General features: G+C 44.6%; 4 protein-coding genes, 2 long non-coding RNA genes and 2 pseudogenes across 7 annotated transcripts; 4 read left to right on the top strand and 4 right to left on the bottom strand.

The window, feature by feature from the left end:
* Positions 1-13690: 13690 nt before the first annotated feature.
* LOC125547450 lies at positions 13691-17032 on the top strand. Its single transcript, XR_007300675.1, has 3 exons — positions 13691-14370; positions 14479-14837; positions 16897-17032. It is a non-coding gene; the product is annotated as an uncharacterized LOC125547450 (long non-coding RNA).
* A 3103-nt stretch (positions 17033-20135) lies between these two features.
* LOC125547449 lies at positions 20136-21205 on the top strand. Its single transcript, XR_007300674.1, has 2 exons — positions 20136-20677; positions 20828-21205. It is a non-coding gene; the product is annotated as an uncharacterized LOC125547449 (long non-coding RNA).
* A 9453-nt stretch (positions 21206-30658) lies between these two features.
* LOC125542253 (LIMR family protein Os06g0128200-like) lies at positions 30659-35717 on the top strand. Of its 2 annotated transcripts, XM_048705214.1 has the most exons (10): positions 30662-31189; positions 31607-31764; positions 32018-32167; positions 32768-33182; positions 33321-33520; positions 33626-33748; positions 34012-34081; positions 34375-34486; positions 34568-34633; positions 35480-35717. In XM_048705214.1, the coding sequence occupies exons 5-10, from the start codon at positions 33443-33445 to the stop codon at positions 35517-35519; spliced, it is 489 nt and encodes a 162-aa protein (XP_048561171.1). In that variant the 5' UTR covers positions 30662-31189; positions 31607-31764; positions 32018-32167; positions 32768-33182; positions 33321-33442; the 3' UTR covers positions 35520-35717. The 2 variants fall into 2 exon arrangements, with proteins under 2 accessions (XP_048561172.1, XP_048561171.1); XM_048705215.1 differs by having other exon boundaries at positions 30659-31189; positions 34017-34081; positions 34568-35491.
* A 387-nt stretch (positions 35718-36104) lies between these two features.
* LOC125542252 (wall-associated receptor kinase 2-like) lies at positions 36105-39670 on the bottom strand. The gene is made up of 3 exons (XM_048705213.1): positions 38674-39670; positions 37643-37813; positions 36105-37480 (listed from the first exon to the last, which is right to left on the bottom strand). The coding sequence occupies exons 1-3, from the start codon at positions 39623-39625 to the stop codon at positions 36315-36317; spliced, it is 2289 nt and encodes a 762-aa protein (XP_048561170.1). The 5' UTR covers positions 39626-39670; the 3' UTR covers positions 36105-36314.
* A 2922-nt stretch (positions 39671-42592) lies between these two features.
* On the bottom strand, positions 42593-44758 carry LOC125542209 (annotated as a pseudogene).
* Positions 44759-48898: 4140 nt separating this feature from the next.
* Positions 48899-56922, top strand: LOC125542208 (annotated as a pseudogene).
* An 825-nt stretch (positions 56923-57747) lies between these two features.
* Positions 57748-58757, bottom strand: LOC125547448. The gene has a single exon (XM_048711313.1). The coding sequence runs from the start codon at positions 58547-58549 to the stop codon at positions 58046-58048; it is 504 nt and encodes a 167-aa protein (XP_048567270.1). The 5' UTR covers positions 58550-58757; the 3' UTR covers positions 57748-58045.
* A 3512-nt stretch (positions 58758-62269) lies between these two features.
* LOC125542251 (protein WALLS ARE THIN 1) lies at positions 62270-64312 on the bottom strand. The gene is made up of 2 exons (XM_048705211.1): positions 63353-64312; positions 62270-62909 (listed from the first exon to the last, which is right to left on the bottom strand). Exons 1-2 carry the CDS (start codon positions 64154-64156, stop codon positions 62550-62552), a joined length of 1164 nt encoding a protein of 387 aa, XP_048561168.1. The 5' UTR covers positions 64157-64312; the 3' UTR covers positions 62270-62549.
* Between the last annotated feature and the right edge of the window lie 6852 nt (positions 64313-71164).

The following is a 71164-nucleotide window of genomic DNA, read 5'->3' as shown; positions in this document are numbered from 1 at the left end:
TCCAAAGGTAGATGTTGGGTTGGCGTATTTCGAGAATAGGATTTGTCACTCCGATTGTCGGAGAGGTATCTCTGGGCCCTCTCGGTAATGCACATCACATAAGCCTTGCAAGCATTGCAACTAATGAGTTAGTTGCGAGATGATGTATTACGGAACGAGTAAAGAGACTTGCCGGTAACGAGATTGAACTAGGTATTGGATACCGACGATCGAATCTCGGGTAAGTAACATACCGATGACAAAGGGAACAACGTATGTTGTTATGCGGTCTGACCGATAAAGATCTTCGTAGAATATGTAGGAGCCAATATGGGCATCCAGGTCCCGCTATTGGTTATTGACCGGAGATGTGTCTCAGTCATGTCTACATTGTTCTCGAACCGTAGGGTCCGCACGCTTAACGTTACGATGACAGTTATTATGAGTTTATGCATTTTGATGTACCGAAGTTAGTTCGGAGTCCCGGATGTGATCATGGACATGACGAGGAGTCTCGAAATGGTCGATACATAAAGATTGATATATTGGATGACTATATTCGGACACCGGAAGGGTTCCGGAGAAGTATCGGATAAAACCGGAGCACCGGGGGGTTACCGGAACCCCCCGGGGGGTTAATGGGCCTCATGGGCCTAATGTGGAGAAGAGGAAGGGGCTGCCAGGGGAGGCCGCGCGCCCCCTCTCCCCCTAGTCCGAATTGGACAAGGAGGGAGGGGCGGCGCCCCCCCCCCTTCCTAATCTCCCTCCACCTCTCCTAGTTGGACAAGGATTGGGGGGGAGTCCTACTCCCGGTAGGAGTAGGACTCCTCCTGCGCGCCTCCTAGGGCTGGCCGCACCCCCTCCCCTTGGATCCTTTATATACAGGGGCAGGGGGCACCTCTAGACACACAAGTTGATCCACGTGATCGTTCCTTAGCCGTGTGCGGTGCCCCCTGCCACCATATTCCACCTCGATCATATCGTTGTAGTGCTTAGACGAAGCCCTGCGTCGGTAGAACATCATCATCGTCACCACGCCGTCGTGCTGACGGAACTCTTCCCCGAAGCTTTGCTGGATCGGAGCCCGGGGAGCGTCATCGAGCTGTACGTGTGCTAAGAACTCGGAGGTGCCGGAGTAACGGTGCTTGGATCGGTCGGATCGGGAAGACGTACGACTACTTCCTCTACGTTGCGTCAACGCTTCCGTTGCGGTCTACAAGGGTACGTAGACAACACTCTCCCCTCTCGTTGCTATGCATCACCATGATCTTGCGTGTGCGTAGGAAATTTTTTGAAATTTCTGCGTTCCCCAACAGTGGCATCCGAGCTTGGTTTTCTGGTTTGATGTTATATGCACGAGTAGAACACAAGTGAGTTGTGGGCGATATAAGTCATACTGCCTACCAGCATGTCATACTTTGGTTCGGCGGTATTGTTGGATGAAGCGGCCCGGACCGACATTACGTGTACGCTTACGTGAGACCGGTTCTCCCGACGTGCTTTGCACATAGGTGGCTTGCGGGTGACTGTTTCTCCAACTTTAGTTGAACCGAGTGTGGCTACGCCCGGTCCTTGCGAAGGTTAAAACAGAGTCAAATTGACAAACTATCGTTGTGGTTTTGATGCGTAGGTGAGATTGGTTCTTGCTTAAGCCCGTAGCAGCCACGTAAAACTTGCAACAACAAAGTAGAGGACGTCTAACTTGTTTTTGCAGGGCATGTTGTGATGTGATATGGTCAAGACATGATGCTAAATTTTATTGTATGAGATGATCATGTTTTGTAACCGAGTTATCGGCAACTGGCAGGAGCCATATGGTTGTCGCTTTATTGTATGCAATGCAATCACGCTGTAATGCTTTACTTTATCACTAAGCGGGAGCGATAGTCGTGGAAGCATAAGATTGGCGAGACGACAACGATGCTACGATGGAGATCAAGGTGTCGCGCCGGTGACGATGGTGATCATGACGGTGCTTCGGAGATGGAGATCACAGGCACAAGATGATGATGGCCATATCATATCACTTATATTGATTGCATGTGATGTTTATCTTTTATGCATCTTATCTTGCTTTGATTGACGGTAGCATTATAAGATGATCTCTCACTAAATTATCAAGAAGTGTTCTCCCTGAGTATGCACCGTTGCGAAAGTTCTTCGTGCTGAGACACCACGTGATGATCGGGTGTGATAGGCTCTACGTTCAAATACAACGGGTGCAAAACAGTTGCACACGCGGAATACTCAGGTTATACTTGACGAGCCAAGCATATACAGATATGGCCTCGGAACACGGAGACCGAAAGGTCGAGTGTGAATCATATAGTAGATATGATCAACATAGTGATGTTCACCAATGAAACTACTCCATCTCACGTGATGATCGCACATGGTTTAATTGAATTGGATCACGTGATCACTTAAAGGATTAGAGGGATGTCTATCTAAGTGGGAGTTCTTAAGTAATTTGATTAATTGAACTTAAACTTATCATGAACTTAGTACCTGATAGTATCTTTCTTGTTTATGTTTGATTGTAGATAGATGGCTCGTGCTGTTGTTCCGTTGAATTTTAATGCGTTCCTTGAGAAAGCAAAGTTGAAAGATGATGGTAGCAATTACACGGACTGGGTCCGTAACTTGAGGATTATCCTCATTGCTGCACAAAAGAATTACGTCCTGGAAGCACCGCTGGGTGCCAGGCCTGCTGCTGGAGCAACACCAGATGTTATGAACGTCTGGCAGAGCAAAGCTGATGACTACTCGATAGTTCAGTGTGCCATGCTTTACGGCTTAGAATCGGGACTTCAATGATGTTTTGAACGTCATGGAGCATATGAGATGTTCCAGGAGTTGAAGTTAATATTTCAAGCAAATGCCCGGATTGAGAGATATGAAGTCTCCAATAAGTTCTATAGCTGCAAGATGGAGGAGAACAGTTCTGTCAGTGAGCATATACTCAAAATGTCTGGGTATAATAATCACTTGAGTCAGATGGGAGTTAATCTTCCAGATGATTGCGTCATTGACAGAATTCTCCAATCACTGCCACCAAGCTACAAGAGCTTCGTGATGAACTATAATATGCAAGGGATGAACAAGACTATTCCCGAGCTCTTCGCAATGCTGAAAGCTGCGGAGGTAGAAATCAAAAAGGAGCATCAAGTGTTGATGGTCAACAAGACCACTAGTTTCAAGAAAAAGGGCAAAGGGAAGAAGAAGGGGAACTTCAAGAAGAACGGCAAGCAAGTTGCTGCTCAAGAGAAGAAACCCAAGTCTGGACCTAAGCCTCAAACTGAGTGCTTCTACTGCAAGCAGACTGGTCACTGGAAGCGGAACTGCCCCAAGTATTTGGCGGATAAGAAGGATGGCAAGGTGAACAAAGGTATATGTGATATACATGTTATTGATGTGTACCTTACTAATGCTCGCAGTAGCACCTGGGTATTTGATACTGGTTCTGTTGCTAATATTTGCAACTCGAAACAGGGACTACGGATTAAGCGAAGATTGGCTAAGGACGAGGTGACGATGCGCGTGGGAAACGGTTCCAAAGTCGATGTGATCGCGGTCGGCACGCTACCTCTACATCTACCTTCGGGATTAGTATTAGACCTAAATAATTGTTATTTGGTGCCAGCGTTGAGCATGAACATTATATATGGATCTTGTTTAATGTGAGACGGTTATTCATTTAAATCAGAGAATAATGGTTGTTCTATTTATATGAGTAATATCTTTTATGGTCATGCACCCTTGAAGAGTGGTATATTCTTGTTGAATCTCGATAGTAGTGATACACATATTCATAATGTAGAAGCCAAAAGATGCAGAGTTGATAATGATAGTGCAACTTATTTGTGGCACTGCCGTTTAGGTCATATCGGTGTAAAGCGCATGAAGAAACTCCATATTGATGGACTTTTGGAACCACTTGATTATGAATCACTTGGTACTTGCGAACCGTGCCTCATGGGCAAGATGACTAAAACACCGTTCTCCGGTACTATGGAGAGAGCAACAGATTTGTTGGAAATCATACATACCGATGTATGTGGTCCGATGAATATTGAGGCTCGTGGCGGATATCGTTATTTTCTCACCTTCACAGATGACTTAAGCAGATATGGGTATATCTACTTAATGAAACATAAGTCTGAAACATTTGAAAAGTTCAAAGAATTTCAGAGTGAAGTTGAAAATCATCGTAACAAGAAAATAAAGTTTCTACGATCTGATCGTGGAGGAGAATATTTGAGTTACGAGTTTGGTGTACATTTGAAAAATTGTGGAATAGTTTCGCAACTCATGCCACCCGGAACACCACAACGTAATGGTGTGTCCGAACGTCGTAATCGTACTTTACTAGATATGGTGCGATCTATGATGTCTCTTACTGATTTACCGCTATCGTTTTGGGGATACGCTCTAGAGACGGCCGCATTCACGTTAAATAGGGCACCATCAAAATCCGTTGAGACGACGCCTTATGAACTGTGGTTTGGCAAGAAACCAAAGTTGTCGTTTCTGAAAGTTTGGGGCTGCGGTGCTTATGTGAAAAAGCTTCAACCTGATAAGCTCGAACCCAAATCGGAGAAATGTGTCTTCATAGGATATCCAAAGGAAACTATTGGATACACCTTCTATCACAGATCCGAAGGCAAGACTTTTGTTGCTAAATTCGGAAACTTTCTGGAGAAGGAGTTTCTCTCGAAAGAAGTGAGTGGGAGGAAAGTAGAACTTGACGAGGTAACTATACCTGCTCCCTTATTGGAAAGTAGTACATCACAGAAAACTGTTTCTGCGACACCTACGCCAATAAGTGAGGAAGTTAATGATAATGATCATGAAACTTCAGAACAAGATACTACTGAACCTCGTAGATCAACTAGAGTGAGATCCGCGCCAGAGTGGTACGGTAATCCAGTTCTGGAAGTCATGCTACTGGATCATGATGAACCTACAAACTATGAAGAAGCGATGGTGAGCCCAGATTCCGCAAAATGGCTAGAAGCCATGAAATCTGAGATGGGATCCATGTATGAGAACAAAGTATGGACTTTGGTTGACTTGCCCGATGATCGGCAAGCAATTGAGAATAAATGGATCTTCAAGAAGAAGACTGACGCTGACGGTAATGTTACTGTCTACAAAGCTCGACTTGTCGCAAAAGGTTTTCGACAAGTTCAAGGGGTTGACTACGATGAGACCTTCTCACCCGTAGCGATGCTTAAGTCTGTCCGAATCATGTTAGCAATTGCCACATTTTATGATTATGAAATTTGGAAGATGGATGTCAAAACTGCATTCCTGAATGGATTTCTGGAAGAAGAGTTGTATATGATGCAACCGGAAGGTTTTGTCGATCCAAAGGGAGCTAACAAAGTGTGCAAACTCCAGCGATCTATTTATGGACTGGTGCAAGCATCTCAGAGTTGGAATAAACGTTTTGATAGTGTGATCAAAGCATTTGGTTTTATACAGACTTCCGGAGAAGCCTGTATTTACAAGAAAGTGAGTGGGAGGTCTGTAGCATTTCTGATATTATATGTGGATGACATATTACTGATTGGAAATGATATAGAATTTCTGGATAGCATAAAGGGATACTTGAATAAGAGTTTTTCAATGAAAGACCTCGGTGAAGCTGCATACATATTAGGCATAAAGATCTATAGAGATAGATCAAGACGCTTAATTGGACTTTCACAAAGCACATACCTTGACAAGATTTTGAAAAAGTTCAAAATGGATCAAGCAAAGAAAGGGTTCTTGCCTGTATTGCAAGGTGTGAAGTTGAGTCAGACTCAATGCCCGACCACTGCAGAAGATAGAGAGAAAATGAAAGATGTTCCCTATGCTTCAGCCATAGGCTCTATCATGTATGCAATGCTGTGTACCAGACCTGATGTGTGCCTTGCTATAAGCTTAGCAGGGCGAGGTACCAATGTAATCCAGGAGTGGATCACTGGACAGCGGTCAAAAACATCCTGAAATACCTGAAAAGGACTAAGGATATGTTTCTCGTATATGGAGGTGACAAAGAGCTCACCGTAAAAGGTTACGTTGATGCAAGCTTTGACACTGATCCGGACGATTCTAAATCGTACACCGGATACGTGTTTACATTAAACGGCTGAGCTGTCAGTTGGTGCAGTTCTAAACAAAGCGTCGTAGCGGGATCTACATGTGAAGCGGAGTACATAGCTGCTTCGGAAGCAGCAAATGAAGGAGTCTGGATGAAGGAGTTCATATCCGATCTAGGTGTCATACCTAGTGCGTCGGGTCCAATGAAAATCTTTTGTGACAATACTGGTGCAATTGCCTTGGCAAAGGAATCCATATTTCACAAGAGAACCAAGCACATCAAGAGACGCTTCAATTCCATCTGGGATCTAGTCCAGGTGGGAGACATAGAGATTTGCAAGATACATACGGATCTGAATGTTGCAGACCCATTGACTAAGCCTCTTCCACGAGCAAAACATGATCAGCACCCAGACTCCATGGGTGTTAGAATCATTACTATGTAATCTAGATTATTGACTCTAGTGCAAGTGGGAGACTGAAGGAAATATGCCCTAGAGGCAATAATAAAGTTATTATTTATTTCCTTATATCATGATAAGTGTTTATTATTCATGCTAGAATTGTATTAACCGGAAACATAATACGTGTGTGAATACATAGACAAACTTAGTGTCACTAGTATGCCTCTACTTGACTAGCTCGATAATCAAAGATGGTTATGTTTCCTAACCATGAACAAAGAGTTGTTATTTGATTAACGGGATCACATCATTAGATGAATGATCTGATTGACATGACCCATTCCATTAGCTTAGCACCCCGATCGTTTAGTATGTTGCTATTGCTTTCTTCATGACTTATACATGTTCCTATGACTATGAGATTATGCAACTCCCGTTTACCGGAGGAACACTTTGTGTGATACCAAACGTCACAACGTAACTGGGTGATTATAAAGGAGCTCTACAGTGTCTCCAAAGGTAGATGTTGGGTTGGCGTATTTCGAGAATAGGATTTGTCACTCCGATTGTCGGAGAGGTATCTCTGGGCCCTCTCGGTAATGCACATCACATAAGCCTTGCAAGCATTGCAACTAATGAGTTAGTTGCGAGATGATGTATTACGGAACGAGTAAAGAGACTTGCCGGTAACGAGATTGAACTAGGTATTGGATACCGACGATCGAATCTCGGGCAAGTAACATACCGATGACAAAGGGAACAACGTATGTTGTTATGCGGTCTGACCGATAAAGATCTTCGTAGAATATGTAGGAGCCAATATGGGCATCCAGGTCCCGCTATTGGTTATTGACCGGAGATGTGTCTCAGTCATGTCTACATTGTTCTCGAACCGTAGGGTCCGCACGCTTAACGTTACGAGGACAGTTATTATGAGTTTATGCATTTTGATGTACCGAAGTTAGTTCGGAGTCCCGGATGTGATCATGGACATGATGAGGAGTCTCGAAATGGTCGAGACATAAGGATTGATATATTGGATGACTATATTAGGACACCGAAGGGTTCCGAAGAAGTATCGGATAAAACCGGAGCACCGGGGGGTTACCGGAACCCCCCGGGGGATTAATGGGCCTCATGGGCCTAATGTGGAGAAGAGGAAGGGGCTGCCAGGGCAGGCCGCGCGCCCCCTCTCCCCCTAGTCTGAATTGGACAAGGAGGGAGGGGCGGCGCCCCCCCCCCTTCCTAATCTCCCTCCACCTCTCCTAGTTGGACAAGGATTGGGGGGGGGAGTCCTACTCCCGGTAGGAGTAGGACTCCTCCTGCGCGCCTCCTAGGGTCGGCCGCACCCCTCCCCTTGGATCCTTTATATACAGGGGCAGGGGGCACCTCTAGACACACAAGTTGATCCACGTGATCGTTCCTTAGCCGTGTGCGGTGCCCCCTGCCACCATATTCCACCTCGATCATATCGTTGTAGTGCTTAGGCGAATCCCTGCGTCGGTAGAACATCATCATCGTCACCACGCCGTCGTGCTGACGGAACTCTTCCCCGAAGCTTTGCTGGATCGGAGCCCGAGGAGCGTCATCGAGCTGTACGTGTGCTAAGAACTCGGAGGTGCCGGAGTAACGGTGCTTGGATCGGGAAGACGTACGACTACTTCGTCTACGTTGCGTCAACGCTTCTGTTGCGGTCTACAAGGGTACGTAGACAACACTCTCCCCTCTCATTGCTATGCATCACCATGATCTTGCGTGTGCGTAGGAATTTTTTTGAAATTTCTGCGTTCCCCAACAGCCTACATGGGCGACAGCACCACAACATCACATCACATCCCACTCCCATTGTGCAGCACTTTAGCATGGAGGGCCTCGAGGGGGGCACCTGACCCTTTTTCAGCCTGGGTTCGGCCAGAGCAGCATAGGAGGTCTTCTTGCAAGCTCCCAGACCGCCTTGGTGGCCTCCATCAACCTTGATCGATCTGCTCCAGTGCAGAGCACCTTCCACATATCGCACCAGCTTGCAGCGCTTCTCAGCACGTCCTGCAATCCCAGCCAAGGAGATCCATTAAAACAAATATCATTCCTACGTTTCCAAATGGCCCAAAGAATAGCAGCGTTAAGAACATTATCTACAATGTGTTTTTATTGCTCAGCCACCACCCAGCTATGTCTAGAAACTGAGTATTTGAGATGCAACCAGTAATCTGATGCATACAGCTCCAGATCTCTCGGGCAACCGCACACTCAAAAAATAAGTGAATGCAAGTTTCAGGTTCAGAGCAAAACACACAGCACAGATCGTCTACATTTTGTCTCTCGGAAAGATTGTCTCTAGTGAGCGGCTTATTATGAGCAAGCAACCAGAGAAAAATATGAATCCTGGGGGGGGGCACATGAATCTGCCAAACAGCAGGCACAAAAGTAGGCATAATGCCCCTAAAATTCAAAATGGCATATAAAGAGCTGACTGTGTAGGCCCCTTTGGAGTCTAATTTCCAAATAAGAGAATCCTCCTCCTCATATAGGGATAAGGAATGAGCAATGCTAAGGAGGTCGAACCATTGATGGAGTAGCCTCTCACCAACACATCTTCTAAAAGTAATTTTCAGATTATTCCCATCCCAAGCTTCAGCAATGGTAATTTTTTGCTCATTGCAAATGGAATATAATTCCCAGAATTGGATAGCAAGACTACAAGTACCAAACCACTGATCCTCCCAAAATGTAACCTTTTTCCCGTTACCAACCTGCCAGTTATAGCCAAACTTGGCAGCATGGGCGGCCCACATCACCCCTTTCCAAAAGGGGGAAGCATGTAGAGTGGGGCAGGCAAAAATATTAGGGGAACATGTACTATACTTAAAATCAATAATCTGCTTCCAAATCTTATCTCCTCCTGCTCATATGTCCTAACCCAAGAGGCTAGGAGGCATAGATACATATCAGCAAGGTTAGGGATACCAAGACCACCATATTCCTTTTTCATAGTTAGCAACTCAATATTAGCAAGATGGTACTTGAAATGACCATCATAGCTATCCCAAAAACAATGGGCCAGCTGAGAATTCATAAGAGAGATGGCCCACTTGGGGAACCTAATAAAACTAAAGAGGTAGGTGGGGATACTGGCCATACAGGCTTTGACCAACACCAGTCTCTTGGCTGGGGATAGTAGCCTACCTCTCCACCCACTCCCCCTACTGAGGGTTTTATCTACCACCGGTTGCAAATCCTCTCTCCTCAGCTTGGAGTGTTGCAGAGGAACACCTAGATATTTCATAGACAACTTCCCAAGTTTGCACCCCAAAGCTTGGGAAACAGGGCAGAGATGCAATCAGGGACATTAATGGGGATCAAATCACATTTTATGAAAGTTGATCCTAAGGCCAGATAGCTGCTCAAAGCACGAAAAAAACATTTTAAATTTTGAGCAGTTTCAAGCTTGTCATCGATGAAAATAAGGGTATCATCTGCATATTGCAGACTGATTATCCAAGTAGGATACAACTTGGCCATCAGTCCTCTAATGTGAGAGTGCTGAGCAGCTCTAGTGAGCATTCTGGTAAACACATCGGCTACCAGGTTAAAGAGTAGGGGAGAGATGGGGTCTCCCTGCTTCACTCCTTTAGTGGCAATGAAGAAATGGATGTGCTGCAAGGCGATTAAGTTGGGTAACGCCAGGGTTTTCCCAGTCACGACGTTGTAAAACGACGGCCAGTGAATTGTAATACGACTCACTATAGGGCGAATTCATGACTAACTCTATCATAAGCCTTTTCGTAGTCTAGTTTGAAAATGAAACCAGGGGTTTTGTGTGTCATAGCATCATGAATAATTTCATGCTCAGAGACCACACTCTTAACTATATACCTCCCCTTAATGAATGCAGATTGATTGGGAGCAATCAACTCATCACAAATGGGGCCCAGCCTATTGGTGGCACATTTGGCAAAGATTTTTTCACTGCAGTTAGTGAGAGCAATAGGTCTGAACTTTTGGATAGTAGAAGCATCAAGCTCTTTAGGGATTAAGGTAAGAAGAGAAAAAATGAGTCTATAAAGGTCCAACTCTCCTTTATCCCAGGCATCAAACATATCTAATAAATCTTTCTTAACTAAGTCCCAAAACTTCTGGTAAAAAAGAAAAGGAAAACCATCAGGGCCAGGGGCCCCTTCGGAATAAGATCCAAACACAGCTGCCTTAACCTCCTCCTCAGAGAAGGGGGCATCTAGGATCTCATTCTGCTCAGGAGAGACTCTAGTAGTGTCATCCCAAAAGGCGTCATCTAGCTCTAAGTTTAATCCCTCTTCTTTACCAAACAGAGACTTGTAGTAATCTACAACTATCTTAATAATACCATCTGTATTATCAGCATGACCTAATGGCCCCTCCAGGGAGAAGATATTCTTTTTCCTCCTCCTCTGGTTAGCAACATCATGAAAGTATGCGGTATTATGCTCACCTTCAAGGATATCTCTCTCCCCATTGTGGCTCCTCGCTTCTGAATCCAATTTCACCAGACCGGAGAGCCAATAAGCACTCTCTCCTCCACCGCGTTCCTCCACCCCACCATTGTCGTACGTCGATTTGACGGTCGCCGTTGTCCATGGTCCGGACCCGGAGAACATAGCACAACGATCTCCTCCCAGCGGAATGGATGGTGCCGGGAGTCGCCGCCGACGCCCTCCTCTGATCGTCCCCGATGGTGCCGCGTTTCAGAGCCACGCCTCTGTCTGTAATACGTCTTCTGTTCTGCCCCATAAGACGCTTCACGTAATAACATGGGCCTTTATTTTTAAAGAAAATAAAAAACGTTGAATAACGTAGACCCATTGATATGGGCCTTCTTCACAAGAACTGAATCCTTCTTCTTCTTTTTAGGGGAAAAAACTAAATCATTTTTGAGTGATTTTTCTCCACAAAAGCTTTTTCGAACATACTTTCACGTCACTATGCTTGATTTGGTGATTTTTTAAAATCGTTTTTGATTGCTTTTTGTTGAACATGTGCTCTGCGATGTCTAGTAAAAAATAGAAGAAGAAAAAAAGGACCAAACCTTACATTTTCGAAGATCACACCCCCATAGTCTTCTTACATTTCCACCGACCAAGCGACCTAAGATATGATCGATTTTTTGCATCGTCCACTCTTTTTGTGTTTACTGCATTTATAATTCCAATTAAAGACCATATATATACTCCCTCCGCCCCGGATTAGTTGTCCTATATTTGTGTAGATACCCATGTATTTAGGCACGTTTTAGTGTTAGATACATTCGTATCTAGACAAATCTAAGAAAACCAATTTTGGGACGAAGGTCATATTTTCACCCGGTTTTTTTCGTGAAAAAAAAAGTTCGTCAAAACCTATCAACATGGGATCTAGTTTTGAAAATCTCGACGCGAGGAATCCAATGGTGAAAACGGTTCGAGATTTGGACGCACGGTTTAAGAGATAAAACGTTTTGAATAAACGGATCTACAAAAAAAGGGAAAACTCTCAGGTTGCGTGTGCGCCACTTGTCGCGACCTGGGAAAGTGGAGTGTTCTTGCAACGAGTACTCCTTGATTTGTGATTTCGGGGGGAGAGGGATTGTGTGGAAGACGCCCCACCTGAATTTACCCAAAGAGACTCTCAGCAGCCCAAATCCTTAGTACAGAGGGTTACAAGTTAGTGGATGGGTTAAGGGGGGAGCTGCAGGCTGGCCATGGCGGGCGTTATCTGCTCCTGTGGGGGGAGCTGCAGGTTAGGCTTGGAGAGTTAAAGGCCGCCGCCCTGTGCTCTGCTGTTGTGGCCGCTCCTATGGCGAAGAAGATGAAGAGAAAGGGGGATCTGGTTTTGGGGTATGAGAAGGGCATAGAAACGACTAGTGGTGGGTAGGACGGTATGTCTCTTAGAGATAAGATGAGTTTTTTGTACTGCGGTTGCTTCACGAGGACACATACTTCAGTTAGTATAAAGTTGAGTTATCTATTTTGAAATGAATAAAGTATGTGTTTGTTGTCCATATTTGCTTCTAATTGTTTCTTTTGACGGACTATACGCTAGACCGTAAACGGACATTCGTTTTGTCCGGATTTTGTTCGTTTGCGTCTAGAAAACAGGCGTCCATACCTAGCTTTTTCAGAGGCGTCCAATGCTACAGACTATCCCAGAAAATGTCCGACCACGGCCTCACCGTATCCGCCGCGCCGGCCGCACCTGCTGTGCGCTCGAGCTCACGTGTCCACACGCGCTCGTACCAAAACTCACCCGTGCTCTCCGCGCCGCTTTGTCCGCCGAGCGCGAGGCGCCGCCCCGCCCCACAGCTGCCGCCATAGCGCCCTCCCGCTGTAGCCGTCGACCCATGGCTTGTGCCGGCCTACCCTGCAGCAGTCGACCCTCGGCGCTTGGGGCTCGAGCCGTCCCGCCCTGCAGCCGCCGAACTGCTGCTCACGCCGACCAGCCATGCCCCGCAGTAGCCGCCGCCGTCGGGCCCTGCGGTCCACCTCCCTCCCATGCTCATCTCCGCGCCCGCCCCCACGCTCCGGCAGCCCCCACGCTCGCCCGCAGCAGAGCCCACCTCAGCGCGCTCGCGAACGTTGAGCTCCGGAGCCGCTGCAGCAGAGCCCACCTTTGCGCGCTCGCGAGCGCTAAGCTCCGGAGCCGCCACAACTCGCCCGGCGCAATGCCCGCCCCCGCGCGCCCGCATGCTCGCCAACCAGCGCACCCGCATGCCCGCCACCACATGCTGACTGGCAGTTCCACAAAGGTCGTCGATGTGTTCAACCAGGCGGGGTGGTTCTGGACGCCAACCCGCGGCTCTCGGCGGTGACTACGACGACAGGGAGATGCGGCGGCTCGAGCCCAGAGCCGAACCACCGGCCAGGGATGCGCGCTGCGGTGCAGATCCGGCGTGACTCGACAGGGTCGTACGCGCCGGCATTGTGGGGAAGAAATAGAGAAAGGAGGAGAGAGAGAGGTGGATGGGTGAGAGGACCTATCTTTTTCTCCCGTTGCAACGCACGGGCTCTTTTGCTAGTATATCTCTCCCTAATAATAAAGCACGAATTGATTCCGTGGGTTCACCGTCACAATACGCTTTCTTCATATAAATTTACGCTTTCGGTTTGAATTAAAAACATATACATGCGCTACCCCGTTTGCAGCCAAAAAAACATGCCCGACTCTTGCTTTACTTCTGTTAATTTGGCCGCTTCCCACGCACGTTTGGAAAGAAATCGGAACAGAACTCACGAAAAGAAAGGAAACCTCAGTGCACACCAATCCTCATCTCTCACGTCCTGGGTCATCGTCTTCCTCCTCGGTCACGACACGGAGCCTATATACAGTGAAAAAATCGGCTCCTTACCCCTCCTCCTCGCGAGAGTGAAGAACCTTGCCCGTTACTCCACGGAACCTACCTGATGCCGCAACGGCTGGCACAATCTCTCGGCCACAACACCGTAGCCCTCTTTGCGCCTGAGGCTCCTTCGAGCAATTTCTTCCCTGCGTGTGGTAGCTCGAGATGGATTCGTCACCGTTGGCTATACCCGCCCGTGCACCCACCCCGGCCGCCTTTCACATCGCCGTTCTGCCACAAAGCTAGCAGCATCGCCGCAGCCAGAGCCGGCACAAGCAAACTCGCCGTGGGATGAGAGGGGAAGGAGGAGAAGGGGAAACTATGGTGCGATGGGTCGTAGAAGACTCCGCGGAGGCGACGGCCGCGGCCGCCGAGCTCTCGGACTTCCAGCAGCAGCACACTGTCCCCAAACCGATGAGATCCACATCAACGGTGCTTAGCCCTCCATTGCAACATCGAATAACAACGGAGACAGCACACCCGTCGAGATCCACCAGGAGGTGGGCGCCTGCATGCCAGAGATGATCTTCGGCCGTCAAGAAATACACGCAGGTGAGGCAGAGCGTTTTACAGTTTGATATTTTGCTTTTGGTGTTTCGGGTTGATTAGTTGGTTACATAAAAAGGATATCCGACAAATCGATGTGCCATGTGACTGTAGGTGAGTTTGGTTGCCAACGACACTAGAATTCAGAATCTGCCCATACCACCATATTGGAGTGCAAGACGGCAGTTCTCTTTTGACCATGACTGGTATCTTGATAGTAGTTGGAGTGGAGTATCTGGACTATTTAACTGGGCAAAGCAGATAAAAATACTGCAGAATCAGTCCACAAAAATTCGCCTATATGAACTGCTGAGGAGAAGTTCCGCCACAGAAGGTCACACCCATCGCCGGTCAGTACATGGTGCTTTGTGCTGAAGGAGCCGATCCGAGAAAGGTTTTAATCGCGTGCACATGGTGCTTTGTGGCTACTTTCTCTCGTCATACTATCAAGCAATGGTTCAAATCTGATCAAGGTTATTTCTTGCTTTGACTCGATGAGTCCCGAGTTTCTTATGCCATAATTAAACAATTATCTCTTCTCAAGTGCTTATTCATGGAATAGGAGTAGTTCAGCACAATCTTAAAGTGAGCCTATTTAGGACTTAGGATTTCTTTGGCCACTTTTGGTAGATATATTAGTTAAGGAGTTCGTTTTGTTCTGCCCTTATTTTACCTCATTAAAGTTTCAAGTAGTATCTGTTGTAGACAAAATAAGCTTGTTTATAAAAACATTCATGGCATGCATACCTGTATGAGTTATTTAAAAGGCAAACCCATCTGATTTTTTTTACACTTCAAACTGATTTATATGCATGCAGCTATTGGCCGAGAGCACCATTTTAGTTTTACTGAACTGTCAAATAATGTCTGTTCTCTTATAACCCCAAGCCTGATCCCAAGGTTGTGAATGCATGTGCTTCTTAATATGAGTCTAAAAAGAAGTGCCTATTAGAGGGTGTGCTTTTTTGCAAAAAAAATTGATATAAAGGGTGTTCTAAATGTGAACATAAGTAACTTGGAAAATACCTATGTTTCTTAATACATCTCTCTATTTTGCATTGAATTTCAAATCTATTATTTTTACAGTTTTGCTAAAGCACATCTAGATGTATCCTGCAAAAAAAAAAAATCTAGATGTATCCCGCAAAAAAAGCACATCTAGATGTGCTCTAAGTATTGTACATCTAATCTAAGTCCTATGCCATTGATTTTATGCTAAGATTCGTGCAAGCATTTTCTTTTGTTTTCTTTTTCTTTTCTTTCTAGATTGATTGAGTCAATTAGACACGCGATAACTAGGGCACATCTAAACAGACTTAATTTGTTGAGTTGTAAAATTTAGGTTGACTTCTTATTACCAATGGTTCCAATTTCTTATTTCTGACTGACACAGGGAGGACGCTTAGATGGTTTTTAATTTTACAATATTTATTTTTTGTATTTCTCGGCGTCTACACAGGCGACCCACATTATAGATGATGTTAGCCTGCTGCCATTGTCGTTCCTCTATAGACACACGCACATTTTTCCCGGTGAAGAGAATGCCTCAAATCATCAACCCTGATAATGTGTCATGTTTTTTGCAAGACTGAAGCTTACAAATTCGGTTCTAGATGTAAATGATGACTGATTTAATGTGGCGGTTGTGTTGTTGAAGCTCATATGATGGAGCGTTTATGCACAACTGAAGTGGCACATTCGCTTCTGCACACGTATCGAACGGCTTCCAAAACTTCTGAAAGCAGAGAGCTGGAGAACCATCCTCTAGGCTCTTCTTTACCACCATGGATTATTTTGCTTCCAAAACCAACGATAAACGCAGCAAGTTTTAAGTGCAATTTCACATCCAGATGTTGTTATTCAGGTTGTCATGATACTATATCAGATTCAAAGTTTATTTTTACTCGCAAGTAGTCCATAACTATGTGAACCTGAACACTCAAATCGCTGCTGGGGGAGGATTTCCACAGTATCTCTAGGGTGGTTAACCTGTTTGGAATTATTTGGAACTGAACTCCCTGAATTGACGTCAAGCTTGGCGACCACATAATACATTATCTCGAGGTATAATAGCACTTGATTCTCTAACAATCGCTGATGCATAAATTGCAGCAGGGTGAACCCAAAGGCCTCTCTTGTGAATCACATTGCTTCCAATGATTTCATGATTGAGATCTCAGGATTTAATATTTAATATTTTCATGTTTATTTTCTTTTCTTTTGGAGGAGAACTAGATGCAGCTTGTAAATGTGTGACTTTACAAGTTTAGCTGAATAAACAGAATATATCCTCTGTAAGTTGATGTATAGAAAAGTGTATCCTTGCATACGTTTTGTATTATATATAGTTAACTCAGTATAGTTAACATTTTCCATCTTTCTCTAGGAGCTTTTTAGATATCATCTACACACAAGTAACATTCACTTGCTAAAAGCAAGAAAAGTAACACAAGGTTTGCAAGTTTGACAAAGTTTTCCCTCTGTTCTTGAATGTAGCTATTTTTATATTTCCTTTTTGTCAAACTGTTGTAGGCATGACGACAAAAACATTACTTCCACATTGTTGCTAGCTGTGAAGTTTGTCAAAGTTGAACAGAAGAAATATCCCGCAGTGTCAAAGTTGGCTAGAAGAAATAGTGTGGCACACGAAGTGGGTTTGTAAATGAGTGACAACACCAATATTTTTTTCAAGCTTTACTGAGTCATGATGCACATTGAGAAGTTAGTGGTGTGTTCTCTTTTCTTTTGAGATAATTGTTGAACAATGGAAAAAGGGCACTGTTGTTGGGGGTGATACCCATCATATTTCTAATGGTATGTACAACCAAAGTTAGGGTGAGACCAGATGTTATACTGAAAAAGTCAGGTTAGTGAGTACAAATTGATTTTTTTTTTCTCCTGTATGTTTGACATGAAACGATGATATCTAATTGCATTTGTTTTTTAACCATTTAAACTGAAACCATTTACCAAATTTGCTCATGAATCTTATCCCAATACTTTTGACCACTACTGTACTCCGACCACAAAAGTTGTTCAAACTTGCCATGTGCCAAATAACCAATGGTACAGAGGCCATGCAACTTGAAACATCAAGTAAGAACATGTACTTTTACTTATTTAGTTTCTTGGGAAAGTTATGGGATTTGTTTTGTGAATAAGAAAGTTATGGAATTTACAAACTGGAAATACTAATTGTTTGGAAAAAAATTAACCAAAATTGTTTCAACAATGTTTGTTCTGCTATAGTTTTTTATTATTATTTTTGAAGTTTAAGTGGTATTTTTTCAACTGTTTAAGCATTTATTTATTTATTTATTTTATACCCGGTGCAACGCACGGGCCCTTTTGCTAGTAATAAATAAAGCACGGATTGAGTCTCCGGGTTCACCGTCACGGCGTTTTTGCAAAGAAGTCCTTGTGCTTTTTGATATTTAACCCGCGCTATAGTTTTAAGTGGTGAACAGAGGGAAAACGTTTCGTGTACGATGGCGTGTTCACGCCACCACGCGCAGCCGGTCTTCCTCTCTAGCTATCCTCCAGCAGCGCCGCCGTTGCCCTGTTCTTCGCCTCCTCACCCCCAGCCTCCTCCGCCTCGAGGAGGACGGCTCCGATTTGGAGCTCAAGTACTGCCTCCCCGACACCTCCATCCCCAAGTACGTCCTCCCGTCAGACGAGGACGAGTTGAGTATTCTGCTTTTTTCTATTGGCTACAAGGACAAATTTAAGATCTCAAATTAAAGGATTCTAAGGTTGAATAGAAGGGGGAACAGAAAGAATGGGTAGAAATTTGTTCGGCGATTTTATTTTTTGTGCTAACCTCTAATATCCCCTTCTCTGCCATGGATCTGGATGCTTTGCAGATTTGGATTGGGGCGCAACCATAGTAGCCGGAAACGGGGAACGGTGGGCCGTCCCTCGATCCGGATTCACCGACCCGGAATCAGATTCGGGAACGAGGGTCGATTCAGTAAGATTCGATGCGGATTCGGTGTTTCCGCAGCCGGATCGTCGATTCAGGTTCTGCGACTCGACAGTCTTGGTTCTTGAATCGATCGAGTAAGCAAAAGATCAGCCATATCAATCACGAACTCCTCGTTTTACTCTCTGCCCCGTTCTTTTCCACTCCCCTAAATAACTCCTCGTTCTGCTCTCCAATTACTCCAAGGCTGCTAATAAATTTTCCATTGGGAAGGAGATGATGTATTTTAGTCTTCATGAATCGACGATGCAGCCAGTTGCTCCCAGCCCAGCCAGTTCCCTGTATAAGTATTCCCTCGGTCCCTCCCAGCCAGTTGCTCCCCGCATCCGTAAAGATTCACGTTCCTCGTTCCATGGTACCGTACCGGATTCATCGTACCGGAATTGATTGGATCACGTTTCCACTTTAGAAAAATCGTTCTAGAGATGTATACCCCCACTGTACCCTATTTTTTTCCAGCCCCCGACTCTCGTCCCCCATTCCCGTTCCTCATTCCCACCGTACCGGAAACATGGCAACTATGGGCGCAACAGAGATGAGGAAGGACAAAGCATGAATAGCTCCAGTGAGAGTGAACGGATATGAACACCACAACCCTCTCAGGTGGGATTGCCATATTCTATGCTCATATTCAAAGTATCATCTAATGTTTGGCCAAAGGCTCCATATATAATTTGATCTTTGATTTCTGGATCGCTAACCACCTGTGCCATTTAATTTTAGAGTATCTATTATTTTTTCCTGTTCTTCAGATCTTTGAGAGGTAGTCTGATTTGCCGTGGTTTCTGCAGGGGATGTTGGCTTATCAGGATACCCAATTCTCAAACAAGCATGCTGAGATGCTCAAGATATGGAAGTTATCCCACAAGCTTGACCACCAGGTTTTTTCGTTCATATTCAATGGGAGGCGAATAGTGTAGAGAGGGTATCTGATGCATGTCCAAGGTAAACATTTGTTTCTTTTATTGTGTTTAGGTGAACATGTCAAAGGTGCAGATGGACATGATGAAGCCGTGAACTGTCACACAAGTCACTGAGCTTCTTGGGTTCGAAAAACTACCTAACTGCTATTATCCTCAATTTAGTTTTATCTGAACTAAGAGGACCACCTGTGCTTCTCTAACAAAGAATTACTCATTTGGTGTTCTTTTGCACTGTTGATTTTAGTTCAAATTGGTGTGAGTGCGACCTCTTTGTCATGTTGGATAAGGCTTTCTGTATCACATGGATGTGACCTGTAGTATGGTGTAGAAAAGTGATGAAAGGTATTAGTTGGAATTAATTTGGCAGCAATAGTTTATCAAGTTTTTGCCAAGCCAGCTATTTGTAGAATTTCTGCAGCTGTACTTTGTGCCATCTCCCTCATGTAGATATATATACTAGCAGACTAGCACGTAAATTATTTACATCAAAACTGAGACATATCTATATATGATGGAGGCATTTCTTTCTTTATATTCAGCAGTACCTCTTGCTGCTATAAAGAAAGTAGAAACATGGTTGATAAATAATCACATTGTTCTGCCCATTTTTCATTTCACAATCCATTACAATTGTTATGTCCTTGCAATCATACCACTACACATGACGCTTCCTAGATCTGGAACCCAACCAAAGAACAATCAAGTTGATTTGTGCTGTTATTGGGCCTCGCTGCGACCCTGATGTTTTTGGGCCAAGTTGGGCAGAATCTGCTCATGCTTATAAAACAAGTTTGTTAACAGATTAAACAGTCCCACCTAGCTTCTTACAGCTAATTCTATCAAGTTTTTTTAAACCTACCAATTTATATATGCCTATAAGTATGAGAATTAACAAGCAGCCTGAGAATAAAGTAACGGAGGGTGAGCTGTGTTTAGGAAAAAGTATCACCCGGTTGGCGTAATAAATAAAAGAGGTTGGGGATTGTTGGCTGCCAAACGAAAAATCTCAGGAGGCCTAAATAAAAGGGATCGTGGGCTGCGAATCAAAAAACCCTGGTTAGTATAAATAAAGGAAATTGTGGGCTCTGAAATGAAAAATTCTGGTTGACATAAATAAAGTGGATTGTGGGCTACGAAACGAATAATCTCAATTGAGCACGATTGTTGTATGCTAAACGAAAAATAAAACCGACTGTGGTCTGCGAAATAAAAAATAAGCAAAGGCCTCCCGGTTGGCATAAATTAAATGCTATGAAATGAAGAAAATAAATAAATGGGCATGGTTGAACAATTTCAGTATTTTATACTAATACTATTTTCATTTAAAGGCTGAATTTTGTCACCCCGTTGCAACACACGGGCATATGTCCTAGAAGATATTTGGAATGCAGAGTTCATGAAAACAAATGTTAGTCCTTTTTTCCTCTTCTGAAAAGCTCTCTTCATTCTTTTTCTTGTCTATTCTTACTGCTTGAGAATTGTTGCAGTCCGTACCATGTATCCACCGTTTCCTAAGGAGAGTGTTCCTATGCTAAAAGTTGTTGTTTTGTCATTACAGATTTGTGCGGTCTAAATAGTACTGTATTTAGTTTTCTGGAAGGATGCAAAAGTCATACTGGGCTTCCTGTGTATATTGATTGCTAAATGATGCAATAGTATATGTGCGCTGGGGGAGTGTCATTCCTTGTGTTTACCGATTGGCCTCACCCTCTTAAGAGGTCTAACCCTTGTCACCATAAGGAAAAAAGCAAAGAGTATTATGACGCCATAAAGTTTGAATTCAGAGAAGTATATGCTGAAGAACACTAGAATTAGTCTTCATGAACCATCATCGCCTTGTTGATGATGCTTCACATGTAAGTTTTCTGGTCCTTTGACAAGGTCTTCCAATTATTTAGAAGCGATGTCAAATGGTATGTTCCCTTTTTTATTTTAATTTTCTTGATGAATTGTTAAGTTGAGCACGGATGCTTGCATTTCCATTTGGGAAAAAGAGAGGAGAAAGTGATGGATTGGAGCTTTGGCGGAACATTATTACTGTCTGGAAAATCCATGGCAACTGGGCCAATGGTTGAACATATAAATCTTTTTGAAGTGAATTATTTTGTTTTTCTCAGCCTCAGTACTACCTTGTCAATTTATACTTAGAGGACCAGAGAGCAAAATCCAAAGCAAAGCCCTACACATGCCTGCCCATCCGGCGCATGGCTGTGATTTGAGCAATTTTAGGCCATTAAGCATCATCTTCATGTAGCCCCTGCCCAAAAGGAGCAACTGCATTTTGTATGATTCCCCCCTCCACATATTCTACTTGGTATGTGGTTTTAGAAGCGACTTAGGTTCCAGCTTGCTGTGAATTTTATGATTTATCACTGCTACAATGTTAACTACTTAACTCGATACTGAAAGATTGGAGCCGTAGTATTTGCAGAGGAATTCCGAACATGCTTCATCAATTCAGTAAAGGCCTATGTAGAAACATCTATGACTTCACTAGAGAGTGGATCTGCACTCGAGGAGCAACTCTTTCAGCTCTGCGCACATACCTAGACCTACTTTCCTGTCGGCGCTGTTGATATGTGTGTTCTGTATCATTCTTTACGTCTAGCGTGTCATGTAACACATTTTCAGACTTTTTCACCAGTGGAAGCATATATTTTACGAGCTGAATCGATAGATGTTCATTGAGCTTATTTTCATGTAAAAAGCGCATGTACATTCTCAGCAAAAACAAGAAAGTGTGTGTGTGCCGACCTTCTCCCGCTGCGGCCTTGACCAGGAAGCACGTCAAACAAAAATGCCAATCTTTACACCAGCATCAAGCCCCTAGAAAAAGTCTATCACCTGTCTCTTTGCATATCACCGAGACGGAGACAGAAGACAATTTTTTTATCTTTAGGTGTTAACTCCTTGTGACAGGTATATGTGAGTATCATCGTTGTGTAGAGATAGAAATATTCACATTACCAAACCTTTAGCTTAAGGTGTGACTGGTACCCAATTAATCTTGGTCTCACTATTTTATCTTTTTGCTGGACATTTTACATCTCTTTTGATTACTAAGCCTTTTATTTTCTACTTTCTGTTCTGGTGTCAGCTGAAACAAGAACACAAGGTACATCATTTTGTTTCTAACCTCACGCAATTAAGGGAATTTCTTTCTTTCTTTAAGCATCACCAGATTTTCGCTCTTTGTTTCAAGAATATGGTCCTTGGTACTTGTGATTATGTTAAATATTGTTTTGCTACTTGCGAAGTTGTTTAAGTGGTGAATTGTTTTTTAGGTTTCTAGGCATTTTTCTTTAGTACCCGTTGCAACGCATGGGCATTTGTGCTAGTTAATACTAATAATACTATGTTGGAGATAATCTTGACTAGGTCAGTTAAAAGAAAATTTTGACTAGGCTGTTTTTGGCATCCAGCTGCCAAGTAAACAAGCAGTCCAAATCACGGTGGCGTGATGGGAGACCAGACGCTTGCTCACACGATTTCTTTTAAAACATATTACCTTTTTGAACGAATTTTCAGGTCTAGTATGACCTAAACTAATAACTGAAAAATTGCAAATGTATGATCTTGTGGTTGCACAGGGCAACTAAAATCGGACGAAAAGACGGTCTTCGTGAGTTCGATGTCTATGCCAGCCTGGTTGTCAATGTGGGTACAGGGGCAGAGGTAGGTGCCGAACCCCAACCGGTTGGGACTGATGCGATTGCTAGTCAAAACACCGTAACTAATAATACTATACTGGAGATAATCTTGACTTTATCCATTTCAAAAACATTGACTAGGTTATTTTTGGCATCCAGCTGTCAAGTAAACAAGCAGTCCAAGTCAAGGTGCTTGCTCACATGATTATTTTTAAAGTTATTACTCCCCCTGTAAAGAAATATAAGAGAAACATTTTTTTACGGTGGGAGTAATTTTTATGAAATTTCAGATCGATACTATCAAACTGAAAAACTGCAAAACTATCGCATTGTCGCTGCACATGGCAACTAAAAGTTATTCTTTGTTGCCCTCTCGAATGAAAAGACTGTCTTCTCGAGTTCCGCATCTATGTCGGCCTGGTTGTCGCCATGGGCACAGGGATGAGGTAGGTGCCGAACTCCAACGCCGTTGGCATTGACATGATTGCTAGGCAAAACACTTTTAACTTTTTTTATTGATTAAAACACTCTAACTAATAATACTATGTTGGAGATAATCTTGACTAGGTTGATTGAAAAAAGAACATGCCTGGGTTGTTTTTGACTTTTTATCATCCAGTTGTCAAGTAAACAAGCAGTCCAAGTCACAGTGGTGTGATCGGAGACCAGGCGCTTGCTCATGTGATTTTTTAGAAATATTAAATCCATATTAATTGTTGCTGATTTGGTACAAAGTTGTTTTTTTACTAAATCAACAACAATTAATTTGAATCGGAGGGAGTACTTTTTTAATGAGATTTCAGATTTATACTATCAAAATGAAAATTGCAAAAGTATGACCCTGGTCATTGCGCAGGGCAACTAATAGTAATAGGTATTCTTCGTTGCCCCCTCAAATGAAAGACGGTCTTTGTGAATTCGGCGCCTCCGCCGAGCTGATTGTAGATGTGGGCATTGGGCTGAGGCAGATGTCGAACTCTAGCTAACGCAGTTGGCGTTGATGCGATTGCTGTCGTTGAAGAGGGTGAGGTTTCTTGGAGCAGGTCTGCACACACTAACTAGAAGTTTACCTACTTCCTGACAACTGCACTTAGGCACAGTCACCGGGCAGGCGGGTTGAGTAGTTTTTGGCCATCGTACGCCGACTGCACGTATGTATTCCTACTGTTTCTTTTTTACTCCACGTATTAGATTTGTGTAAAGTCAGAGTTTGACCATGTTTATAAAAAATATATTAACAATCACAATAAAAAATCAATATAATCAGATTCATCATGAAATATATTTTCATATTATACTTATTTGATATTATATATGTTCTTCAATGGTGAGTGAAGAAACGTCGTGGAGTTTCTCAGTTCAGTACGTCCCCAGTGATGATGTCCTGCACGAGGCTAAAACCAGCAGGTCCGCACTGTGCCGTCGATGCTGTGAATTAAGATCTTTTCCGAACCATCACATTTCATTGCATGCATATGTGCTTGAATTTACTTTTTTTTTCTGTCAACAAAATATCATGTGTTACTAATGTTTATGCCGGCATGAGGCTGCTGAGTAGTGACTTCAACAACGCAAGCTGATGGCCTTCAGTAGAGAACCAAACGGCAATGAGATCAGTGAGTTTCCTGCCACACTTCTTTTATTTTGTTTTGTCTATACAACCAACATAAACTACTGGTAGACTTTGCTATTGAAAAAGGCCTGTCGTCCAATGGCAATTCCCATAAAGCAAAAGGAAAAAAAATCAAAAGGAAGTTAATTAGTTAGCAACATCTATCAACAACAATTTGCTTTTCTTTATATTTCAAATATTAAATTTGTAACACATAATTTTAAATTATTTTCCTGATATTCTATTTTTTTCTTAGGATTAGGATTTATTTATGAGTCTGCTTTGATTTCTACCAAGGGTGAGTCGCTTATCAAGCGTCGAATACGAGAGGTAGAATCACATAAATAGGTAATTACACGTTATCATTGCACTAGCACATTTTATATTTACCATGAACTGAATTTCTCCACGCCTAACTTCTTCATTGCAGGAAAACTGTTGTTTATTTTTGCGTTCTTTACTTTTGTTCTTTAGTAGCAACCTTAGTTATAGCCACTTCATTTTACCCCTCACTACTTGTTTTCAGTCCAAATTACAATCTTTGCAGACACCAAAACAACCAATTCACATGAGACCTATGACAACTCAATATTCGCATTAACCATCTTCTCCTACTCTTCAATGGGACGATACTCTATTAAGCTATTTACATGAGAGTGCTGAGACCAACCCTGTTCACTTGCATGACATCAAGAGCTTGTTTGGATTGGAGCCAAGAGCAGCCCAACCAAAAAGTTGGTCGTTGACCAGGCGTGGGCGCATGTTTGGTTGATGACCAATAAATTGGCTCGCCCTGGCTGCCTTAGCCTCCCCAGTTCAATTTTTCGCCAACTTGTGGGCAAATTGTGGGCGGTAGAATACTGCGCCAATTTTTTGGCACGCCCACGGTTGGCATGGCTAGCTTGGGCAGCATCCAAACACACCCCAATTAATATGTAGGCAATTTGTGCCAAAACACTAGTAGAAAAAGGGTCAAACGTGAAGCACATTAGTGCCGGTTTGCATTAGAGCCGGCACTAATGTGTACATTAGTGCCGGTTCGTGGCGGCGATTAATAGTACCGGTTCGTGGCGAACCTTTAGTACCGGTTCATGCCACGAACTGGTACTAAAGAGGCTTTGTCAGCCTGCGGTCAGGCTATGGCCCCATCATCACCATTTAGTGCCGGTTCGTACCACGAACCGGTACTAATGAGGTTACGGCAAGCTGTTTTTAGTCCCACCTCGTCAAGAGAGAGGCAGTATGAGCGGTTTATAAGCCGTGAGTGCACAGACAATGACGAAGAGTTGCAATGCTCACCTACATGTTGATTAGCTTCAAGCCTTGCGGAACAGCATAGATTGCACTGAGCTATTTGCAGTGGCTTAGTGCAATCTATACTATTCCGAAAGGCTTGAAGCAAATCAACCAGCATTGCACCTCTTTTTTATTTTTAATAACTTATTTAAACTCTGGACTTCTTTTGTGTTCAGTATGCAGCATTTAAAGCGACGTCATCAATTTCCAACATGTTCTGACATCATTTGTTGTTTTTCGGTCATTTACCTAATTGTTTAGAGAGCTAAATGACCGTGAAATTGAAAATCACTACAAAATGAATCCTGAAAATGTTGAAACTTGGCATGGTATCATCATATCACCCGCATAGCATGCGCGAAAGAGTAGAGAGGGTCACGGCAAAAACTGGACGCACTTCGTGTACAAACTGGACAAACTCTTTCCGAGTATCAGGGTTTCGGAGTCCGGAGTGGGTACTAATTAATGTGCATCCCACCAATCAGGAAGAATCACACGGATCGTGTGTTTCTTTCTAACTCTTGCGAGTCGTTGGATCAAGGGTGTGTTTCTTCCTAGCTCATGTGAGTCGTTGGATCGAAACTACCACAATCACTTTGTGAGCCAGACGACCCTATATATAGTCCACCTCTCGCCTTCCCTGCATAAGTCTTTCAGTTCATCGACTACATACATCTACCAGTTCATCGACTGCATACATCTACCAGTTCATCGACTGAATACAAATCATTCGGATTCGCCATCATACGTCCAACCGTGCATTTGATATGCATATATATGCATCACGAGCCACGGTTGGGCTGTATGATGGCGATACCGATTGGTTTGTTCTAGATCTGACATAAAAGGTTTGATACAACTTCTTTTTAGCTTCAAGCCTTGAAACGCGAAGAAATTTTATGTGCTCAGAAAAGCATTTCAAATGAACTCAGAAAAGGATGAAAGTTGGCATGGTATCATAATTTCACCCACATAGCATGTGCAAAAAAGTAGAGAGGGTTACCGCAAAAACTGGATGCACTTCGTGTACAAAATGGACAATATGTTTCGAAGTATCAGGGTTTCGGACGAAAACTCATCCGTTACAAAGGCATTTCATTTTTTAAATAACTTAAGCATTACCAAATTGAATATAATGATAAAACACACTAATATTAAACATAAAAAAAAGAATCACTGAAAAATGTATTTTTAAAGTTAAGTTATTCACAAACTAGTGATTCACACAAATTTCAAATAATTCAAAATTTAAACTATTCAAATTTAAAAACTACCGGCACTAACTGAAAGTTTCTAAAAACTATCAAAAATATTCACAAAGAAACTCTAAATACAGCAAAAAACAACTAAAAATAAATAAAACAAAATAAATAAAGCAGAACAGAAAAAACTAAATGAAAAAAGCCCACCTCCGGGCCACAGCGGCTTGCATACGACTAGAAACCCAACCTGTTGTTGGGCCAGGATGCAAGCCCGCAAGCACAATAGGCCCCACAGGGCAGAGTAGCAGAGGTAGGCCCAGAAGGCCTGCTTTAGAGAGGAGCTCGAGACTGCAGCGGCGGCGTGGCTTATAAGCAGGTGTGTGCGCCCTTCGGCTAGCGAGGTGGGACTAAACTTCTGCGCCCCTCGCCTGGCAGCGCACACCCTTTAGTACCGGTTGGAGCCACCAACCGGTACTAAAGGCCCATCCTTATAGCACTTACGAAAATTTCAGTTTCATCCCCACTTCGTCTCCAACCTCCGCCGCGCGCGCCACTCGATCCCGTCGTCGCCGCCCGTCGCCCGTACCGTCATCCGTCGTCATCGTCGCTGTCCCCGCCGCCGCCCGTCGTCGTCGTCGTCTCGCGCTGCCGCCCCGAACACCGCCGCCGTCCGTCGCCATTGCCGCGGCCGTACGTCTCTCTCTCGCTCCCGCACACACATACACACACATACATACACACATACACACACACACACACACACCGGCGCCCCCGCCCCGTACGCCGGCGCCCCCGCTCGTACGTACGGGGCGGCGGCGTACGGGGCCGCACACACACACATATACCACACACACACGCATACACACACACATACACACATACGTACACACATATACGTATATATACACACACATGCATACACACACATTTTTTTACTTATTTTCTGTTTTTTAGAAAAGTTAATTAGATGATCGAATGTTAGATTAATGTCGAATGTTAGATGAATTAGCTAGCTAGATAGAAAAATTGTCGAACTAGAGATTAGAACTAGTTGAATAATTAATATAACTAGTTTATTTTTAGTAAGAAAATTTAGGTATATGAGATTAGAACTAGTTGAATAATTAATATAACTAGTTTATTTTTAGTAAGAAAATTTAGGTATATGAGATTTGATGATCTAATTAAAATATTAATTGTTAATGAGTTTTTCTATTTATTTAATTTTTTATATATTTTGAGTTTATATAAATATTAGATTAATGTCGAATGTTGGATGAATTAGATAGAAAAGTTAAATATATAGTAATGTCAATTGAATATATAGTTAGATATATTAATGTCAAATGTTAGATGAATATATATTTGGCTAGATATAGGTGTTTAATGTTTCACCTATATGAACATAGGAAATGTCATCTGACGACGAAAAAGATTTTATTATGTGCGAACACTGTGAAGACCAGCGCGGCCTGTGCGACCAAAATTTCCTTGTTGATGGTAGGCGCTTCAGCATCAAGCTGGATGAGACATTCGAAGTTGATACAGTAACTCACTTTGTCAATTATTATTTGAATGCAAAACTTATGCTTCATTTGCTTCAACTTATAATTTTAAATTTTCACTATTCTACTAGCGCATCCCCTGCCATGCAAGAATTTTTGTCTTGGATAAGATAGGTTTTAGTGCTATAGATGATATGGAGGTAAAGAGAGTCTACTTGAAGACGGAGCATGGGTATACTTTCAACGTCAAATTATATAATGGAGACACATACACCCATTTTGAATGCAAAACTTGGCAAGCACTATGCAAGGCTTATGCATTTGAGCCTGATATGGTTATCACCTTTGATATTCGTCCGGAAGATGATATTGAAGGTAATATAGACATCTGGGTCGATGTGCAAACGCCTCCAGTCCTACCATTTGGTGAGTTTTTCTCAAATATGCATGCATATGTTTATGTCTTTCATACAGTTTATTCAAAAATAGTTGACAACTAATTTGTATTGTCAGCTTATTTCGGTTCAAGCAAACATGTCCGACGCTTGGTAGACAGGACCTACTACTGCCCCGGGGCTCAACTAAACTGCGAGGAGATAAGTCATTATGTTTCATGGCTTGAGGATCTTAATACTGTCAAGACAAATTTTTTTCCTAAACTTAGAAATGTTAGTACTCAAAACGTGCGACCAATGGTGATCGTATTGAACTACGGTCACATCTATAATCAAAAGATGGTAAGATTTTAAATATTTGTCCTTAATTAGTGCATCTTTTGCATACATTATTTTTGAAGCTAAACTTTCATTGCTTAGTATATTAATTACTATACGATGTTGTTCAACAGGGACTTCCGATGACAGCTCTGCCTCAGTGGATCGAGACAAAAGGTCGCATGTCAATGCTTAGCTTACGACCAAGATTTCCTACATTGCACATGAGTGCATTCAGGATTTCTAAAAGCGAAGAATGCTTAATAGTGAAAGATTGGAGCAAAATTGTTAACGATCGCAGAGAAGTACTAGGGGGCAGTAAGGAGAAGCGCAACCCAAGATTAGGAGACAGATTCATCTGCATGCTCCAGTATGATGAATCAGGAGAGCTATACATGTTCTATGCTATTCTACCTGAGAGGGAGCAGCAGGATCAGTAGCTACTACTTCATGCTTTTAATTAGTACTTGTCTCATGGATCCGTGTCCTGAACTTCGATGTTGGTGATGATTATGTTGAACTTGATGATATCTCTTTGCTTCTGTTACAAAGTGAATGTTTCCTCTTTAAGCTAGCCAACGTTGATGATGATTACATAGCTAGCGGTAATGATTATGATGATTAAATAGTGGTAATTAGACGACTACGATGATTTTTAGCTAGCTAGAGTTTATTTATTTATTAATATGCGATGATGATGATGATGATGACGACGACTACAACTCATTATAACGTAATACAATCCTAAATTAAATTGATAACACAAATTTAATTGAAAAATACAAAATAAAACAAAAACCCACAATTTAGTACCGGTTGGTTTTACCAACCGGTACTAAAGGGCTCCCGGCCCCCGGAGCTGGCTCGTGCCACGTGGTACCCCTTTAGCACCGGTTCGTGCTGAACCGGTACTAAAGGGGGGGGGGGGCTTTAGTGCCGGTTCCTGAACTGGCACTAAAGGGCCTTACGAACCGGTGCTATTGCCCGGTTCTGCACTAGTGAAACTATGATGAACCATTTTGTACATATAGGGAATGATTTTGTGAAATTCTTGCTTACATCGTCTTTGCTATTATCCTTCCCATAAATCTGGGCCACACTTTTCATATGGTGCGTGTATACTTAATCTGAACTATGATTTTAATTGTATATAGTAGATATATAGATAAGATTTCATGGGTTGCACCCACCACCTCATTATTAGAGTCAAGTTATGGGGACATGAGACAAACCTTCGTTCAAAGGAAATTTTGAATCGTATTTGTAAATCTGTCCGGAAGGAGTACTTATTGTAGTTGACAAAATTCTGGCTAATTAAACCCTTTAACAGGCGCGACAATAGCGCCTGCTCGCGCGTTCCACCTGTCCTGATTTACTGTGCCGATACTTTTTACCGGATAAGGTGGAAACGCAGGGAGCTAGCCCACGTGCCACGTTCCCTATTCGTTGCCTCCTCTCCCTCTCCATCTCCCTCTTCCTCGTCCGCCGCCGCCGCCGCCATTCACCACAGCCCTCCGCCACAGCCGCCGCCGCCGCCACCAGAGCCCACCCCAACAGCCTGCAACCCAGCCCTCTCTCCCTGCGCTCATATTATCCCCACCACCAGTGAGCTCATCCCCTTCACCTTGCCCCAGATCGAGCAGCAGGTTCGGATCCACGGCCACGACGGTGTGAGTGCCCCGATGTAGATTCAAGACGCTTGAGGTCGGTGCTCATTGCGGCTCTTACTCTCGTGCCGACGCCATGGACAAGGTGCCCTCTCCATCAATTTTGTTTTCGATTTGGAGTTGATTCTCTGTTCATGAAGCTCCTTTCTTCTCTGCTGCAGGAGAGCATCTCTCTCTTATCGTGAAGCAGCCCCAATCCTAGCCCTTCTTTGGCCATGGGGACTGAGCAGGCAGGAGGTACGAACCCCTCCTCGCCTCCCAAAACCAACTCCTGGGTGCGTTCTTCATCCCCTTAGGGTATCCCCAACGCTAGGCGCCAACCCTGGGCGCTAGGACTAAAATCCTACCCGATTAGTCCAGCCGTCATCACAACTCTCTATGTTCTAGAACAACAAACCAGCCCATTGTCTTGCTGGAAAGATGTGGCTTATAGACTTGGGGCCTTTGTTGATTGTTTGTTGGTGTTGGTGTGTGAGGCATTGGGTATGTCAGTAGCTTTGTATACATCATTCTACCTGAGGCCCATGCATTTTATTTCTGTAACATAGTGATGGTCTGTTTTAGTGTGTAAAATGGTACCCGTGCAATTTCCCATATGCATGTTTACCCTATAGTGTCCTTTTAGCATTAATGCATGGTGGTTACTTTCTCTCTCTAATGTTGTTTTAGTCATGTTATTTTGTTGTTGTTAGATATCCTGTTGATGACAGAGGAACAAGGATGACAATCATTCAGTACTTGAAGGACATATACAACTGCAATCTGCGTATTTTATTCAACTACATGATCGACCAACACTCTTTTCTATAGCATGGCAGCAGCTTTGGTTTCTGGCGCTCAATTCTCCATTGTAAGTGGAATGAGAACCCCAAATCCAGTTGTTAACGCAACTACAGCTGGTATGGCTTTTGCAGTATAGTTGTACATGTTTCCTACGAATGAAAACCATTTTGTTCCACTTGAATTATGTCTCTAGGTTTTAGCCTTTCACATCGCATTGCAACTTCACAGTTATATATCAGTATGATAGGGCAATCTATCCTCAGTTTATCCATTGTTGTTGTACTGCTCTAATTCTTATGGTCAATCTATCTCGATTTTAGGTTGGCAGAAATTCTCAAAGACAAAGACACACAATGAAGATATTAACTATTCTGAAATAATATGTTGAACCAATTAGGACTTCAAAACTATGAAAAGAATTTCAAGAAGGGTCTTCTGACTGATGAAACATTGCCTTTTAAAAATGAAAGGTACATGTTTTTAATATTCCATTGAGTTCCTGCAATTACCGAAAAGAATCAATCTTTTCTATAACAAAATGGCCATATGCTTACTGAAATTTACCATTCAATTGATGAAAAAATACATATGTCTTGCATTATCCTCCAGTGCAGTCAGAGTTATGAATATCCCCCTTGTTCCAAGGCTTGTCATACTTGATCACATTAAAAGATTTGGAATTATTGCATAAATTTCCAGTTTCTGGTGCATTAGTTTCCTTTATCTAATATCCCTTTTTTGCAATTTTGCAAAGAACCTGGGTTGATAAAATCAAATTGAAGTGATTGTTTGTCTGTTGGCACCAGTTTTTTCTCAAGTTACATAAACTATGTTCTGGGAAGTCCGTCCATTCTAGCTCTTAAATTTTGTAGATGTCTCTTACTTAGTTTGATGGTATGCACATAGTGTTTGATGTCGCTTGTGTTCAGGGTTTCTATTGGGTACATAAAAATAAAGGATGACGCATGACACATTTTAGGTGTACATTTATTTCATAGATTGAAAGACAGAGGTTTTTTTAGATGGAGATGTATTGGTGATGCGATCTCACTGGTTTGCTGCATCTGTAGTTAGAGAGTAGTCCGTGCCTCATCATCAGGCATCCTCTGGAGCTTCCCCGAGGTGACAAGTGCTTCCCACGGTGTCTCTCTCTGTTCTTATTGCTACTGCACACAAGCTACTGACCTTGCAGACCAGGACATACATCCTGGTGAGCTCCTTGGTCATCGACTGGTCCATCACCGAGGTATGTATTCACCACTGACTTCTCTCAGATCATATGCATGCTCCTTATAATCTAGGGATTATAGTTCTTCAGAATAACTGTATTATCGGGCCGTGAGGCACCGCTGTTGCTATAGTCTTTGCACAGAGTTAGAGAAAACATATGAGTTCGACAACTTGCGTTGAGGAAAACTGATGCAAGCGAAGTGTATATACGTCACCAGAAATTTCCAAAGCATCGGATGTTCTGAGATTGATCAGGTACAGTCAAAGAGAACATGGTCATCTGTGGTATGATTTGGCTTGGCTCACACACCCCAGGCTTTCACACGTGGAGGCCAAGCATCCAATTAACCTGACAAGGCTCAGTTCTGGCTAATATGCAACACATGGATGCAGATCAATTCAACTAAACACATGCTCCCTAAGCCTTGGAACTTGCGAGTGACAAGGAAACAGCTGCTGCCACCCTCGCTCCAGATCGAGCAGCAGGTCTGGGCCACAGCGGCGAGAGCGGCTCGATGTGCAGGTTCAAGCCGCGTGAAGAGGGAGGGGGTGCTCGCTATGGCTCTGACCATGGTGCCAACCCCATGGACAAGGTGCCCTCTCCGCCTCTCTCTTTGTTTTCAGTATGGAGTTGGTGACGTAATTATTGTGTGATTTAGATATCGATCTGACCTTGAGCTTGAAAATGTGTCCTTCAGGAAGCTACTGAATTAGGTAAGAAGGCCAAGGAATTGAAGAAGGCATCGGAAGCCCTTCACCAAGAAGAGAGAAGTGGGAACAAAGGCAGAAAATGGCGCAAAAACATGAAGGCTGTCGAGAAGGTATGCTTGTCCTTCAAACCGATGATATGCTTTGAATCTTTAATTGTATTCATATGAACCATTCTCTTTAATATATTGTACATCTTTCTGTGATGTTCTGTTATGCTATTAACTAATATTATGTTTAACTTTCCATCTTAATTATTAGCAGTTGTTACTTTTGGAAATTTACATGAATGCTCTAGAAGAGATGTAACTTGTGAATTCTTATATTCATTGTTTTTTATGGTTGTCACTTACTCTTGTCTTGACATCCATTATAGTGCAGGCTGAGGCTACCTGGGCTTTTACATTGCTTGATTACATTGGAAAACTCATATTCGGCATTGTTGGGTAAGTGTAAATATGTATCTGAACCGTACATTCATTCAGTCTAATGATTTGCAATTGGGTTCGTCTGACAATTATTTATAATCTTAGATTAATTGTATCGATTGCTTGGGTAGCACATATTATCATATAATTGTATCTTCTTTCCTGAATGAGATCTTCATAAAGCTGGACAGTGTTTGGGGTACATTTCTGATCCTTGATATTGTTCTCAACTTAACCAGTTATCCTCTCTGTGAATAAACTGATTAATCTTTTTTTGTGTAAACTGATTAATCTTTTGTTTTGTGTACCAGGTCTGCCTGGGACTGCTGCTTTTGCATTCTTCTGCTATCTCCTCATCGCAGTGATTGCTGGAGAAATGATGCTTGGCCTGAAATTAGTTTTCATCAGCATTCACCCAATGAAGTAGTTGACTCGTGCCATGACACTATTTTCTTTGCGCTGTCCTTTTTTGACATTTAATAAGAAACATTTAACTTGTTTCAGATGGGGAGGAACGCTGATGAACTCTTTTCTGTTTAATGTTGGACTGATCCTACTTTGTTCCATCAGGTATGCTACCGATGTCTTCTGTTAGAAGTCCATGTCTTACTGTAAGGGCAGCCCCAGTGCATGTAGCTCTCGCTTGCGCAGGGTCTGGGGAAGGGTCCGACCATGTCTTACTGTAACTTGCAATGAAATGTTTGAAGGCTGTAAATTTACAAGAATTAAAGAATGTAGTGGAGATACGTGGCAGATCTAAAGAAGTTGTTTCCACAAAGCATTAGGACAGTAGTTTCTGTTATTAGTCAGTAATAGTGAATACTTGGAAGTGCACATCCCTGAAGCATTGATTTAGCATGGGTATATAACTTGGGCCTGGGTCCAAATCCTCTGCTATAACTGTGCCATAGTTACGGTCACTGCTTCGTGGGTGAATAATGGCCTCTGTATGAACGCAAACTACTTGTTCTTTAAGAAGTCCTCTCTTGAATTTCCGTGCTTGTGTACTTAGCAATGTGTTTCAGTTCTGCGAGACAGCTTTTGCGTACTATGCACAAGCAACTACAGCTCAGGAGATTTTTGGCCACACGCTGCAGTCTCTTTGTGGAATTAATTAAGTATCTCTACAAGTAAGTCTTGAACCAGCATGCAGTCAGTAGAACTATCAACCTGAAGTTGTTGCTTGAACCATCATGGGTATCACTGTTGGCTGCTGGTACTTGGCTTATTCTTTATGCGAAGATAATAATTCGAAAATAACTGCCATTTTCTCTTAACCACTCTTTATTATTTGGTGCAGATTATATGATTATTAATGTAGACACATGCTACTTGTTTATTTTTTCGAGTGATGGTTGCTTAACCGAAATGTCTCAGCTCTTGTGAACATGCTAACATGTTACCTCTCTTCCCCAGATGGTGCAAGTACAAAAGGTGCAGAAGATTGTATGCCTGAGTGATGCTTGCTTAACCAAACTTAATTTCTTACTAAGATGGATTAAGCCTGAGTGGAGGTAGCAGTTGTGTGCAGGGTTGATGTGTACAAGCTAGAAGCTAAAATTTGAGTTGAGATGTGTTATTATTCATGCCTGCACTTTCTCAGATATTTTAGTCTATAGGAAGAATAATAGCAGAACCATTTCTTGTTGCCACACATTGAAGGAACCAACCGAAAATAACACTCGTGGTACAAACAAGAAAGTGGAAGGGGCGGGTCCCTCCAACGCTCCAACTTCCTCTCAGGAGGCGCGCCATGGGCGCGCCCCAACCCCTAGTGTACCACTAAATAGTGCAAGTATTGAATTCACGACTCTAGCTAGCTCATCCAAAACTCCGAATTAATGGAGAGACAAAGACAATATATGTTTCAGCACCGCCCTCATATCTAGGCTTTCTTTTAGTCCTTAGACATGAGATTGATGTAGGCCGCATAATCATTTCCTTTAGCATGATGTTAACATGGTCTTGAACTGGAGACCTATTGGCTCTAATTGGATATTGAATTCATGCTGCAATCAGGTCATCCGAACATATGAGCTGATGAAGAGAGGACAGACAATATAGTTAAACAGTAGCAAATTAAAATTGTTGCAAACCTGCTCTACATACGTAGGAGGTCAAGTGAGTGCTTATAAATACGTAAATTATTTGGTGCTAAGCTTAAGGTGGATTTCATAGCAACGACCAACAAACGTGATACAACCATGGATCGTATAGCTAGCAAACCGTTTCTAATATGTTTCTCATGATATCATCTAGCGAATTCTATGCTCAATGCGGCTTTCTTTTCAAGGCTGAAAACCCCGGTGGTGTCACTCTCAGATGACATGGAGCTCTCCATACCTTTGACAGTGAGGCTATGACACTCCAAAACCAACGGCTGCTGCACTTGGTCTGCCAATTTCTGGAGCTCCTCAGCAACGCACCTCATCGCCGGCCTCCTGTTCCCCGGCATAACTAAGCATCGAGTCGCCAGCTCCGCAGCCTGAACGGCCACTCCCATGCTAGCATCATCGACTATTTCCCTGTCAAAGAGTTGATGGAGCGTGCCATCCCCCATAGACTCTTGAACCATCACCATGAGGCTCTTCCGTTGCTTTGACAGCGGCTTCTTCCCGGTTAGGAGCTCCAGAAGGAGGACCCCAAAGCTGTAGACGTCGTTCTTGTCCGTGAGCTGGTACTCAAGCAGGTACTCTGGGTCAACGTAGCCCGGTGTGCCTCTGGCCACCACCTGGGTTTTCTCATCGATGGTGGAGCAGCCGAAGTCAGACACCTTGGCGACCCAGCCGTCACCGAGCAGGATGTTGGCGGGCTTCACGTCGCCGTGGAGTATCGGGTGCGCCAGCGAGTGCAGGTACGCCAGCGCTCCAGCGGCCTGCGCGGCGATCCTCAGACGGGTCCCCAGCATGGCGCGGCACGAGGTCGGCTGGCTATGCAGTAGCTCCAGCAGGGTTTTGTTCTGCACGTACTCGTAGACCAAGATAGGCACCTCGAACTGCAGGCAGCAACCGAGGAGCTTGACGATGTTGGGATGGTCGACGCGGCCGAGTATCACCAACTCCTGCACGAAGTCCTTCCTCTTGCTCTCGTCCACCTCCTTGCATCTTTTTACTGCCACAAGTGTGTCCTTGCCTTCGACGTCGAGGACCGCCTTGTACACGGTCCCCTGCCCTCCTTCCCCGATGATGTTCTCCTTGTCGAACCCGTTTGTTGCTGCATCGATCGCTCCTCTAGCATAGATGGTGAACCCGATGTTACGCTCTACCCCCATCATTTCTGACAGTATCTGGCCTCCGTGCTGTTGAAAGTATTCGTCACTCTGTCTAATCAGAGCTTGTCTTTTGATACTCCTTTTGTGACGGATGATTTCTACTGCGAGGATACAAACCAGGCCAACCAAAACAACGCCAAAGGCTCCTGAAGAGTAGATGCCACGGTTAGTCATCATTTCTCATTTGGGGTGAAAGATAACATGTTTTTTTATTTGACTAAAAGATTGAATTAATTTGCACTAACGTGAAATTAAAGACACTGCTGTGGTATAATGTTGATATATTGTGATTTGAGATGTGGACGTACCAATACCGAGTTTTTCTCCAAGACCAAATGTGCGGTTTCCCTCGCACGTCCCATTTTGGGCGTCGCCTTTGGTATGCTTGGGGCAACGACACTCGAATCCGCCAAGAAAATTTTGGCAAGTTCCAGGCACATTGCAAGGGTATTTCGCCAGGTCCATGCACTCGTTAATATCTGCCACCAAAGATCAAATTAATTATTTTTTATTGCCAATCATCTAGTTAGTATAGGTAAAAAAATGATAGGAAACAACACAAAGCTCTGTTATTTTCTGTAAAGATTTTTTTAATTTCCCCATCAACGGTATACTCCTACAAGATTGAGTAAGGATCTTTCACTTACATGTGTAATTAATCTTAGATTGCTAGATCTGATTGATAAGATAAGGCTGTTAATTTTTATCTAGATGAGGTGTGTGGCTAGCTCTCGTCTAGACGAGAATTAACTAAATCTCATCTAGGTGACATCAACACGGGATTTTGTTGTTGTTCCCTTTTCTCTTCTTCTTTCACTTATTTTTTGTGTCTTGATATTATTACTGTATTTCTTAAAAATGGTAAATATAGTTGCACACATTCGGTGGACGCACACCGCGGTTGCACGCGGCCAATGGACATGCAGTTGTGCACATCTGCTGCAGATTCGCAGCTATAGTTGCACGCAGATGCATGGGGTGCAACTGAAGTTGCACGTGGGCTGACGGACGTGCAAGTGTAGTTGCTTGCGCCATGGAAAAAGACAAAAAAATATCAAATAAATAAATAAATTGGTGGACGTTTAATGGCAATTACGCATCACCGATGGGCAAGCAGTTGTGCGCTCTAGACGGACGTGTAAGTATAGCCATGTGGAGTGTTGAAAGAATGAAACCGAAAACCGAAAATAAAAAACAGAATCAATCAAATGGAAAAATAAATCCACTGAAATCTACGCCGTAAATTCAAATGACAGAGAAGTAGATGATACTCTATTAACTCTCATATAGATATATAGATGAGTATTAGCCATATATATTGTTTTGAGTTTCTACGTACCTTTGCATCCGTGCTCTGGATCTTGCAGGTAAGGATTGCCTTGGAAGCCTTTGGAGCAGTTGCAGATGTAGCCTGGTCCATTCAGCGAGTCGAAGCACTCGCTGTGGTCACTGACACAGGCGTAGGACGAGTTCTTGCGCGCCGCGTCGCACCTCTCCTCTCCGACAACCCAATCCACCACCAGCGGCGCTACTCCGCCGTAGGTGGTGTTGAACCCCGGCAAGGTCGCGTAGGTCGTTTGGAAGGTGAAGTTGGACACGTCCATGAGCACGGCGTAGCTGCAGGGGCTGACGTCGTGGATCTCCGTGGTGTTGAAGGTGTAGGGGAAGCTCACCTCGTAGTACTGCAGCCCCCTGGGGATGGCAGTCTGGCAGCACCCTATCCCGGAGCAGGAGCCGTTGCTGAGGGCCGACCTCACATCGCCGTAGCCTCCCCGCTGGCACATGGCCACGCACCCACTCGTGTAATCGCCGGCTTGCTCGCCCATGATGTACGCCAGCGTTTGGCAGCCGATGACCGTGAACTTGTTGGTGTCGGCGAACCTGTAGGGCGTGCCCGTGAGGTTGAGCCCCCACGGGACGGGGTCCATGCCCTGGGTGGCGTTGTTGTAGCAGTAGGTGGAGATGCTCATCTTCATCCGGGCCTGACCCTGTTGCAGCGAGACGTCGACGACCTCCAGGTCATAATAAAATGGCGTGCGGCCACCATTAACCCCGGTCTCGTTGCAGGTCAGGCCGAAGCCAGGCATGGCACAGTTGTCGGGATCGGGCGATTCGGGCCCGGGCCCGACGATGCCGAACGGGTAAGGGATGTCTACGCCGCCGCATTCTCTCTGGCACCTGCTGCTAGGCCTAGGCGGTGCCGGCGGTGCTGCTCCAACTCCAAGCAGTGCTACGTCGAGGCAGAGCCATACTGCCAGTAGAGAAGCAGCTGCTGATCTGTGGGACGGCATGGAGTGGATGGAGGGCTTGCTTGCGTTGCTGCGCGCGTCGCTGGGGACGGCATGCTCTGGGTACGAGTTGTTTAAGTAGTAGTAATATGTAATGACCCAATCCAGCCGAGAGAAATGTCTAACAGCTCCCAAATGCCACTACACCCTCATCAACAGTAAATTCATAAAACATTAAAAAACTATCAAAAAATCTGAAACTTTCAGGGATCAAAGATTATAAAAGGTTTGATGTTCCTGCAAAGTTTCAGCAACAAATAATCTTCGTGGAGCCCTCACAGAAAAAAACAAAATCATTGCTAAAAATGTACATAAACTTTGAACAATGATTTTGTTTTTTTTATTTGAGTGCTCTTCGAATGTTATTTTTAACTAAAACTTTGCAAGATCATCAAAAGTTTCATGATGTTTGATGTCCCAAAGTTTCAGATTTTTTTGATTGTTTTTGAATTTGTTTTGAATTTACTGTACATAGAGGGGGTAGGGCACCCGGATGCTGAAAATCCTGTCTCATCCAGCCGGCGGCCGATGATGACTTGGATGTGAGAAAAGTAAGCCTGTAGAGTATCGTATACTAGTATCATGCATATGATACTAGTGTATGATACTACCTCCCTAATTCACAGTACCATATGTTAGTAGTATCATGTATGTAGTACTTTACTTATTGTCATGCATGACACATAGTAGCATAACATTTAAACAGTATTATGATATGATACCCAATTCTCTCTTTCTTTATTTAATTTTATGACACCTCATCAAAATTGCCTAGTTAGTATGCATGATACTAGATATGACACTACCATTACAACCAGCCTAAGGGGAGAAAGTATGAGGTGATATCGAAGGTTACGTGCTCCCATGCATCACATGATATGAGACGACCTGGGTTGTTGGATATGAAATCCAAGGGTCACAGGACGAGCTCCGAGACTTGCACGTGAACATCAGATTTCTGGAGGTCTTTTCTAAAAAAATTCAGGAGCTTATGGTCTAACTTTTGGATTTCAGATCCAATGGGTCGCGTCATCTCGTATCATGGGAGCACCTAGCCTCCCGTGTCACCGGATACTCTCTCAAAGTAAACGGTGAATGAATGAATGAATGAATGAATGAATATTCCAATTACACTGGAGTAGCCAACAAAAGTTGTTCAAACCAGGCAACATCATGGCCTGAATATTCCAATGATACTGATGCAAGCCACTGGTATACTAGACGGTAGCACATGACTTCACTACTATAAGACAGTGTACTCCGTCAGTCTACTCCAGCTGGCCATGGAAGTACGTACGTGACTGCTTCCAGGTGTGCTGTTAAGTCATGCAAGCTATTGAAAATTTCAATCACAGTACGGTTGGGCCAGGGAAGCATCCATCAACGAAGGTGCATGGGAGAAATGTCACAAATGATCGATATCAACGCGGTTACAGTTACTGTCTGCCAGCTAGCGCAAGTCTCCGGCGGGGACGCGGGCGACGACTCGCAGTCGTCCCTTCCTTGCCTAGTCAAGCTGACTTGTCACGCACGGCCGCACGTCCCTTCCTCCAGTTTCCAGTCTGCTCAAGTGGGAGGAACTAGATAGACAATCAGACATCAATCATCAACTGTAAATCTTCAATAACAGTGATGCTATTTATATGGGGAGCTTGCTATATATAACGACTGTTGTGAGAATAGGGGAAGTGCCGAAGGATTTTGCGCCTATACTCCCAAAAGAAGACAAAGCCGCTGATGTCAGCAAGATTTAATCCTATTTCAAAAATGTAAACTGTTTCCTGATTCTTAATCCATTTTTACCATTAAATACCTCGTGACAAAAGTTAGTATGTACTCCCTCCGTTTCTAAATATTTGCTTTTTAGAGATTTCAACAAGTGACTATATACGAAGCAAAATGAGTGAATCTACACTCTAAAATATGTCTATATACATCCATATGTGGCAGTTCATTTGAAATCTCTAAAAAGACAACTATTTAGGAACGGAGGGAGTACATACGACTTTTCTTGGGGTCAAATGATAACAAGCTATGCAAGTTACCAAGCTCTTCACGCACAAGCTACCGGGCATGAAAAATGATTTTTTTTTGCAACATTTCAATGGTCTTTTCGGTCGAAAGTTATCATGCGGTACTGTTAGAGTTACCAATAATGTCCATATGTGTTACCGACAATCAGTGGTGGAGCTTGAAGCCCATTGTTGCACGGGCATGAAGGGTCAAACATAAGGAAATAGCCTGTTGCTGGTGTTCCAAGGCCTGAGAGTAAATGTATAGTGTACAAATTTTCAAATGCTGGCTGGCTGATACCTTCTAGATGTATCTATATATAGTTTTCTTATCCAATGATATAATTATAATTCAGTGTCACATGAAAATTTTCCTTTCTATTTTTGGACTTTTCAGATAAAACAAATTTCCAAGGACCAGAGAAACAGAGAAAATTATTTGAGGAAGTTTCGGGACAAGATGGAGTCGAAGGCCAAAAATCCTACACTTACGGACTACTCGCTACGGACTCGTCGTACGGACATACGTGTCCTCCCCCAGCTAAACTCTCTCTCCCTGATTTCCAGTGGGGGGCCCAACGTGACCCAATAAGATGAGGCCCGTAACTATAATTCGTAAGTTTCTTAACGTAACTCTAGCCAAAGCATTGGCCGATGGACCCAGGAGCCTCCCACCCCCATTGCCCACACGCCTCTAGGACGCGACCAGGAGGGGGTTGCGTGGTAGTAGTAGTACACACATCGATACATACACTTATATGTACAACTCTGCCACGTCTCACTCACGACATTACTGAAAAACTGGAACATGAGAACTGCAAGAACATCAACCCTAAATGACCATATAGCAAGACGATGGCACCAGTTTCAGGAGGCGGCGAAGCTTCTTTTGTTAGTGACCCTTCGTTATATCACAAACTCTAAAGTAAAGTAAAAAGTAAATTTGGTCATCTGCCATTTATTGCCCAAGACACCCGCTGCAAACATTGGCTGATGACAATGCATTGTCTCCATGCATTCCAAGGGAGACGCCGGATCTCGGCCGTGACAGGGTTGGCAGCGTGACATCCTTGGACTGCAAGACATTCATGAGCTGCATGAGCGATGGCCGCGCACACGGGCAGGGGTGCGTGCACCAGAGCCCCACGACAATCGCGCGGTGAATATGCCACTTATAGTTGCCGTCATCATCGAGCAACTGCTGCCAGTTTACTCCCTTTAGCTTCTCATCCACCGCTTCAACAATGGCTCCCTTCTCGTACAGATCCCAGATCCACCTGAGTAATGGAATGAATTTGTCGCCTGACTGCTCTATTTCCATGTCTGGGTGCTGAACGGACACGACCTCCAACTGGACAATACCAAAGCTGTAGACATCGGCTTCGGTGCTCGGCCGACGGGTGCGGATGAACTCCGGGTCTATGTACCCCGCGGTGCCCAGATGACCTTGGTGGTTCGTGGCCCTGCACCATGCTCCACGAGCCTCGCCAGCCTGAAATCCGCGAGCTTGGTATTGCATAACGAGTCAAGTAGTATGTTGCTGGGTTTGATGTCGCCATGCAGCACACATTGATCCCACTCTGTGTGGAGATAACGTAGTGCAGATCCTAGACCAAGGATGATCTTGTACCTCTCTGACCACGTGAGGACACGACTAGTGCTGTATATGTGTCGCTCGAGGCTGCTTTCAGGAACGAGCTCGTAGATGAGCAGGAGCCCCTTGCGGCTGTCGGACTAGCCTAGCAAGTGCACAAGGTTCCGGTGCCTCAGCCGACTTATGATCTTCACCTCCGACACGAATTCTTTCCTCCCCTGCGAAGATGATTCTGCAGACAACTTCTTGATGGCCACCAGGCGGTCATGGTCACTAAGGTTGTCGCCTCGGTAGACATTACCGAAGCCCCCTCGCCCGAGCTTCCCCTCCTCTGCAAAGTCCTTGGTGGCAGCGGCCAGCTCACGGTAGCGGTACCTTCTAGGGCCTACTCCTCTCTCGAACTCAGCTTGCTCACGTTCTTCATCGTCGGAATCATCTAACCTCTCCCACACGCGTCGCGGATGGATTACAATGGCAACGACGCAGAGCAACACGAGAAATGCTACTACTGTGGAAGGTACTAGCATGGGCACTTGTAGCCATCGTGACATCATCTAGAGTGGAGTTAAACGGCCAAGACAACACTTCATGCAACTCGAAGCACGTGCCAGTTGATGCAGCGGAGCCGACTGAAACTTTCTGGGGCAATTCCATTTTATGTCCACGGACGTGTTTACATTGTAAACCGACTCGTCACTGTCCATCTGGAGTCGAGCGACCAACTTGTCGTTGGGTGTGAAGCTTAAGTTACAGAGACTAAGAGCATCTCCACTAGCCTCCCCAGGACGCCCCTCAGGACACCTTTTTAAGCTCGGTTTTAGGTTTGGACGGCATTTTTCGCCGAAAAACGGCCCAACCACGTCCCCAACGCCCCCCAGGACGTTAAAATAGCGCCGGCAAACCTAGGCGAAACCCGGCGCGCTGGGGTCTCTTGGGGGCGCCGGCACAAGTTTCGGCGAATCGTGTCTCATCACATGTCCTTTTTCTTGGCCCACTTAATTATTCTTCTCACAAACTTTTGCTTAGGGTGAGGTGTGACTGGGAAGATGCCCTTTTTATTTCGCCGGATTTCGCCGGATGACCCCCAAGACACCAACTTTTTTGGTTTGGTGATGTTTTTGGGGGTGCCAACGGCTGGAGATGCTCTAAGCCTCTCGTCTGTCTCATTTTTCAGGCTGAACTGGAATGTGAAGTTGGAGAAGCTAGCCACCTCGCCAGTGGCGTTGTCCCAAAGTGGCACCAATAGCGCGTATGATACGAAGCCCGGCCGACGACGAAGAAGTTGCCTTTGATCTTGTTCTTTGTTAGGTCGATGGCGTGGGAGCCTATGCGCACATCACGCTTGCACATGAGCTCCGTGTCACAGAGGATGCCGGAGGCAGAACTGGGGAAGTTGAAGTTGAAGGAGAGCGCGGTAGCCAGGCCCGGTGGTGCACTGATGACTTGCAACGATAGTGAGTAGAAGAGACAAATGATGTACATGGAGACAGAGAGAATGTGATGAAGAGGACTCGTTATTACAGTAGCCATTGTTGCTATTCGGCTGGGGGGTTGAGAAGGGATGGTGACGGGCCATTGTGGGTGTGTTTGGTTGCGTTCTTATCTCAGCATAGTTGTTCCCTCTTCATGCATGCTCACCTCAACACCCCTCCTCATGCATGCTCTCCTCATGCATGCTCCTAGTGTATTTGTGCTAAACTAGTGTGGACTCATGCACCCTTCATACACTCTACCAAACACCCAAAAGTGGGTCGAGAAGGGAACTTTTGCTCTCATGCACCCTTCATACACCCTACCAAACACACCCTGTTGCTATTCGGCTGGGGGGTTGAGAAGGGATGGTGACGGGCTGAGGACTTGCGAGAGCTAGCTAGCTTCATTTTAATAGCAAGTATAATAAGGTGACATAAGCGGCTGGAAGGATTTAAATATTATATTGTTGCTGACTTGGAAGAGAGAGAAGAGGAGAGAGAAGAGAAGCGGGTTGTAGACTTCCAGCAGGCTATAGCACGAGCTCTAAAAGAGACCTTTTACAGTAGATCAAAGTAATAAGAGCCATCCATTTTATCCATTGAACGGACAAGATTAACCAATACTACTGCTCAAATTGTGGAGTATTTTTGGCTAAAGCAGGGTAGTATTTTCTGTTGAAGGGTAAAATCGGAATATTAACAGCATAAAAACTCTGAAATTCGTAGGGGCAAAAACATATCAGGCCTGATGCATCCTTCGTAATACCTCCATTCTGAAAAATCGTTCGGTCTCTCGCCTTCTCCTTAAACACATCCTCGTCACCATGTGCTCACGAGTTGCATTCGCTCGAGCAATTAGGATTGTACTTCAAATCACCCCCTAATCATGTTGCTCTCCCTTGACCTGAATGATCCCAAGTCTGCACCGGAGTTCTGTGAACTTTACACGCCCGAGTGACTTCGTCAGTATATCAGCCAACTGATCTTCAGTTCGGACATGCTCAACCTCCACTTTTCTTTCTTCAACACACTCTCTGATGTAGTGATACCTCAAATCACTGTGTTTACTCCTCTCATGGTGCACTGGATTTTTGCTTAGTTCGATTGCTGACTTGTTGTCAATCTTGAGCTGCACTTTCTGCTTCTCTGTTCCAAGCATTTCTAAAACTAGTCCTTTGAGCCAAACAGCCTGAGTTGCTGCCGTAGCTGCTGCTATATACTCAGCCTCACAGGAAGACAAAGCAACGATCTTTTGTTTCTGAGAGCACCAAGTGATGACACTAGGCCCCAAGAAGAACACCAGACCTGTTGTGCTCTTTCTGTCTGTTAGATCGCCGGCATGGTCGCTGTCGCTGAACCTTGTCAGAACAGTTCCCTCTCCTGCCTTATAAGTGCACCCGTAGTTCACTGTGCCTCGAACATACCTCAAGATCTGTCTGATGATCGCCCAGTGCTGCTTCCCAGGTTCTTCCATGAACCTGCTGGCCACTCCTACAGCATATGCAATATCCGGACGCGTATTCACCAAATACCTCAGACTCCCAATAATGCTACAATACCTGGTTGCATCGACCGCTTCTCCAGTGTTCTTGACAACCTTCAGGCGATGTTCCATGGGTGTCAAGCTCGGGTTGCAGTCACTCATCCCAGCATCTTCCAAGATGTCGGCTGCGTAGCCGGACTGACAAACAGTGATCATGCCATGCTCTTGCTTCACTTTGATGCCAAGATAGTAACTGAGCAATCCAAGATCTGTCATCTGGAAAAGTTCTTGCATGTGGGTCTTGAAACCCTCAATAGCGTCAGCAGTGGTGCTCGTGATGATCAGATCTTCGACGTACACCCCCACCAGCAGGAAATCTGAGTCGTCCCCGCGCCTGTACAGAGCATGATCCAACTGACACCTCGCGAACCCAAGTGACTGCAGTGTGAGGTCCAACTTGGCGTCCCATGCCCGTGGAGCCTGCCGGAGCCCGTACAACGCTTTCCGTAGCTTGAGTACCTTGTGAGCGTCGTCGTCGTCGTCGATGAACCCTGCTGGCTGGTACACATACACTTCCTCCTCCAGCTCACCGTTGTGGAAGGCCGAGCGCACATCCATGTGGTGCACGCTCCAGCTCCGGTGCGCAGCCACGGCAAGCAGGACGCGCACTGTCTCCAGCCGAGCAACAGGTGCGAAGACCTCATCGAAGTCAACCCCTTGCTTCTGTGCATATCCCTTCGCCACCAGCCGCGCTTTGTGCTTGATGATGTTGCCAGTCGGGTCTCGCTTCACTTTGTACTCGCCAAACAGGCCTGGAGGCTCATCGACAATCCAGATAGCTTATGTGCGCGTCTGTTGAAAGCTAAATACTACCCCTCTGGTCAGTTTCTCGATATAGTCTTCCCGAACTCCAGTTCGGAGGTATGGAAAGAAGTTATGCATGGCCTTGAGCTTATCAAGAAGGGGGTCATATGGCGTGTTGGTAATGGTACAATGATCTGGACATTGCGAGATCCGTGGATTCCGCGCCCTCACTCATTCCGACCAATCACTCCTAAACGGAATTGTCGTTTCAACTGGGTTTCTGATTTCCTTGATGACAATGGTGCATGGAGGTATGATCGGCTGAGGGAGTTTTTTTGGGACATGGATATTGAGCACATTCTAAAGATCAGACCCTCGCCGCGCCAACGTGATGATTTTCTGTCTTGGCACCCGGAAAGGAGTGGCAAATTCACTATAAGAAGTGCTTACAAGCTGGCCACTTACGAACACAACGATACCTTTGCAAATGGTGCATCTAGTACCAACCCAGAGGGGAACCGATTGAGATGGAACTATATATGGAACTCCAAGGTCCCCCAGAAGATGAAGATTACGGCTTGGAGGTGTGCGACAGGTACACTAGCTACACAGCTGTGTAAATCCTATAGACACCTGTCTACGACGTCCACCTGTCCGGTGTTGAGGTGGAGGACTCCTTCCATGCATTAGTAACCTGCACCCATGCAAGAATTTTCTGGATAAATATGAGACGAAGATGGCCACTGCCTGGGGACGAGTTTATCATCTCTGATGGAAAAGAATGGCTGGTTTCCTTGCTGGCCAGGTGCTCTGAAGATGTCCGTGATTTGCTCATCCTGCTTGTTTGGAGGATTTGGCAGTTGCAGAATGATATGACCCATGGGAAGGCAGCCCCCCCGGTGCCGTCTACCGTCGAGTACCTGGATAGCTACTACAAATCGATCAAGTTAGCTGGCCGATATTCTAATGAAGATATCCTAAAGGGGAAGATGGCCACTGTGGATATGGATAGGCCGAGGCACACGATGGAGCGTCCTGCAACTCCATGGCCAGTCCCGGCGCAGGGCATCGTGGCGCTCTCGGTTGATGGTTCGTTTCTCCAAGAGGATGGCTCTGCCGCAGCAGGGATGGTGCTTAGGAACGAAAAAGGGGAGATTTTGATGGCCGCGTATCAATATATCTTTCATTGCAACGATCCACTCGAAGCTGAGCTACATGCGATCATGCAGGGTATGGCCTTGGCCATGCAACATTCCGATCTTCCAGTGGTCGTGCAAACGGACTCCTCGGAAGCCCTGTCTAACTTGACTAATGGTGCGTTGGTTCACTCGCGATGCGGTCATATCGTTCTGGAAATCAAAGATCTGCTTGGTAGTAGGGAGTTTTTTTCACAAAAGATTAGTAGACTTCAAAATAGAGTTGCCGATCGTCTGGCGAAATATAGCCGGTCCGAACGAGCTACGGCTGTGCGGCTTGGTTCGGCTCCACTATGTATCGAGGACATTTGGCCCCTCGACTGTAACTCTATTCATATGTAATGAAACTCCCTTTACCCCCGCAAAAAAAAATGACTTGCCTTGTACTCTAATCTCCTTTCCACATTGTATATATTTACGAGGATCAAATCAATATAACAACAACATAAATAAATAAATAAATATTTATCGATGCCATAATTTCCATTGATGGAATTCAATACGCTAGCATAGAAATTCTAAATCCAAAGCTAGGAGACATACCACATTGATCCTCCGCCTGGTGGCTCAAGCTGGCCATACAGAGCTTCCACTAAAAAAACAAAAGCTGGCAAATCGATCCCTCTATATATAGTAGGTACCAAATCCATCTCTGTAGATATCGAGTGCACTCGCGCCCCTTGCCATACGTCTCCCCACTCGCCAAGCAGCAACAATGGCTGCTGCAATCATGAGCCCTCACCATCTTCTCTCTGTTGGAAATTCACTCACAGGATCAATCACATCAAACTAGATGAACACGCACACAGGAATATTGATAGCCAAGGGGCCTTGTTGTGTCCTTATTTTCTCTTTATTTCTTTTCTGTTTTCTTTTCTCTTCACGTTTTTTTCTTACAATAGCTAGCCCTGCCTAGGTATATATAGACGTAGAGTCAGAAACGATGGCTTACAAAGCCGACTCCAACTAGTACTCGTACATAGACACATAGCCGGACTATTAAATGGAACTGGCACGGACTCAACCTTCCTAACCTGACTAGCACAAGCCAACGTAGGCAAGCTTGATCACCTTTTGCTAACCCTAGCATGACTCTACGTACTAGTACTTACAAAACTATAACACATATGCTTGGATTACTCTAACACTCTCTGTCTCCGTGTACATCATCACTTGCCTCTGCTACTTGGTGGCTCTAGCCATTGCGGTCTCCTTCAGCTTCAACTTCTCCAGCCCTGGCTCCGGCGACCTCTGCGACACGGAGCTCAGCTGCGAACGTGACGCATGCATGGGCTATGGCGCCATCCAGCTGACAAGGAATGACATGGCAGCCAATGTCTTTAGCGTTGGCCGGGCATCGTACACTCACCCGGTGCCGCTCTGGGACGAGGCCACTGGCGAGGTGGCCAGCTTCTCCTCCAACTTCACGTTCCAGATCAAGCCCCAAAACAACTAGGATGACAATTTTGGCCTTTGTAACTCGAGCCTCAACCCCACTAGCGACGCTAGTGCTGACGGTATATCTTTCTTCCTGGCGCACTACCCGTCGAGGCTCCTTCCCAATAGCGAGGGCGAAAACCTCGCTCTTTTCAATATCAGCAATATGTTCAACGCCACCGGTGATGTACAGTTAGTCGCGGTAGAGTTCGACACCTACCAAAATCCCTGGGACCCCAGCGACAACCACATGGGCATAGACGTCAACTCCCTCAACTCCAGGGCCTACACCAACGTGACCAAGCGCCTGGTCTCGTATGACGCCATCATGACCGCCCAAATCAGCTATGACAAAAGCACTGGCGTTATGGTCGCCCTTCTCCAGATCGACGGTGATGGACCATGGTACAGCGTAAGCACGTCGGTGGACATGAAGACGGAGCTACCCCAGCAAGTCTCGGTCGGCTTCGCGGCATCAACTGGTCTCTGCGCTGCGCTGCACCAGGTGACATCTTGGTCATTTAGCTCCACTCTAGATGATGCCACGATGCCTACCAATACCATTCTGCGGCGCCGTCGACTAGTGGTTGTGCTGCTGCCTTCAGTGGCAGTTGCTTTTCTAGTGTTGGTTTGCGTTGTCACCGCCGCCGTAGTCCTCCAGCGACGGAAATGGAAGAGGCTAGCTGATTCTGACGAGGAAGAACACAAGCAAGCTGAGTTCGAGAGAGGGGTAGGGCCTAGACGGTACCGCTACCGTGAGCTCGCAGCAGCCACAAATGACTTCGCAGAGCAGGGGAAGCTTGGGCAAGGGGGCTTCGGCAGCGTTTACCAGGGTGGCGGCCTTAGCGACCATGACAGCCCGATGGCCATCAAGATGCTCTCCATGGAATCATCTGCGCAGGGGAGGCAAGAGTTCGAGGCGGAGGTGAAGATTATAAGCCGGCTGAGGCACCGGAACCTTGTGCACTTGCTAGGCTGGTCCGACAGCGGTAAGGGAAGCCTGCTTGTCTATGAGCTCGTGCCGAATGGCAGCCTCGACCGACACATTTACTGCGAGAACCGTCTGCTCACTTGGCCAGAAAGGTACGTGACTACGCCTATAAATTAATTGAGAATTTAAGTTTGTTCAAAATCGAACTTCTTAGAATCTGATCAAAGTCTATAGAAAAATATTCCAACATCTACAACATCATATTGTTTTTATTAGATTCTTTATATTGCATTTCTATACTATATATTTGTTGTTTTAGACCAACATCTACAACATCATACTGATAGTGGGACTGATGGTGGTGACGGAAGGCAGGATGATCTTATGGACCATGACCAGCCTGCAAACAATTCTGATACTCCCGAGGTGCAGGGTAAGGAGTCCGAGGCCCCGGTGGGCAAGGCCTCCGGTTCGGCGCCCATAGCAGGTCTTCGCTGTGAGGTGCTGGAGGCGATAGTGCCACCATCTCGGATTCCTACGGCTGCGAGATGTACCACCCCCATATCTCAGTCCAAGTCAGGACTTCGTTTTGGGTCTTTTGGAGCTGTTTCGGCACCCGGGCGCCTGTGGGGATATCGGATGGAGCGATATGACCCCGTTGAACATGTTTTACCTCCGTTATCTCCTGTCCGGTTTTCGTTCGACGGTGGTGATGCTATGGCAGAACCGATGTCATCTAAGGGAAGCGACTCGAGGCAGGCGGCCCCAGTTCTTCCTTCTTCGGCGGACGTCACACCTCGGCGTGCTACTCCTTCACCTAAATGACCGCACGAGGCGGATGTGGTCGTGGAGGGGTATGGGCTTCCTTCTGCTCTAACTCCGAAGGAGGATGCGGCTTCTACACAAGTGTCGCAGGAGGCGACAACGGTGGAGATGCCGGCTTTGGGTACGGGTTCGGAACCGGTACCGATGGTGGGCTGTCCGGTGCTACCTTCAGCACCTCTCACCGGACGGGGGACAGACTCTTCCATCCCAGAGGTGGTGGCCTTTGGGGGTATTCCAGATCCGGCGTCAGGGTGGAGGCGTTCCAGCCGGCGTATCCAGGAGCAGCCGAATGCAGATGAGTTTCAGCTTGGCCGCGCCATGCAGATGGCCAAAATCCGCGACACGGAGGCTTCTACAGGTTTGTCTTTAAATACCGATATTTCAGTTTTACATTTTTCTGAAGATGATATCTTGCATAGAGCGGATAAATTGGGAATTTGTTTAGGTGCCAACAACCGCGAAGTAGTCACGTCTATCAATGAGCTTCTAGATTTAGAAACTGATAGAGCAATGGCGATGCTTACAAATTTAGCGGCAGTCCAACCAATGCAAGAAAGTGAGATAAATGAGTTGGGTATGTGTGAGTTGGAGGGTTTATGCGAGGATCTAGTTCCTGCAAACCTTCTACATGAGGAGACTTTGGAAGAGGAGGGGCATGCGGCTTCTCTGTCTTCACCTGTAGGTCCTGCCGAGGACATTAGTCATGCGGACTCTTTGATTCTCCCTCAGGCTCCAACGCGTAAACGGCAAAAAAAGGTGTATGGCCTTTCTGCGGCGCGTCGAAGTGCTAGGATTAAGTTTAAGAAGAAATTTCACGATGATTCATGAAAGGCATATTTTGGAATAGCAGAGGTCTAAGGGACTTGGCTAAGCGTAGGTTTTTGGCGGATGCATCCCGGGATTACAAACTTGATTTTATTGCGTTGCTAGAGACTGGTGAATTTTACTTCGCAGTTTCTTGGAACGATCTCTGGAGGTCTTGATTTTGATTGGCACTGTTTGCCACCTCGGGGAAGATCTGGCGGGATCCTCCTAGGTGTCAATTGCGAGTCTCTGGAGGTGCTTGATGTTTTCTGGGGAGAATTTGCAGTTAAGTTCCATGTGCGGTTGAAAACTGACGGGTTCAGTTGGGCTTTAGTGGCTGTGTATGGGCCGGCACAGCCTGAGCTAAAATCAGACTTCCTCACAGATTTAGTTAGGATTTGTGGGGATGATACCTTACCTATTCTCGTTGGTGGTGACTTTAACATTATTAGAAGACGAGAAGAGAAAAATAATGACAATTTTGATGGCAGATGGTCATTCATGTTTAATGCGATTATTGAAAGCCTGGATTTGCGAGAGATTGATCTCACAGGCAGGCAATTTACTTGGGAAAATAATCTCCCAAATCCGACGTATGAAAAACTTGATAGAGTTCTCACAAGTATAGAATGGGAACAAAAATTCCCTCTTGTGACGGTGCAAGCGTTACAAAGGGGAATATCTGATCATACACCCCTTCTTGTAGACTCTGGTGAGGCGGCTCACCAAGGCAATAAGAATGTCTTCTCTTTCGAAACTGCGTGGTTCAAGAGAGAAGATCTCCTTGCGTTGATAGCAAGGGAATGGGCGGCGGAACAAAGGGGAAAGTCAAATATTGATCGATGGCAGAATAAGATTCGACATCTTAGACAGTTCTTGAGAGGATGGGCTAAGAATAATAGCGGGGTCTATAGAAAGGAGAAAGAAAGATTGTTAAAGATCATCAATGACCTGGACATAAAAGCTGAAAGTACTGCGCTGGAAATGGATGAGCGAGTGTCTAAAAGAGAAGCCGAGGTTTTGCTAGCTAAGCTTCTTAGAGAGGAGGAGTTGAAATGGGCACGTAGAGCGAAAGTGCGCTAGGTGGTTCAAGGAGATAATAACACTCGATTTTTCCATATGATTGCCAATGGGAAACATAGGAAGAAGAGAATCATTCAACTTGAACAAGATGAGGGTACGATTGTTGGTCATGAAAATCTTAAAATGTATATTACCAACTACTATAAAAAACTGTTTGGGGCCCCAGCTGAGAATTATGTCGCCCTCAATGAGAGCATGGTGGACGACATTCCTCAACTGAAAGATGAAGAGAACGAAGTAATAACTGCACCTTTCTCTGAGAAGGAGGTGTTTGACGCAATATCCCAAATGGAAAATAACAAGGCACCTGGTCCGGATGGATTCCCAGTTGAGTTTTACAAGAATGTTGGGGTATTATTAAAGGCGATTTGATGCCCATGTTCAATGATCTGTTTAATGGCCACCTTCAACTTTTTAAGCTTAACTTTGGGACTATCACGTTGTTACCAAAGAAGGCGGAAGTGATTCGCATTGAGCAATTCAGGCCGATATGTTTGCTCAATGTAAGCTTCAAGATTTTCACAAAAGTTGGTACAAACCGTCTGACTCAGATTGCTCATTCGGTGGTACAGCCAACACAGACTGCCTTCATGCTTGATCGACACATCCTCGAGGGAGTGGTCGTTCTTCATGAGACATTACACGAAATTCACTCGAAGAAGCTCGATGGAGTGGTCTTCAAAGTGGATTTTGAAAAGGCATACGATAAAGTGAAGTGGTCATTCTTACAGCAGGCCTTACGTATGAAAGGATTTGATGAGGCTTGGAGGAAGCAGGTTGAATCATTTGTACAAGGGGGTAGTGTCGGCATCAAAGTAAATGACGATATTGGCCAGTACTTCCAGACGTTAAAAGGATTGAGACAGGGAGACCCGATGTCGCCGATTCTCTTTAATGTCGTGGTTGACATGTTGGCCGTTCTTGTTAATAGAGCAAAACAGGACAGTCAAGTAGGGGGGCTCATCCCCCATCTGGTTGAGGGTGGGGTGTCCATTCTTCAATATGCCGACGATACCATCATTTTCATGGAACATGACCTTGTTAAGACCAGAAACATGAAGTTATTGCTTTGCCTGTTCGAACAACTATCAGGGTTAAAAATTAATTTTAATAAAAGTGAGCTGTTTTGCTTTGGACGTGCCAGAGAAGAACAAGAAACCTACAAGCAGCTATTTGGCTGTGAAATAGGCACACTACTCTTCACGTACCTAGGGGTTCCGATTCATCACCGTAAGCTCACAAATAAAGAATGGAAATGTATCGAGGATCGGTTTGAAAAGAGGCTAAGTTGCTGGAAGAGAAAACTTTTGTCTTATGGAGGAAGATTGGTGCTTATTAATTCTGTACTCACAAGTATGCCCATGTTCCTCCTCTCTTTCTTTGAAGTCCCGGTTGGGGTGCGGAAAAGATTGGACTTTTATCGATCTAGATTCTTCTGGCAAATTGGTGAGAACAAAATTAAGTATCGTTTGGCAAAGTGGGATGTAATTTGTAGACCAAAGGACTAGGGAGGATTGTGAATTGAAAACTTAGAGGTGAAAAATAGGTGCTTACTAAGCAAATGGCTGTACCGATTATGCACAGAAAGTGACGGAGTTTGGGCTCAGTTATTGCGTAACAAATATCTCTATGCCAAAACACTAGCCCAGGTTACGGCAAAAGCGACTGACTCACCATTCTGGAAAGGGATTATGAGGACGAAAGTGGCGTTCTTTAACAGGATTAAATTTATCATCGGGAATGGACGGGATACTCGATTTTGGGAGGATACTTGGTTAGGAGATTCGTCGCTGGCCTTACAGTATCCTTCCCTTTACAACATTGCGCAACGGAAAGAGGTTTCCGTTGCTACAGTGCTGGGTACTATCCCGCTTAACATACAGTTTAGACGGTCTGTTATTGGCGACCGTTGGACTAGGTGGATACATCTTGTGCGTAGGTTAATGGAGGTTAACCTTTCGGATGTACCAGACACTTTGCAATGGAAGCTTTCCAGCTCAGGGGTCTTCTCGGTTAAATCCATGTACATGGATTTGATTAATACCGGGACCATCCCGAGGACGGTTCATATTTGGAAAATTAAGGTGCCCTTGAAGATAAAAGTTTTTATGTGGTTTGTGCATAAGGGTGTCATTCTTACTAAAGATAACTTAGTTAAGCATAAGTGGGAAGGAAGTAAAAGATGCTGCTTTTGTGATCAGGATGAAACAATAGAACATCTATTTATCAAATGTCCACTTGCTAAACTGCTTTGGAGAACTATCCATGTTACATTCAACATCACTCCACCTCTCACGATATCACATTTGTTTGATAACTGGTTGACTGGAGTGGAGCCAAAGTCCGCGGCACATATCTGAGTAGGAGCATGTGCATTACTTTGGTCTCTATGGAATTCTCGCAATGACGTTACATTTAACAGACAAACCATTACCAACTTTTTGCAGGTCATCTTCAGAGCGTCTACTTGGATCCGTACGTGGTCATTACTCAGTCGTGCGGACCACAGGGAGCATATGGATATTGGATGCAGCCGATGGGAGATGGTTGCACGGGATACTTACAACCGGTTTGGATGGCGGTCCAATAATAGGATAGACGTTTAGTCTCCTAGTCTTTCTGGCGCCAGTTGTGATTTTCATTTTTGGCCGCTTGTGGCTTTTATTGGCTTAGTACGACCTTTGTTTATTTTTGAGACCTCCGTTTGGAACCTTTGAGATACTTTTTAATAAATGGCTGTGTGCATCAAGAGATGCAGAGGCCGGGGGTATACCTCCTTTTCAAAAAAGAGACCTCATCACATTTTTCTATGCACTTGGTTCGACTTAGAAAAAAAATCTGGAACTTCAGTTAACTTGGAATCACCAAATGATTTTTTTGCAGGGGTCACCAAATGGTTATTACCTCATTTTCCATCATTTCCACTATTATAAATTAATTTAAGCACTATTAGATTGACCAAATCAATCCGTAAATATGCATTGTAGTAATTTATTAACACGGACATGTTGAACGAACATACATACAGATACAATATCATCCTTGGCCTGGGATCTGCATTACGCTATCTTCACACAGAGTGTGATCAATGTGTGTTGCATGGTGACATAAAACCTGAAAATATACTCCTCGACTCATCATGGAGCATGAAGCTAGCAGATTTTGGGCTGGCGAGGCTCGTGGATCATGGAGCCGGGCCACAGACGACGAAGAACATCAAGGGCACCCTATGGTACATGGACCTGGAGTTTATTCTCTCACACCATCCCATCCCTGAAGCGGACATCTACAGCTTCGGTGTCGTTCTGTTGGAGGTCGTGTCCGGCCAGCACCCAGGAATGGGGATGAAACTCCGGATCAACGAGGACATCCCGCTGCTCATGTGGATCTGGAACCTGTACAAAAAGGGCACCATCCTTGAAGCGGTGGATAAAAGGCTACATGGGGACAACCAGCAGCTCGACCACAACTGCAAGTGGCAGATGCATCATGCGCTGGTCGTCGGGCTTTGGTGCACGCACCCACGCCTAGAGGCGCGACCGTCCATTGTGCAGCTCATGAACGTCTTGCAGTCAGAGGACGTCACGCTGCCGGCCCTGTCATGGCCAGCCTGGCCAGCCCTGTATAACACCGCATCAAGCTCATGGGCCAATGCTTGAAGAGACGTGTCTTGGGCTAGCAGTGGCAGGTCACCAAATCTACTTTGCCGGAGACTAGTTGTTACTACTTAATTGCACAAACGTACGTCTGAATAGTGTCTTAATATTGTCGTGTGATTCGCTAGTAACCGTGCACGTGCAATGCACGTTACTAGAATTTAGTATTTGCATTGTGGTTTATTATGCATTTGTAGATATTTTGCATGGTATGCACCTAAGTACTCACTCCGTTTCAAAATAGATGACTTAACTTTGTACTAATTTTGTATAGAATTAAGTCATCTATTTCAGAACGGAGAGAGTAATAATCATAGAATCATAACTTGATCAATCATTATGAATGAAAACATTATGTTTTGATATACTTGGATGGGACAAAAATTAATCATTTGTTTGCTAGTGGTACTAACACAAGATAAAATAATGACCTAATAAATTTGAACATAATAGATCACAAAACACGGCTCATTTTTTATACAATCAATCATGTCCATCCATAATACCAGATTGAGTGGCTAAGAGTGACACAAAAGAATCATTGTTAACAGCAAGCTCCCCATCATATTGTCTCGGGCTCAAGAAAAATGTACTTGTAAGGTCCTGTGAAGCCTTAAGCTTTTTGTATAGAAAGAAAAGGTTTATTATCTAACAATCGCATTAAGGCCTTTCAAGAAAAATGGACACGACATGAGTAGTAGTACACACTGATTACACACTTACGTATGTACTACGCTCTGTCGCATCTGACTGACGTACGGTCGTACACCTGACGCGTCGTCAACCTTTGCCGTCGCGCGCGTATGTACACGCGCACCAAAATCGAGCAGAAAAAACGGCGACTTGATTTGATTAGTCAATAATGCTAAACATATAAGAGTTACACTCAATTATACGCTGATTAAGATTTTTTTTCATCTACTGATTAATCATAAACTTGCCCCCTGAGCCCTTCCTGATTTTTATGGGATGGACCGCCTCGCCACCTATTGACCAATTAAATTAACTTTTCTTTTTTTAATAGTAACCCTCTTTGTAAAAGTTTGTAACTCGTTTGTACGTGTAGCATTACTCTTTGATTAGTTGACGCGCGCGAGCATCAATCCAGTGGTGATCGAGACGTTGATTAATTCTTGGCTTGGACGTCAGGGTCGGCTTTCTTGATGGACGCCGCCGGCGGGGGCGGCAGCTGGTTGCCGTCGGAGTCGAAGGCGATGTGCCCGGAGAATTGGAGCGGGCGGCACTTGTCCCCCATGATGATGGCCTTCCTCCACACGGCCTCGTCGTCCTCCGGCCCCAGAGCGGCCACCGCCTCCTCGTCGTCGTCGCTGCTGCCGGACGGAGACCGCCTGTTCCACGACACCATCCTGGCCGCCTTGCCGCCGATCCCGCTGAGCGTGGCCGACAGCAGGTGCTTCCGGTTGCTGGCGCCGACGCTGCTGTCCGCCTTGGCCAGCGGCGCGGACGAGGACCCGCGCTGCTGCCCCCACAGCTTCTCGTGCGTGCTGCTGGTGCAGAGCGACACCACGACCGCCGCGACCACGAGCACCACAACGACGACAAGGACGAGACTCGTCGCCCCCGGCGCTCCGGCGGTGTGGTCAGCGGCGAAGAGGAGGAGCCTCGCCATGTCGCCCGCCGGCTGGGAGCTCTCTGATTTATGAACACGGCTCCTCCGCCTCAGTCTGGCCACCGCAATCAGTACTACCTTACGTATGCACCGCTACTGGCTTAGCTTGCAAGCCGGGGAGCAGAGAGATCACTGAGAGCACGGACGCATCGGAAGAAGAGTAGCCGCGGCTTATATGCACGCACCCACGATCAGGCACCGGAGACTGGAGTGGAGAGAATCGTGGCTGGACATGGCGCTCAAATTCCTTGGCCGTGCAGGACCGGTTAGATTGACCCGGCCAGCGGCGACGGCGATTGACGGTACAGGTCGTCGCCCGCCCGCCGGAGACTGGCGCTAGCAGACAGCAGATGCCGCCTGCCGGTCAAGTCCATCGGTATCGCGTGGGCCAGCTAATCGCCTTTGGGGCAGCGACGGTTTGACCAAATGAGCACGATGCTTGCCCTGTTCCTCCTTCGGAAATGATATCTAACAAACGTCGGCCAGGGAGCCCATCCCAGCGAACGACTTAACGCAGTTGCACGGATCTTGGCGCAAGGCCGACGCCATGTATAGATCAGCTGAAGTCGTTCGTTGTCGCACGTTTCCTAGCGAACGTTCCTTATGTTTTTCTCTCCAAAAAATCCACAACCAAGGTGCGCGAGGAGGAGTTCAAACTCACGTCCTCCTGCGCATGGGGCAGGGCCACTTACCAGTTACCACTCGATTGAAGTAGGGTTTTGTGAACATTTGGGACCAAACTGCTGTATGTATTTTAAAGTTAAATTTATTTCAAATTTGGATTTTCTTCTGAAAATTTTCTATAAATCCCGAATATTTTTGATTTTTTATAGAACAAAAATCACTATTTTTAGAGGGGGTTTTGTGAAACTTTCCACATGCATTTTTAATTATAGGTGGAATAGCAATTTCTTTGTATTTTAATCCATAACATTTTTTGCATTCCAAATCTTTTTGCAATGCCCCATGGCAAACTTCCGTAATTTTTCACTTATTCATGGCAATTTTGGAAATATTTTTAATTTCTCACATGGCAGTTTTGTTATACAGAACATTGAATTTCAATAATAAATAAATTGTATTTTCATTAATGAGAGGATGGTAGTTTTACTATCAAGAGCATGAGATATTTATTTATTGATAATATGAAAAAAGTAGGTGGATGTCGGTTTTATTGCTAAGACCATGGTTTTTTAATTATTAATAGGATGGCGGTTTTATTATTGAGAGGATAGAATTTTTATTATTGTTTGCATGACAATTTCATTTTTGATCGTCATTATTATTATTTTCATTGCTGCTGCAATTTTTATGAACTATCGCACAAGGTGCCAAATAAATCAAAAAATTACACATGAGCATTTTTTGTTTCTGTACATGGAAAAAATAAAGAAAACAATGTTCCCCAAAAACATGGCATTTTTGCACACTGAAACATCTCCTCGGCCAATTTCATAAATTTATTTTTTTGCAGATCACACGATATTTTTATTCATACCATTGTAAATTTATAAATTAGAAAAATGATGATTTTAAAAAGTAACATGGCATTTATCATATTTTTAGAATCATGGTATTTTTATAATTATATATTTAGAATCATGGCCTAGCGAACGAAATCGTTCATTGGAAGCTACTCCCTGGACCCAAATATTAAGGTCTTTTTATAGGGGACCCTAGGAATTATTTTAAAAATAGTCACCTGCATTCTGACCCATTGTGACCCATTTGTTTAAAAAAATGTAATTTCGAAACTATACAAAAAAATCCGGCCCAAAAGCAAGAAAAGTGACCCATTTGAAAAAATACATATTTGTCTTTCCTTTGTACACCACGTGTGGAAGCACAATATTGTGAAATTTTGCACATACGTAGTATATATGTGTATATGTGTTTACACATAATTTCAAAGAAAAAAGTTGCTCGTAGAAAATGATTTTTTTGGAAACGGGCTCCAAGGTGCCCGTGCACCATTTGCAGTTTTTTCCTCCTCCCACTTCTCTTCCTTTCTTTTTTTCGGAGAACTTTTCTTTCTCTCGGTCAGCATGGCTGCTGGATGTGGCTTCTTGGGCTGACAGGCTGCCACATGGACAACAGTTTTTACCTATCTAGCTCCAGCCCAACAACTATCTTTCTACATGAACATGGTTGTTTCTAGCTTTACAAAACCGAGATATGTGATGTCCATGATTGAGGATATTGTGCATTTTTTGGTCACATTATACTAGAGGGTCAACATTGTATTGCATGATTTATTTTTTATTAAGTCATATAGGGTAGAGGATCTCCACCTGTATATATTACTCAATGGTACGTGCACCATAGGTTCAAGTTACAAGATTTACAAGGTAGCGCCGGTATGTGAGGAGAGGTAGAGACGTCAAGACATAGTGTTTGCCTTTTGACTAGGTTCTTTAAGCCTATGAGTCTAGAGTGTGAAATCATCAATAATGCTCCTGAAAGAAAGGTGAAGGTGAGTGTCATTGCGGAAGACTTTGGCGTTTCTTGAGTTCCAAATTTTCCACAAGATGGTGAGGAGGACCTGCCACACGCCGGAGGAAGCGGCGGACACCGCGGCCATGACCGCCGCCTCCTTGCCGATGCATGACCTCTCCTCGCTCTTGCCCCAGAGGACAAGGTACAGGCTGGTGATGATGAGCGCGGCGCCAATGACCCCGCCGAGGTAGAACTTCTCGCCGAGGGTGAGGGAAGCCATGATGGCGACGTCGAGCGTTTGCACGGACTGGTACACCGCCATGAACACCCGGCCCCCCGTGGTCGATGCACCAGATCTGCACTGCGAACGCCACGCCGGACACAATGAAACCCTGCATATATTACCGCTTTAATTTGCCATGTCAGCTGCTAGCTTAGTCGTGAGATATGCATACGTCTGCATATAATCATTTCCATATCTATTGAGAGTCAAAAGCAAGCAGCTTAAGATCTGAGACATGGATTATATTATATACACTGAATAAAACTGGACTGCGGGTTAATTAATAGAAACATCAAGGGGTTTTCTGCAATACTAAAAATCTGATTTAAAACTAGACCACAAGTTGATTCTCAGAAAAGGCAGGGGGTTTCTGCAAAATGCATGATCGACGGGTAAAAGCAGTCATCTCTTTATTAGTATGTAATACAGACAGTACTTCATACCCCGTCAAAAAAAAACTTCGTACGTGTTGAAATCGTTTTGGTCTAGGACGTGGCTGCAGCTCATGAGACGAGCCCAACTATGTCGACCTAAGGAATCGACTGACCGTAAAGAAAAAAAATTGGGTGTTTGGTATATAGCCAAACCGGTAAATATTACTCAAGGGTGAACCACGGGTTCATGTTAGAAGGGTTACAAGGTAGGCCCAAGGAGAGGTAGTGACGTCAAAACAAAGCATTTGCCTTTTGACTAAGTTCTTTAAACCTATGACCATGAGTCTGGAGTGTGGAATCATCAATAATGTTCCACAAAGTAAGGTGAGGGTGGTGAGTCTCGTTGCATAAGACTTTAGCGTTCTTGAGTTCCAAATTTTCCACAAAATGGTGAGGAGGACCTGCCACATGTCTTTGTCCGTGTGAAGCTCGGCAGGTACTCCCTCCGTAAAGAAATATAAGAGCATTTAGATCATTAAAGTAGTGATCTAAACCTCTTATATTTCTCTAAAGAGAAAGTGCTTAATTACTGATTGCAAAATTAGTGTAAACATGAAGGTGCCTTCATAGTGAACAAACCCTGTTGTGATAATAATAATTAGGTAAGGTACCAATACATCAAGCGCAAGTTTTCTGATCTACAGTACTAATTAACAAGCCTTAATGCACACACCATAATCAAGCACGACCCAAACAATCCTAGCTAGTTTTAACAATCAAATCCGTCTGCATACTCGCTCACCACACCATAGCTAGGCGTGCATGCATGCCCGCCTAAAATTTAAACAAGAAAGTTCCTCTCAGTCGGTCGTTGAGAAGGACAGTAGGGTACAGTAGCAATTAAGTTTCAGACATTGTCGGAGGTGGTGGAGGAAGGCGGGAGGAGAGGCTGGGTGATGGAGGAGGCCAGCTTGGCGCTCCGGACCTCGCGCTCGCCACTGCCGGAGGAAGCTGCGGCCATGACCGCCGCCTCCTTGCTGATGCGCGACCTCTCCTCGCTCTTGCCCCAGAGCACGAGGTAGAGGCCGGTGATGATGAGCGCGGCGCCGATGATCCCGCCGAGGTAGAACTTCTCGCCGAGGGTGAGGGAGGCCATGATGGCGACGACCAGCGTCTGCACGGGCTGGTACACCGCCACAAACACCGGGCCCCCGCGGTCGATGCACCAGATCTGCACTGCGAACGCCACGCCGGACGCGATGAAGCCCTGCATGTATATATTACCGTTTTCATTTGCCATGTCAGCTGCCACCTTCCGTTTGCATAATCATTTCCATATCTCTTGAGAGTCAAAAGCAAGCAGCTTAAGATCTGAGACATGGATCATCATGCCTTCCACTCACTGACTTGATATATATTTACACTGAATAAAATAATACTATAATTTGCTAAAGGAGTACTGCTACAAATCGTTGATCCTGACAGAGAGGTGTACAGGTTGTTGCATTGCACCACTTTTAAATCAATTTGTTTACCTCTACTCCTTTAGCAAATTATCGTATCATTTGCACCACAGATAGAGAGTAGTAATTAGTACGTGATTGAGATTCCAGGTCTAATATATAAACGTTCTTATGTTATGTTATGAGACGGAGGGAGTAGTTAATTCTTAACTGCGAAATTATATAAGATACTAATGAATATGCTTACGGCGTAGAGGATGGTGAAGACTTCGGAGCCGGAGTGGAAGACCCAGGCGCCGGCATCCCTCTCGAAGAAGGCGGCGATGATGAGGAACTGGATGACGCCGAAGAAGCAGGTGTAGGAGGTGACGGACAGCCTCGCGGGGTACTTCTTGAGCACGGGCGCCTGCAGCACCAGCCAGCCGGACCACGAGAGGCAGTGGCCGATGAGGTACACGCACCCCAGCGTCCAGTTCTTGCCCTCCCCAGCCACGGCCGCCAGAAACGGCACCTCCTGCTGCAACGACGGCTTGTCGTCGGCAGGGGCGAAGATGGTTGGGCCCTGGTAGAGCGTGATGACGGACGCGCCGGCGACGCACGCGAGCGTGCCCAGCACCTTGGCGACGCCGTCGCGGCGGTCGAGCCGCACCTTCTCGATGCGGAGCGCGGCGGCCATGCCGAAGGTGATGGCCGGCACGGAGTTCTGGATGGCGGAGGCGAAGGTGGGGGAGGTGTTGTCGAGGCCGAGCAGGTAGAAGCCCTGGTTGGCGGTGATGCCGCAGAGGGCGAGGAAGAAGAACTGGACGGCGAAGCTGAGGGTGAGCCTCGGCCGGTCCTTCTTCTCGAGGAAGTAGGCGAAGGGGACGAGGAGGAAGAGCGCGATGATGTTGCGGTAGACGGGGAAGACGAGCTTGCTGATGCCCATGTTGAGCGCGAGGCGCGACACGACGTGGAAGCCGGCGTAGCCGAACTGCAGCGCCAGCATCGCCACGTGGAGCTGCGCCTTCTCCGGCATCCCGCAGACCCGACGGGCATCCACCGCGTCCGCCATTGCTGCTGCCCTTTCCTCGCTTGAGATCGAGCTCGAAGCTGCTGGAGCGAGGTGACGCTGAGAGACGAGAGAGAGGACGGCCTAGGCCAGGAGGGATGAGGTGAGTGAGAAGTGCAGCCAGGGGTGTCTACTATATAGACGACATTCCACTTGGACAGTAGGTAAGCATGCTACAGAGTGACACTCAGCTAGAGGCAGACAGTGAAGTGAGCGATGGTTGGTCGGAGAAGACCTTCATGCATGGGCATAGGCCGACCGACCCCTTCATCCCACTCCTATCATGAATGCCTCAGGATTCCTGAGATCACAGTCGGAAGTATAGTATTTCTCCAGAGCTGTCAATGTCGTAGGTACGATCCACTTGGGTACCTCCCACGGAAATACTCACACACCTTTAGCAAGCTGTAGTCTTGTGCGTGCTGCAAAGTTGAACCACTTGAGTTCTTCACTGGACAACCATCAACCGCTGCTGCCTTTTTTCCCCAGGAAACCCGTTGTTGGCTTTGTTCAGCTGAACTTTCCAGGCCATGTTTCTCCCAAGCGGACAATAGCGCGCTACCGTTAGGTACCGGCACATCTTTAGCCATTCCTCTCTACGTCAAGATTAGTGCTACTCCCTCCGTAAAGAAATATAACAGCATTTAGATCACTAAAGTAGTCATCTAAACACTCTTATATTTATTTACAGAGGGGAGTACTTTTTTTATAAGATGTCAATCTTTTCCTTACACGAATAATAAACATCAATACAAACATAGAGGGGTCCATAGTAACAGTTTTTTGTGTCAGATGAGGAAGGAGAGAAGCGTGGCATGCGCAGAGTTCCCTCTCCAACTAAAGACTTACATTTTATTTTATTTTTATATCATTTTGAATGGCTCATAAATTTGGTACCAAAATTTTGTTTTTGCAACTTTTTAGATTTTACATATTTGAATTATTGGTGAATAAACCGTTAAAACAAGACCGACCTTGAATATGTTATTATAAAATTTTGAATGAGTTTAAAGTACCGATTTAACTCATTTCATATATTTTATAATAACATATTTCACTCATTTCAAAAAATATTTCATAATCATATATTTCACTCATTTCATATAACATATTTCACTCATTTAAAAAAAAATCATAATAACATATTTCACTCATTTTAAAACAGATTCCACACATCTTAAAACAGAATTCACTCATTTCATATAACATACTTCACTCGTTTTAAAATAGATTTCACACATTTTAAAACAGATTTCACTCAATTCATATAACATATTTCACTCATTTCAAAAATATTTCATAATAACATATTCCACTCATTTCAAAAAAGATTTCATAACAACATATTCACTCATTTTAAAATAGATTTCACATATTTTAAAACTAATTTCTCCCATTTTATATAACATATTCAAAAAATATTTCATAATAACATATTCCACTCATTTCAACAATGATTTCATAAATAACATATTTCACTCATTTCATACTAGCATATTTTACTCATTTCCAAATAGATTTCATAAATACATTTTTCACTCATTCCAAATAAACAGTTTCACAAGGTGACATTTCAGTTTCATATTTGGGTTAAATAGGTTCTGGTGAAATAGGTTGATTTCACATCTTTCAATTGACATAGTTTTTTGTAACATTTTTCTAGTGACACTCAAACAGGTACTCGTTTGACTTAAAAAAAACAGACACACCTTATATAAGGAACAGAGGGAGTAGGTTTGTAAGCATGCTCCAGAATGACACTCAGCTAGAGGTCAGGGTAATGGTCTAGCTCTGGCAGTGAAGTGAGCAAGGGTTGCAGAAGACCTTCATGTGTAGGCATAGGCCGACCGACCATTTCATCACACACCTATCATGCCTCAAGGTTCTTGAGATCACAGTCGGAAGTCTAGTATTTGTCCAGAGCTGTCAATGTCGTAGGTACGATCCACTTGGGTACCTCCTATGGAAATACACACACACTTTAGCAAGCTATAGTTTTCTGTGTGCTGCAAAATTGAACAACTTGCGATCTTCACTGGCCAACCGCTGCTGGCCTGTTCTTTTGCGGAAAACTGTTGCCGGCTTTGTTTAGCTGGACTTTCAGGCTATGTTTCTTGAACTGCAAGAAGCAATAGCAACACTTGTATAGAACAAGGGGCAGCCATTATCTTGTCTCCAAAGAACGAACAGATGAGAAAAGCTGAGAAGTCACCTAGGGCTTACTGGCTAAGGCAGTAGGGTCACGGATGGTGTACTAGACACCAATCCTCACTCCTACCATGATTAAAAGGATAATTAGTTCCTCCAGTTATTATCACGAGAGGCGGCTGCTCGTGTGTGGCACACAGCTGACGGGTCTCATTGACTAACTCATGCTATTCCAAGGAATTACCGCTAGGCAGTAGTTGTTGAGTCTCCAAGTGCACAGGTTTGCAAGAAGTGATAATTTTTTGCTCGGTTGAGAAATCAAGGTATCAATCCATAGAGATAATAACCCTAACTTCTTTGAGCAGTACTACAATACAAATTAAGATTTTTTTTCTTGTGTCCCAATAGTTTTAGTGAAGTTGTCAATCTCATTCGCTTTGCTAGTTTGCAACAATTGGTTAAAGATATGTTATTTGAAGTGTTTTTTATTTATGGAATAATAAATTTTTGTAAACAAATGAATGTAAATGAGTTTGGAGAAGGTTTTTTACGTAGAAAATTGGACTTTTGTTCATAGGTTCGCTAGTAGTATGACGCCTTCGTAGTCGACGTGAGTCCCTTCGGCCACTGAAGGCACATCGCCGAAAGGGCTGATATAAATTTATGAAAATGCGACTGCGAGTTCCAAGTGTAGGACTTGAACCCTGGCGGGTTTGTTCCATCACAATGAACCTAATAGTCTGAGCTACACTCAATTTGGAAGTTTTGCCCCTTCTTGAAGTTATGACCTCCTGGATTTTCTCGTATTTTTCTGAGGTCCAGTAGGTCTTGCATTTAATAATTACATGATACTCACCCACAAAAAAATAAAAATACATGATACTCCATGAATATATCTACAATTTTTTATAGTTTTCATGCCATAATTATATAAAATATTTTAATGATTTTTCGTACTAAAATATTTAATATAGTGCAAGAGTATCAGTTTCTATGTCTAGTAATATTTCCAGAAAAAAAAGGTATTTCTGCATGTCTAAAAATCAGAGAATGTTTTTATGCCACAAAAGAGAGCTTGTGTCGAAAGACAGCCTGGGGGAGGCACTAGTATAGGTCGATATACCTTTCACGGGTCAAAATAGGTCATCTTGAGGCCCAGGGGCGGTCTAGGTCAGTGATAACTTCGGTATCACAGACAAGGCAGTCAACGAGAATAACTCTGATCCATTACCTTTTTTGGGCTGAGCACTTATTTTTAGTTACCAGTCATGCAAATGAAATTGACAGAAAACAAACAGACACAATACGCAGGCACACATCATTCATTCACATAAGTACTTTGCTTTTTATAACACACAAGCATATAATTGGGTGTCCAAACAAGTACTCCCTCCAGTCCTTTTTACTCCGCATGTAAGATTTGTCTGAAGTCAAACTTCATAAAGTTTGACCATACTTATATGGAAAAATATCAACATCTACAATACTCTATTATGAAAATTAAATTCATGATGCATGTAATGATATTGATTTTGTATTGTGAATATCGCTATTTTTTCTATAAAGTTGGTCAAACTTTACGAAGTTTGACTGCAGACAAATCTTATATGCAGAGTAAAAATAACCGGAGGGAGTACATTGAACACACTTCCTGGCAACATATGAAACGAAGTTGTAACTACAAAAATAAGACTGTTTTGATGTGCTCATACTATGTCGTCGTCCTGAGTAGTCTACCCATCTCTCCTTCTAATTTCGTCTCCAGTACATCTTCGCATAGGTATTTTGTGATGTGCACAAAATGTGCTCATTAGAGAAGGTGTGCGATGGAGGAACTGAGACTTTGTCCTTTTATGGTGTGCACAAAATAGCTGACTGGCGTGTTGCCCCGTCCGAGCGAAACCAGTGGAGTGAGCCCACGTCAAGCCGGCCCGAGTGATGTAACCCTAGCTCAATCGAGTGTACAAGGTGAGCTAGGATGGGTATGGAGGGATCCAATATATTCTAGATGATCCTTGGGCTAGGATTCTCACCTACCACCATCTTCTTCCACTGCACCGCCAAGACCAAGAGCTTGTAACCCAAGAAACCAATCTCCCAAGCGATCTTCCCAATCTCCGGTGAGTACTTGAGCCATACAACCACCAAAGGTAGGAGTATGGTCTTACCTCCTCCCGGAGGGCCCGAACCTGAGTAAATCGCCCGTCTCATGCCTTACATCTCGATCCACCACTTTCATCCCCTCTGAACAAATACTTCGTCGCTTGATGGCACTGCGGGTCTCAAGAACACACAGTGAAACACAGAGATTCGGGTCGTATTGGATCTGGGTCGTTACAGTTATCAGATATCGTCAGGTGCCCTTTGGGTGTCTTTTTCTTGGAAGAAAGTGACAACTGTGAACTACTATTTGCCCATTAAAAACACAACTCCATCCATCACAAAATATGTGTCACAGATTTAATACAAAATTGTGCTAACTTTGTACCAAATCCGCGACACTTATTTTTGGATGGAGGGAGTAGATGTGAAAATTGTATGGTTGGCATGCAAGGCATGCTTTTACTTTCTATGGAGGGAGAAGAAACAGGCTGAGGTAGCACTGGTGCTAATGAAATTCACGTTAGTGTTTGTGTGATTAATACGACACATGCAAAGTGACACTCGCTAGTGTTTGTGTGAGCACTGAACTGTGAAGTGATGTGTTATGTGTGTGTCATGTGTCATGTGTCCTGTGTCCTGTGTGGTTACATGTGCTTGCTGCTAGCTCTCGGTTGTCAGTAGTGGCTTTAGCAACTGGTGAAGATCGTACTGCCGAAGAGACAGCAGTGGACTAGCTTGTTTAATGGCATTTGGTTTGGCGCCACTCCACTAATTGCAGATCGATTGACAGAAAGCGAAGGAGAAAATGATTGATCGAAATGAGGGCAAGACTAGAATATATTGGTAATGCTTATTTCTTTTTTGATAAAGAGAGCTTCCTCTGAGATTTCTATTGGAAGAAACCACAATGTCATACATGTAAGCAGGACCAACAAAGAGCAGAATATATTTCTAATGCTAAATGATTAGACTAATAAAAGCTATCATTCACCCGCAAAAAAAAAAGCTATCATTTGTGTGCGTGCGTTTGTTGTACTGTATGTCTTCTCCGAGGCGGGGCGTATACCCACCAATATTGCAATACTTTTTTCTTAGGCCTAGAGAATGTACCTGAATGCTCTGAAACTCAATCTTTCTGGTCTGATGATACATACTCCATATGCATTATGTTGAGAAGTAATATATGAATTTATACGCATGTGCTGGTCCCTCCGTTACCTAAGACCAGTTCAGCAAAGCAGGTGAAAAGAGCTAGGGGTGACACGGAAAGTAATTAAGAATGCAAAAGGCAAGGTGAAAAGTTGCAAAAAGAGGAGGCCGGAGAAATGCATGCTCGAACCTGATCGCCGCCCTTTTTCAGGGCAGCATAGATCGAATCATGCATGCATGTTGATCCCACACACACACATACAATACACTAGCTAGCTAGCTAGCGAGGTAGTGCAGCAGTGTGCAAGATACAGAGAGGGCGGAGACACTTCAGTATATTCGATTCGATCGGTTCCAGTGCATAGTGGGATCGACACATATGCCCTTTAGTTAGTTCCCAGCTTTCCAGGGGCGTGCTGCTTGCCTCTGCAGCGACACACACACCATCATCATCATTTGCACCAGGAAATGATTCCACTTCTTCCTACAATTTTTTTATTTCTATCTTAATTACCACGGGTGCATGTACTAGTACTACGATTACAGCCTGCTAATCTACCAACTTTTGACAACAATGTCTCGCCGTGTCGATCTCTAGCGGAGATGCTTAACTTTTGCTGGAGTGTTTGTGATGATCGATAGGATCAGCTAGCTAGCTGTTATTTGGAGCATGCGACGCACTCGCCTGGTTAACATAAGCTAGCTCGCTAGATCTCCCCGCTGTTACCTTAAAAATGTATTTGAATGGTCCCCCAGATGTCTCCTACTCCCACATGCACGCATGCATGTGATATAATTAATTAACCAAGAGTAGGGTTAATCCGAATCAGCAGCTAGCTGTAATGTTGACGCTTTCGGGTGACACGAGAATATACACTCTTTTGGATGGTCCAAATACGTATGATGGAATGCAAGAAGAAGAGAGGGGGATTAAGCAGGCAACAAAATCTCATCCTGGGAGCCGAGCCGGTCGATACTCCGACAAAGGGATGGATGTGCCAGCACTAGCACGCCGGGGCAAACGCGCCATCGATGGGTGCGCGCACCGTCGTCGCCACTCTCCACCGGTTGCGTCACATCCCTTCGTTGTATGTGCGCCTCAAAAGGGGGTCTTCGCTTCATTCCTCACAGTAATTGTTGCGAAGGCATAGAGAAAATTAAGGCCCCCCTTGTCGCATGGATTTCCAATCCCAACTCATAACTTGTTTGGCTCGTTCCACTCGTACCAAAACCATCTCAATGGTAATGCATGACCAAACTTGTCGGTGTTGAGAACCCCAAAGCCACCATACTCGTGTGACTCGCATATGACCTACCAATTTTTGCGGCCAGCATATGACCCCAAGATCAACCCTTCCATCGTCATCCACACATCCACCAAATTTTCACTATTTGGATGCTCGGTCACAACTTCCACCTTGATGAGAATGCCTAGGACGGCATTGCGTGGAAGCACAAGGCTAGTGGACACTACTCGGCGGCCTCCACGTATAAGGCGCAATTCCTAGGATTGATGCTATCTCGCATGGAGCGCATGGTCTGAAAGGTTTGGGCGCCGTCCAATGTTAAATTATTTGCTTGGTTGGAAATCCAAGACCATGTTTGGACGAA

The sequence above is a fragment of the Triticum urartu genome, chromosome 3, assembly GCF_003073215.2.
Source record: "Triticum urartu cultivar G1812 chromosome 3, Tu2.1, whole genome shotgun sequence".
Lineage (NCBI taxonomy): Eukaryota > Viridiplantae > Streptophyta > Magnoliopsida > Poales > Poaceae > Triticum > Triticum urartu.
The sequence above is the reverse complement of the archived record's forward strand: the minus strand, read 5'-3'. Positions and strand labels throughout refer to the sequence as shown.

What these genes read in the sequence shown, in the direction of transcription:
- LOC125542253 (XM_048705214.1), top strand. Translation starts at nt 33,443, where the DNA reads ATGTGCAGGTTCAAGCCGCGTGAAGAGGGAGGGGGTGCTCGCTATGGC. An exon ending in GTGCCAACCCCATGGACAAG is followed by an intron (nt 33,521 to 33,625) that starts GTGCCCTCTCCG and finishes TGTGTCCTTCAG; the next exon opens with GAAGCTACTGAATTAGGTAA. An exon ending in ACATGAAGGCTGTCGAGAAG is followed by an intron (nt 33,749 to 34,011) that starts GTATGCTTGTCC and finishes CATCCATTATAG; the next exon opens with TGCAGGCTGAGGCTACCTGG.
- LOC125542252 (XM_048705213.1), bottom strand. Translation starts at nt 39,625, where the DNA reads ATGCCGTCCCACAGATCAGCAGCTGCTTCTCTACTGGCAGTATGGCTC. An exon ending in TCCAGAGCACGGATGCAAAG is followed by an intron (nt 37,814 to 38,673) that starts GTACGTAGAAAC and finishes CTTTGGTGGCAG; the next exon opens with ATATTAACGAGTGCATGGAC. An exon ending in TGGAGAAAAACTCGGTATTG is followed by an intron (nt 37,481 to 37,642) that starts GTACGTCCACAT and finishes TCTACTCTTCAG; the next exon opens with GAGCCTTTGGCGTTGTTTTG.
- LOC125547448 (XM_048711313.1), bottom strand. Translation starts at nt 58,549, where the DNA reads ATGGCGAGGCTCCTCCTCTTCGCCGCTGACCACACCGCCGGAGCGCCG.
- LOC125542251 (XM_048705211.1), bottom strand. Translation starts at nt 64,156, where the DNA reads ATGGCGGACGCGGTGGATGCCCGTCGGGTCTGCGGGATGCCGGAGAAG. An exon ending in TCTTCACCATCCTCTACGCC is followed by an intron (nt 62,910 to 63,352) that starts GTAAGCATATTC and finishes ATATACATGCAG; the next exon opens with GGCTTCATCGCGTCCGGCGT.